The sequence below is a fragment of the Dipodomys ordii genome, unplaced genomic scaffold (assembly GCF_000151885.1).
Source record: "Dipodomys ordii isolate 6190 unplaced genomic scaffold, Dord_2.0 Scaffold84, whole genome shotgun sequence".
NCBI lineage: Eukaryota > Metazoa > Chordata > Mammalia > Rodentia > Heteromyidae > Dipodomys > Dipodomys ordii.
Genome location: NW_012267300.1, coordinates 5,536,172 through 5,591,448, shown reverse-complemented (window position 1 = coordinate 5,591,448; position 55,277 = coordinate 5,536,172). Strand labels below are relative to the sequence as shown.

Genomic DNA, 55,277 nt, shown 5'->3' with positions numbered 1-55,277 from the left:
GTAGCTAGGATTACAGGCCATGAGCGACCAGAGCCTGGCTAGGGCTCTATATTCTAAGAACAGCACCATTTTAAAAGATTTACTGACTGTACAAGTACAGTTTTAAGCACTTTTACATATATTAATGTATTTAATCCTCAGAATTCTATGAGGAGGATACTATTAGTTACATTCCACAGTTTAACAAATCAAGGCACAATTTACCAGAATAAAATACAAAGATTCAAAGCACAGTGGTCTGATTTCAGAGACCACTCTAACCACTAAATCTTTGTGTGTGTGTGTGTGTGTGTGTGTGTGTGTGTGTGTGCACGCGCCTGTCTGTCTGTCTGTTCTGGGACCTGAACTCAGGTCTGGGCACTGTCCCTGAGCTTTCTTGCTCAAGGCGAAAGCTTTACCATTTGAACCATACCTCCACTTTCAGCTTTCAGCTTTTTTTTTTTTTTTGGTGGTTTATTGGAGGTAGCAGGCTGGCTTCAAACTGCAGTCCTCAGAGTTCAGCCTCCTGAGTAACTAGGATTACAGGTGTAAGCCACTGGTGCCCAGCCTTAAATTCTACTTCTTTTATTTTTGTCAGTTGTGGGGCTTGAACTTGGCCTAGGTGCTGTCCCTCAGCTCTTTAGCTCAAGACTAGTACTCTACCAATTGAATCACAGCACCACTTCTGGTTTTCTGAGTGGTTTATTGGAGATAAGAGTCTCACAGACTTTCCTTCTAGGGCTGACTTTGAACCGCAGTCCTCAGATCTGAACCTCCTGAGTAGCTAGGAATACAGGCACAAGCCACCGGCACCCTTATTTTTTGTTTTATTTTTTGTTGGTTGTGAGGCTTGAATTCTGGGCCTCAGTGTTGTCCCTCAGCTCTTCGGCTAAGACTAGTGCTGTACCACTTAAGCCACAACTCCACTTCCGGTTTTCTGGTGGTTTATTAGGGATAAAAAGTCTCACAGACTTTTCTGCCCGGGCTGGCTTTGAACCATGATCCTCAGATATCAACTTCCTTAATAACTAGGATTACACAGGCAAGACCACCAGTGCCCAGCTCCTACTTCTTTTAAACAACAAAATTTGAACTTGGGGTTTGGAAGAAAAACAAATATTTTGAATTTCTACTTATCTGGCACCAGTTTATTACTAAATTCTAACACATAACTGTAAGGCAATCTACATTTTACCACTGGAAAAGCAGAGAGCGGCATGGAGTTATCTGCCCAAAGCTCAACATCTAGAAAGTGAAGCTGAGAGTCCAGCCCCCATCTTTCCATTCCATTAAACTGTTGTTTTGGCTGTACTGAATTGGACCTTATAGAATAGGGGAAAATAATGTTTTCCTGGTTTGACAAAACTGGAGAGCAAAGGATGGATGAAATGCAGGCCAATGAAAGGAGGTAGGGTTCAGATCTATTTGCTTCCTGCTGTCTGATGCTGTGCATGGAGCAGTGGCAGGATATATCTAATTCATCCCATTAAAGATGCTATGTCTGTAAGTTGATGACATACCCATTGATCAAGTGCTTGAGTGAGGGCAGGTATGAGAACTGGAGGGGTGGCTCAAGAGGTAGAGCTGGTATGGGGAACCTGGCACTTCTCACCAATCATGGAGACGATACTTCACCCAGAGGATAAGACTCAGTTAAGGCCTACGGATAACAGTCCTCAAATGTAGTAAGGATAATGAGTTTTCTCTATTTGGACATCCCCATTTCTGTTAAATAAATATTGAATATTTCTCCTCCTACAAAAACTGCTCAGACTGCTGGAAACTGACAAACCCTTCACTCATTCACCCAAACCATTTTCCAGCTTCCAATTTTATTTATAGTCAAATCTAGTTACATATTGGCTAGAGGGTCTCTTTAGTTTCTGGGATTTTACTCTAAACTTCCTGTCTTCATCCAGGTCCCCAACTGTTGAAATTCCACTATCTTTAATTCCCTAGCAGAATCTCTCTTTTTTTTTCTTTTTGGTCGGTCATGGGGCTTGAACTCTGGGCCTGGGCGCTGTCCCGCAGCTCTTTAGCTCAAGGCTAGTGCTCTACCACTTGAGCTACAGCGCCACTTCCGGTTTTCTGGTGGTTTATTGGAGATAGGAGTCTCACAGTCTTTCCTGCCCAGGCTGGCTTTGAACCGCGATCCTCAGATCTCAGCCTCCTTCGTAGCTAGGATTACAGGAGTGAGCCACCCGCGCCCGCTCCCTAGCAGAATATCTCTGATCATAAAGTTTACCACCCCAGACATACTCTGAACATTTTATCAGGAGGTATTAGATTTCCTCTGAAACTCTGGAATAGCTACACTGGACTCAACCAGTCAGCCCTTGCCAATGGCCTGCACTTAAATAGTCATTCATAAATTGCAGTGTCAAAGTCGGGGACTGGTATCTCACGCTTGTAATACTAACTACTCGAGGCTGAAATCTTCAGGTCACATCTCAAAGCCCAGGCAGAAAAGCCTGTGAAGCTCCCACCTCCAATAAGCCATCAGAAGTGAAGCTCTGGCTCAAGTGCAAAAGACGATCAGGGACAGCGCCCAGGCCATGAGTTCAAGCTCCAGGACTGGAGCACACGCGCGCGCACACACAAACAAAATTAAAAATGCAATGTTTGAGTGGCTTGTGTTTCAGGCTCACTGCTTATGTTGGAAGAGGCTGGAGACAGGGGCCATAGCTCCTTGTTAAACGAATTTCTTCTCTACTCTGCATCCCCAGTTTAGCTTTGGGTAGAGTCCCGCTGGCACTAATTGCAGCTTTCGGGTCACCATAGCGACGGGTGAGGAAGCGTCAACTGCTCCCTTAGAACTACATCTCCCATCATGCAATGCATCGGACCTTAGGCTGCCGCGCTAAGGCTAGGTCCTGAGACCCCGGCCGACTCCTGGGCTTCTGGAGGTATCGAGGCTGAGAAACAGAGATCAAGAAATGTTCTCGCTCGCCAGCCCACCGCGGGGGTGGCAGTCACCCAGTAGTTCTCTCGGACCTGGCCTACCCTCGGCACCAGCACAACGGGCCTAATATGGCCGCTGGTGCTGCGACTGGCCAGGCGCTCGGAGAGCCGAGCTGAGTTCCGGGGCCAGGGACTACTCCCGGCATTCCTCGCGGGTGTGGCGTGGGTTCCCCTCCCCCATCGCGGGTCCCGCGAGAGGGAGCCCCTCGAGCTTTCAGGTGAGACCCGAGCTCCTGCCAGCCAGTGCGGTGGCGAGGGAGGCAGGGGCGGGGCATCCTGGGCAACTCTACTCATCCTGGGTTGGCCTCCTGGGCGGTGAGGTAAAGGGAGCGTGGAAGGGCTATGTGCCACAGGGCCTGCTCTCTAGGGAGCCCTTTGGATGGGGAGATCACCAGTAGTGGAAAAAGATTGAACGGAATACCTGTCACTGCTACCGTATCCTAAAAGCTCACAAACAGGGCCTGTGTCGCGACAGAGAACGCTCTTGAGATAAGTGTGTGCCTCCTAAGTTCATCCAAGGCTGGAGAGACAGGGCTTTGCTAAGCAGCTGCCATTCAGGGAATGTTTGTTGCAAATGTGGGTTTGATGATTGATTGCAGATATTTATTGCAGGTAACATGGCCCAGGGCTTGATTGAAGTAGAGCGAAAGTTCGTGCCAGGGCCTGATACAGAGAAACGTCTGCAGGAGTTGGGGGGCACCCTGGTACATCGGTTTACCTTCCGAGACACGTACTATGACACCACTGAGCTGAGCCTCATGCGATCTGACCACTGGCTGCGACAACGAGAGGGTAGTGGATGGGAACTAAAATGCCCTGGAAAAGCAGGCATCCCAGGACCTCACACTGAGTACATAGAACTCACATCTGAACCTGAAATTGTGGCCCAGCTCCGTGAGCTGCTGGGCGCCGAAGAGCTGGGGGCTGGAAGTGTGGCTGCTGTGTTGGGTTCCCTGGGGCTGCAGGAAGTAGCTAGTTTTGTGACTAACCGAAGTGCCTGGAAGCTGATGTTCCCTGGAGCTGAAAAGGAGCCATTGCTCAGAGTAGACTTGGATACTGCTGACTTTGGCTATGCTGTGGGTGAAGTAGAAGCCCTGGTACATGAGGTGGCTGAAGTCCCAGCTGCTCTAGAGAAGATCCTCAGCCTCAGCAGCATGCTTGGTGAGGGTGACAGGCCCTTCTGGCATAACTTTGCTCCCTTTTCCTGGGCGGCACTCACTGGACCATATAGTGACAAAATTTTTTCTTCAGTGCCTGTGGTGGGGCTTGAATGAAAGGCTTTGCACTCTTACTTTGGCTCAATGCTACTGCTCTGATTCCTGCTTTTTTGCTGGTTAATTAGAGATAGTCTCATGGACTTTTCTGTCTGGGCTGGCTTTGAACCCCGATCCTGTCTCCTAAGGAGATCTGTCTCTTAAGGAGCCACTGACACCCAGTTTCTGGATTACCTTTATCACAGCAATTTCCTCAAGAACCTAGTTTGCTTATAATTCTATCAAATCCAGTTTCCCTGCTTAATTTGAAATTAATGCTTCCATACCTTCATTCTAGTTATTCTGTCTCATTTAGTTCTCATACTTCTAGCCAGGTCTCCTTCAGTTCCATGTATTGATTCCCCACTTTGACCCTTCCTTCCCCAAACTTTTATCCTTAGGTTCTCTCTCTTTCCTTCCTTCCTTCCTTTTCTTTCTTTCTTCCTTTCTCTCTCTCTCTTTTTCTTCTTTTCTTTTCTTTTTTTAAAGAATCTTGCCATGTAGCTATTCAGGCCTTGAATTCAAGTTCCTACTGCCCAGCCTTCTGAGTGCTGGCATTACAGGTGTGCACCACCATGCCTAGTTCTCCTTTTGCTCTCCTTTGGGTTAACAGGCCAGAAACTGCATTTATGTGAGACAGTTGGGTAAGCTTTCGCAGATTTGTTTTATTGTTCCCATACTTAGTTCCCTTGTAGACCACTTATCCACACAAGTATGGGGTTGTATACCTCACAGGGCCTGACAAGCTGTAGGATACTGTTTTGAGTTTTTCTAGTAACCATACAGAGTTTCAGAGGTGAGAATTCCCACTCCACAGCTCCAGCTGCTTCTTTACTTTTTATGTAAACTTTGGTTTCTTTGTGTACATCACTGCACGTGCTTCATTACCATGCTAATGAGCTTTGGCTTGCCTAGATAGGCTTTAATCTTGATTGTAGGATAGGTGATAAATGAGCCATCCTGTCTTCAGGGTGCCTGGGTATGTCTTCACAATTTCTCCTTTGCTGAGGCTAGGCTTCCCAGACACTCCTACTCAGTGGCTTTCTGTGAGGTCTCACCTCTATAGTCTCCTGAGGGAGTGGATAGGTTATAAAAGCTGGTTGAGGGGCTGGGAAGGTGGCTCAGTGGTAGAGTGCTTGCTTTGCATGCATGAAGCCCTGGGTTTGATTCCTCAGCACCACATAAGCAGAAAAAGCTGGAAGTGGCGCTCTGGCTCAAGTGGTAGAGTGCTAGCCTTGAGCTGAAGAGCTGAGAGACAGTGCCCAGGCCCAGAGTTCAGGCCCCACCACTGGCAAAAAAAAAAAAAAAAAGCTGGTTGAATGCTGGGTACCCGTGGCTTATGCCTGTAACCCTAGCTACTCAGGAGGCTGAGATCTGAAGATTGTGGTTTGAAGCCAGCCCAGGCAGGAAAGTCCATGAGACTCTTATCTCCAATTTAACAGCAAAAAGTCAGAAGTAGAGCTGTGGCTCAAGTGGTAGAGTGCCAGCCCTTAAGCAAAAAAGCTAAGGGACAGTACTGGCACACAAAAAAGCAGCAGGTTGGATGGTATTTAGAGTATCAGAGCTGCCTTCAAAACAACTTTGGGATCCTGGCTGAATGGGCGGACAGCCTAGTAAAAGCACATTCAGTGGCCCCTCCATTGGCTTCTTTCCTTACTGCTCTATTGCCTGCAGGTGTGCCAACACAGGAGAAAGCACCTGCCAAGCTCATCGTGTACCTACAGCGCTTCCGGCCAGAGGACTATCAGCGCTTGCTAGAATCAACACTTTCAGAGAAGCCACGAGGGGCTAAGCATTCGGATAGGAGCCTGGACTACAATGTCACTTCCTAGAAGGGGATGGGAATTCTGGGTCTTGGTGGCACACATCTGGGCTCACTGTGCCAGATCTCTTTCAACAGGGCCTCCTCTCGGTCAACTCTGCCTGTTCTTTCACCCTCTCCTCAGCTACCCTTCCTAAAGCCCTCCCTGGCTGCTGCTTCTCCCTCATCCGTCAGATGCAATCTGTGGGCCGCCCCTCTCCCCTGGCCGCTAAGCAGCCTCCATTGATTTCCGCTCGTGTTTATAGGATTTCCACTTAGCCGTGATCAGTAGTTAAGCACAGGAAAATCCCTTGCCACCCCCCCCTCCCTTGGTCGATGCCATTGATTCTGCCAGCGGCTCCGAAACTGCCTTACAGCTGAGTTGGAGATGAGGGAAGGCAGTAGGGATTTCCCTGCCTTGGGAGGTAGGGAATAACAGCAAGGTAGGGGAATTGGTTGGAAATTCCTGTTATGAATCCAGAAATTCTGTTTTGATATGCTAGTAGGCCTAGTCCTGATCCAGAGAGAAGTGCTTCCTATGGCACTTTAAGGGCAAATTTGTTCCCTGACCCAGAGAGGAAAACCATTGTTAAGGCAATTTCCCAAGGTTCCAGAAGGACTCATACTTCTGCTTGCATCAGGAGCCTCTTGCCCTTGCAGTTATTCATATACATTTTCCATCTCAAATATACTGAAATGTGGCTTTCTACTTCCCTGTGGTTTTATTTGGCTTTCATTATTCATGGGGGAATACAGACCTTCCCTCCCCCCACCCCCCCAACAGTTTTGCAGTGGTAAATGCAGGGACAGAGTGCCCCCTGCTGGTAGCCCACAGGTAGGTTCTTAGTTGCTGAGGTCCCAGGGTTCCAGGGATGAGAACAGATAGTTACTGCCATGTCTCCACAGGCAAGTTGTTCACTTCAAAGATCTCCTGCACTGAATGGCCAAGGTGGTTGTAGGTGAGGCGTAGCTTTAGCCGCAAAGGGGCCTAGGAATGGGAGAGCAGAGACCAGGGTCAGTTCCCCTCATTTCTTCCATCTTGGAGTCTTAGCCACAGAGCTCTGGAACTCACCTTGTTAGGATTGAGGATTTTGAAGAGCTGGGTGATGGGAAGGCCACCCTGAGCTGGAAGTGTGTTCCCACTTGGGGCCTGTAGCTGCAGCTGCAAACTCTTAACATGGGAGGTTTGGGCAGAGCACAGTAAGGCAGCTGATTGTCTGGGCTCAAACAACAACAACATACCCAGTAGTCGTTCCCCCCCCCTTTTTTTTGCCAGTCCTGGTGCTTGAACTTAGGGCCTGAGCACTGTCCCTGAGCTCTTTTTGTTCAAGGCTAGCACTCTACCACTTAAGCCATAGTGCCACTTCTAGCTTTTTCTGTTTAAGTGGTACTGGGGAATTCAACCTAGGGCTTCATGCATGCTAGGCAAGCATTCTACCATTAAGCCACATTCTCAGTTCCCCAATCCCCTTCTAACTGCCCAAATGTGCAACACTCCTTTCCCATCTCATTCTGTTCCCCACACATGGTTCTTCTACTTGGTGTTTTTCCTTGGTGCTCCTAGACCACCTTGGAACCCTGTTATTTTACAAACCTTGGGCACAGCTGCCTGACAGATGAAGTGGGTAACATCACCCCCTGAAGAGTTGGTGGTGGTGACAGTGATTAAGAGCAATGAAGGGGTTTCCGGGGGTCGAATGAATGACATATTGAGTTGTACTCCCTCACGCTCAAATACCTTGAGATTGGGAATGGGTGCTAGAGTGGGGAAAAACAGGCAGATCAGTGTGCAGGCTTGACATAACCCATTCATTCACTCAACAAAAGGAGTAAACATTTCTTGGCCCTGATGGCTAGTGACAAAGTAGACAAGAAGCTTAGGTTGGAGCTGACTGTCTAGGGGTAGAGAGGAGCAAATGACAAAAGGTGAAATTATCTGATTGTGATGGGTGCTAGGAGTGAAATAAGACAGAATAACTGGGAAGAACCTAGTGGTAAGGGAAAGCAGTTAACAGTTCAGCTGAAACCTTAAAATGAGCCAACTTCGAGGTGCTGATGGCTCCTGCCTATAACCCTAGCCATTCAGGAGGCTGAGATTTGAGGATCATAGTTTGAAGCCAGCCCAGACAGGGAAGTCCATGAGACTTTTTTTTGGCGGTTGTGGAGTTTCAGCTCTGAGCCTGGGCTTTGTCCCCTGAGCTCTTCAGCTCAAGGCAAGCACTCTACCACTTTAGCTACAGTGCCATTTCCCATGGTTAATTGGAGGTAACAGTCTCATGAACTTCCCAGACTGGCTTTGAATTGCAGTCCTCAGATCTCAGCCTCCTGAGTAGCTAGGATTACAGACGTGAGCCACCGGTGCCTGGCTGTGAGACTCTTATCTCCAATTAACCACCAGAAATTTGGAAGTGGTGCTGTGGTTCAAAGTTCAGGGACAGTACCCAGGCCCTCAGTTCAAGCCCCATGAGGGACCAAAAAAAAAAAAAATCCCCCCAACAAAACCCCAAAGGACAAAGAAAACACTGAAGATTGTCCAGGAGGGGAAAGGCCTGATTGAACTTTTGCCTATGGAAAAGGGAATGGGAAGAAGGCATACAGATGGAAAAGACCTCAGTCCTTAGCTTAGATAAACAGTATCTAAGACATTTTCCCCTTTGCTAAGGCTTACCTGGGGGTAAAGGTACACAGGGAAGGTCAAGGAGGTTTACTAAGGCACCCTCTGGGGAAGGATCCAGAAGAGGAGGATGCTGTGTGTTCCCAGGAGTGCCATCCAGGAGATCTAGGAGATCCAAAAGCTTGGAGGCCTGGGGAGGAAACAGGGTCACAGGTGGGCATGGAAGAACAAGCAAATCTCTCACATCAGGGCTTCCAGCCTTCTCACCTGGGGCTCTGGAGGGGCAGGGGCTGCCTCCTCTAGAAGCTGGGCTGCTGTTTGCCTTTCCTTTGCTTCCTCTTCAACCCGAGCGCCACCTCGCTCCACAAGAGGCATCTTTTCAAGGATCGCTGCCCTGAATTGGTAGAGTGTAAGTGTTCCTCTGTGTGATCCCTGGGTCTTCACAGAGGCATCCAGGATGAGGGGTTAAAAATACAGGGTATCCTGGGTATATACATAGGATAGCCTGCTCTTGTTTTTCAGATGAGCAAGGAGGCTGGGAGCCAGCTTAGCGTCAATGAACTGTGAGTAAGGGGCTCTTACAATGGCAGGAAATAACATAGGAGGTGAGCACCCTTGATACTAGAAGGGGCATTGGATTTTTTGTTTTTGGTCGGTCATGGGGCTTGAACTCTGGGCTTGGGCACTGTCCCACGGCTCTTCAGCTCAAGGCTAGCCCTCTACTGCTTGAGCCACAGCGCCACTTCTGGCTTTTTCTGTTTATGTGGTGCTGAGGAATTGAACCCAGGGCCTTATGCATGTGAAGTAAGCACTCTACCACTGAGCCACCTTCCCAGCTCACATTGGATTTTTTGTTTATTTTGTTTTTGTGACTGCTGGTTCATAGGCTCAAACTCAAGGCTAGGTGCTAACCTTAGCTTTTTTTTTTTTTTTTTTTTTTTGCTCTAGGCCAGTCTTGAGCACTTGAGCACACATCTTAACTTCTGGCTTTTTGATGGTTAAGTGGAGCTAAGAATCTCACAGATTTTTCTGCCCCAGACTGGCCTGGAACCAGAACCCTCAGATCTGAGCCTCCTAAGCATCTAAGATTACAGGTGTGAGCTAGCAGAGCCTCGCTGAATTTGGGAAAAGGCAGGGGTTTGGGATTTGATGGACGCACCTCATGTGGTCATACTTTTGGAAGAGTGTGTTATACTCCACAGCCCGTTGCTGCAGCTCCACATCTAGGCAGCTCCCGTAGATAGACACCACCTTGCGGATGCGGCTGGGGCACAGCGTGGCATGTGAGTGGCAGTGGCCTTACCCTGCCCTTCCACTCCAGAAGGTAGCAGAGAAGGCAAACATGAGGATACACCCAAGATAATATGGCTCAAAAGCAAGAACCTAAGGACTGGAAAGGGGTCAGCATGCAGGGAAGGTGTGTCTAGTGATACTCCGATGAGCACAGTGAAAAGTAAAGGGACTTCTTTCAGGGAGCTGGGGCCCCTTCTTACTTGTTGTCTCCCTGGAGCCTGGTGCTGAGCTTCATGAGGGCTGTGAGGGCATACCCTCGCGTGGCTGGCAGCGACATGTGTGACTGCAACACTGTTTCCAGTAGTGCCAAAATGTCCTCCTCTTCTACCTTTGGTGTGAAGAACAGGCGTTGATCTCGGGTCTAGCCCTGCCTTCCTGACAGGTCCTCCTCCCTGGGCCTCCCTGTAGAGGTTTCACCTGAGGCGGCTCAGTGTCCTCACAGTTTCCCTCCACCAGAAGGTCCCCATATTCCCCGATGCACCAGGCTGCCACCTGTACCAGTGGTTGCTGTGTGGGTATAGAAGCATTGTCAGATCAGTATCTGAGGGTCCCTTCCTCTTTCCCAGACCCTGCAACATTCCAGGCAGGAGGAGGGAGCCTTTTTTCCTGCCAAGGGCCATTTGGATATTTATAACATTACGCAAAATTCTCAGTATAGACAGATGGGCAGTGGGCTGCCAATGAGAAGCTAATGGGAATAAATGCCTGTTCACCATGTACTAAATGATTTCACAGGCTTCATATAGCTCGCTATATGTTCCCCACCCTTGCAAGTTTAGGCAGTACAAAGATGGGAGCTGGCAGAGTAGGGGGGAAAAGAAGTTACCTAGTGTCTGGACTCCTACTGCCACCTGGTGGTAAAGCATTACAACTACATAGCTTAACCCATGAGGGAGAGTTGAGAGTGTCCCTCTCAAAAACGAATGGGTTCTGCTGATTCTACTTAAGAGGGAAAAAAAAGGGGGGGGGGGTACCTGTTAATATCTATAGCATTCAGGATAACAGTAAAACCTCATACATGCAACAAAGCTTCTTATCTATCTCATTTGGTCCTCCAGATAGCTTTAAGGAGATACAGGAGGACAAGACTGAGTCTATAAAGCCTATTAATCAGCTGGGGTTTCACAGCCAGTAGGCACCAGGAATCCAGATGTTTTAATAAGAGGTCGACTCTGTCCTGGAGCATCTCCTGAACTAAGTCGACAGCTGTGAGGTAAAGGGCAACAGTTTAGAATCCAAGTAGGGAAGAGGCTCACAAAGGGCTGAGGGAGGCTGCACAGGCCTGGGGAGGTGGAAATGGCACCTGGGAGATATCTTCTGCCAGAGCACTGTATAGGCGGCGCACAGAATAGGCATGTAGCTCCTGGGCCCCCCCAATCAGCTGGGTCAGGTTGGCTACTGCATCATCCCGTACATGGGTGCCTGCCTAGGGGGTGGGAGAGGAGTATGGACATTAATATAGTGAATTCAGCTCACTCCCACTCAGTTCAGACTGGTCCCTGTCTCACCTTTGTCAGCACATGCAGGATGGTGTCTATGTGCCACCGCTTGGTTGGAGCAAATCTAGGGAACATTACTTATCAGTTCTGATATCAGAACACATGTTCCTTCCCAGGCGGCACCCTCTGCTTCCTGGGAGCCTGTCACCTCACCTCTCTGCAGCCAACAGGATACCTGAGGCACAATCAGCCCGTAGGTCAGGGGGACAGGATTCCAGAAAGGCCTGCAGTTCCTGCATCATGGCTCTCACATTGGAGCTATTCACCAGTGCCAAGCTCAGCTCCAGGGCCCGCCTGGCAGGAAAAAGGTGTCTATGCAGGTAGATGGAGTAACCTTGCTGTATGCCTCAAGCCCTCCTTTTGTCCAGGCAGTGATTCTTTTTAGCCTTTTTTATCCCCTATACCTCTGCTCACCGGCTGAGGGAGGCATCAGTTTCTTGCAGACATTCTACCACCACGGGCCGATGCCGTTGTACAGCGCTGTGATCTGACTGCACCAGACGCAGCAATGATGTCAGAGCAACGTACCTGGTCAAGGTAGAAAGGCATTATCACGCACAGAGCCACCTGCCCCAGTATCCTTGCCTGTACCCAGACCAGGAGTAAGAAGGCGTGGGATCAGGAGGGAGAAATGCAGAGGGTCAGTGGTACAACCTAGCCAGATATTGAGGATGAACATTACCTAATGTTCTTATCACTGTTGAGCAGGAAGCGGCCAAGAATGTTGACAGCTAGAACCTACAAGGGCCAGAAGGTGGGGACAGTCAGAGAAGAAGCAATCTGCTCATCCAGGAGGAGACTACACAGCACAAGAGCACAAACTAGGGATGAGGGAAAAGCCAGTGCCCAGGCCTATGTCTGGCTGGGAGTAGGGGGTGGAGATGAGGGTCCTGAGAAAGCACAAGGTGGGATACCCGTAGGCCAGCTGCAGAGCGGATGTCCATGATTGTGAGCACTGTCTCAAACAGGACTGCATTGCCCGCATTTCGGCTAGTGTCTGTGTTGGTGGCCACCTGTACAATGGGAGAGCAGATGCATTTATGCAAGGCTCTGTTCTCACCTACCATTTCTTCTATCCATCATCTAACAGAGTTCCCTGACACCCATTACATGCCAGGGCCAGACATGGAAGAGGGCAATAGCATGACAACACACTGTGTCTCTCCTTCCTGGAGTTCACTGGCTTGGGGTGGAGGGGGAGAGGGGTATTCATACAGCTGCTTTGTGGTTGAGTGGTCATGTGAAGGCAGCCTGAGTGAGTAGACCCAGAGCGATATGCTGAGGTTGTGTCCCTGCACCCAGCTCCCACCTGGGCCAACAAATCATTCATGGTCTCACTGCTTTCCTCGTGGTTCCGGCCCAGGATCCGAAGTAGACGAAGTATCTGGACCTGAGGGTGGGTTAAAGATGAAAAGGTAGAGGGGGGTTCACAGGACCAAGAGTTGTGGGATGAGGAGAAAAACCTAATGTTGAAGATGGCATTGTGAAGGGTTGGTCTGGCTAGTCCCTAGAGCCTCCTGCCCCTGCCTCTCACTTCTATAGGTCCCAGTGTCAGGAATATAAGGCCAGGCAGGTTTAGGATAGGCTTTTTATATTGTTCTCTTCCCTTCTTTTCATTAAAAAAATTAATATACTTTTTTTTTGGGTCTGGTCGTGGGGCCTGAACTCTGGGCCTGGGCGCTGTCCCTCAGTTCTTTGTTTTTTTTTGTTGTTGTTGGTCGTGGGGCTTGAACTCTGGGCCTGGGCGCTGTCCCTCAGCTCTTCAGCTCAAGGCAAGCGCTCTACCACTTGAGCTACAGCGCCACTTCCAGTTTTCTGGTGGTTTATTGGAGATAGGAGACTCACGGTCTCTCCTGCTAGGGCTGGCTTTGAACTGCGATCCTCAGATCTCAGCCTCCTGAGTAGCTAGGATTACAGGCGTGAGCTACCAGCGCCCAGCTGTCCCTCAGTTCTTCAGCTCAAGGCTAGCGCTCTACCACTTGAGCCACAGCACCACTTCCGGATTTTTTCTTTTTGCTTATGGGGTGCTGAGGAATAGAACCCAGGGCCTCATGCATGCAAGGTAAATGCTCTACCACTGAGCCACCTTCCCAGCAAAATTAATATACTTTTGTCAGTTGTGGGGCTTGAACTTGGGGCTTGGGCTCTTTCCCTAAGCTCTTTCACTCAAGGCTAGCGCTCTACCTCTTGGAGCCACAGCTCCATATCCAGTTTTCTGGTGTTAATTGGAGATAAGAGTCTCACAGACTTTTCTGCCTGGCTGGCTGGAACTTCTCAAGCTTGGCTAATGCTCTAACACTTGAACCACAGCTCCACTTCTGACTTTTTTGTGGAGGAGGGGCTTATTTATGCTAAGAGTCACAGACTTTGCTGCCTGGTCTGGCTTCAAACCATGATCTCAGCCTCTTGGGTAGCTAGGAGTACAGGTGTGAGCCACCAGCACCCGGTGACCATGGCAATCTTGAAGTCACTCTCCTGCTCAAGACATTGAGTCAGAGTATTTTGTGGGAGGTGACCAATGGCTATGGAGTTACTGCTAAGCCTTCTGTTTCAGGGATACAACAAGAAAAGCTCAGCCCACCTGCAGGAAGGGGTCGCTGACACCAGATATGCTGTGCTCTGTTGAGTATCCTGTTGTCACCAGAGTCCGGAGAATCTGTACCAGCTGGGGTACCACCTAGAGGGAGGCCCATATCCTTGCCTGGGCATTCCTCCTCTTCCTCTCAACATTAAGTCCCCCCATTCCTCTCCCACTACCCATATCTTTACCAGGCCCAGGGCCTGCCCCTTCACCAGCCCACCTTTCGAAAGTGCCTGAGGGCTTCAGGGCTTCGTTCGCAGAGCTCCATGATCAGCGTGATGGTACCCAACAGGACGCCTGGGGTCAGGGAGGGGAGGTGAATGGTAGGTTGGGGCCTGGGAGTGTCAACTGCATGTATGTTTGTGTGTATGCTAACCTTGTCCTATGAGCTGGTGCTCCTGACCTGTGTTTTGCTTCTGGTCTATGGCCAGACCTAAAGCAGAGTATGGGGAGCCCTATGGCCTTACCGTGGTGGCGCTCATGAAGCAGTTTGGCACAAGGTGGCAGGAAGATGTTGGAAAGTTCTGGGACCTTCCGGATCATGTGCACTGCAGTCAGAATAGCCTGCAGAGGTCAGAGGCCTCAGACAGAGCAGGGAGGTCCAACAGGTTGGACTCCTCAACTTCACTGTATGGCAGACCAGGGAAGTTTCCAGAGAGGCAAGAGTTGTGCATCTCACCTTCTTGCGCACATAAGGGCTGGGCTGTAGGAACAGCTTCTCCACCTCCGTGGCCAGATCCCGGCACATTTCAACAGAGCCCATGGTGCACAGAGTACACAGGGCCAGGCCTTGTACTGGCTGAATCCCTTGGCTTAGGTCACTGCAGGGTTGGGAGGATGGTTAGTTGTGCCTCTTGAGAAATCTCGTTCTTCCCAGCATCTGCACCAGGCAGGCCCTTAGAATTTTACAATGCCCCACTCTCCCATCTCCCTGATTTCAAGTGACCCAGAACCCTCTCACTTCTTGATGCTGTTGGTAATGAGCAGGTGAGCATCGTGCCTCTCATCCAATAGAAGCATGGCCCCCAGGTAGCCCACCCTCTTGTCTGTGAATCTGGGGGAGGCGATCAGTTTCAGGCACTCCATCTACAGGGAAGGGGAGTAGACCCAGAAGGGCAGGGGTGAAACCAGAGCCACTAACATCCCTGTTCCATTCTCCTCCCTCACATCTGGTTGCGGGGCACCACATCCCATCACTCTCTCCTCAACCAGAGAAGCTTAGGAGATTCAGGCACCAGTGGGTGGTTTCAAGGATCTAGGAGTGGAGGATGGGAGAAGCGAGGAGGTGCCCTCCACGGAGCTAACCAGAAAATAAAGGGTTTGGGGGCAGCTGACCAATAAAGGTTGTAATGGGCTGTAAAAAGGTTTTCAGGGCCAGGCGCTGGTGGCTCATGCCTGTAATCCTAGCTACTCAGGAGGCTGAGATCTGAGGATCGAGGTTCAAAGCCAGCCCAGGCACGAAAGTCTATGCGACTCTTATCTCCAATTAACCACCAGAAAACCAGAAGTGGCGCTGTGGCTCAAGAGGTCCAGTGCTTGCCTTGAGCTGAAGAGCTGAGGGACAGTACCCAGGCCCAGAGTTCAAGCCCCACAACCGAAAAAAAAAGGGGGGGTGGAGGGGTGTTTCATAGTACAGTGTGAGGGTTCAGGAGTTGTAGAACGAAAACACGGGGCACAAGGGGGTCCATGACCATGTCCCACTAGTGTTCCTCAAGCTCCAGAACAAGGTATCTGGGGGCTGGTACCTGTCCAAAGTGGGCGGGGTAGCCTAACATGTGGACGTAGAGCAGTTTGGCCAGCTGGCGGTGCCTCTGCAGAGGGTCTCCATCGCGGAAGGACGCCCGAATGTGGGCGCACTCCTTCTGGATCACTTCCCGCTCCTGGGCCTGTGTCTTGGCCCCGCGAATCTCCTCGATGAGGTCCTGAAGCGTCAGCGAAGGGCCCACCATCCTGCGGGCAGCGCCCGGGAGTGGGAAGGGCTTTATCCCTTTCTCGCAGATGGCCGAACCCTGCCCTGTGCAAAGATCTCAAGGACGCGGAACCCACCCGCTAGCTTGAAAGTGAACCCACGTTCGCTGGCCCCACCTAGGTCTCACATCTCATCCCCATCTCACGCCCAAAAAGAGTCCCCACTACGCATGCGTCCCCGACTAGGCGCCCACGCCTGTTCCCGCGGAGCATGCGCCAGAGCCCCGCCTATTTCTTCTTCCCCCTTTCCTTCCCGAACCTGGTATCCCATCCTCAACTCTGCCAATCCTTTCCTCCCAGGACCCCGCGCGATGACTCCCGCGCGACCCCGCCCCGCAATCGCAGGTCGGGACGGCACCAGTTTCCCCGCCCCGGGACGCCTCACCTGGCTTCGTTCTCTACTCCGCTCCACTACCCCCCAGCGCTTCCTGGTTTGGGGCTGGTCGGGGGGGTTGGGCTTGGTCGTGTCCTTCCTTATCCCCGCCCATACCACGGGGCCCCGCCCTGCCTGGGTCGCCCTACGGAGCCGTCTGGAGTCCTCTGACCTTCAGCCCCAGGCTTTGGCGCATTGGGGAAAATGCTGTCTTAAATAGCCTTTAGGCTGGTGGGACAGCAGGCCTACAGCCCCCCTTCTCCCCTCCCCCCCCCGAGGCTTCCTGTTACCCCCACACCATCTGGAGAGCCCAGAGAGCTTGGGTTTGAAACCATCGCACTCCAAAGGAGATGACAATCTCCCACCCCTTTTTTTTTTGAACTTTTTTATTAATATATTTTTTTTGTTAAATTTCTTTGTATTTTTTTTTCCTGCAAGACTTGGTGTTGGCGGCACTGTTGTATAACTTCAATCCCAAATTCCATGAAATAGAAATCAGAAGTAAAGGTTGAGAGGGGAGGAAGGAGGGAGGCAGGCCAAGGAGTTAACAGAGTTTTGACTAGAAAAAAAAGAAGTGGGTGTGTATGGTGGGCATTCCTGGGCTGGGCCATTCCGTGAGGGAGGGGGTTGGCAGGCAGCTGGCCTCTGCCTCATGCAGGGGAGGGAGAAATGTTCCCCTGGGGACTCTACAGTCCCTTGTCCTAGGGCTTCCTGTCCCCAGGGGAAAAGCTAGTACCAGAGATCAGCCACATCCTGGTACACACACCTTCAAATAAGACCTCTCTTCTGATCTTTGACTCCCACCTCTGCCCTGTCTGGGAAGTGTAGTGTTGGAGACATCAGCTTCCTTTGATCCTTTCTAGGTTGTTTTCCCATTTCGCCAGATTTTAACGTGATGGGGGAAACCCATTTGGAGACTAGTAGACTTGCCACAGCTGCTGCTGCTGCCCATCCAGCTTCTCTTATCATTCCTGGGTCCATCTTTCAGAAATGCCTTCCCCACCACAGCCACCAGAGCTGGGAATGGTGCCCTGGCTCAATGCCTCTAACCCTCTGCAGTAGATGTGTCTTCTTCTGGCCCCTTAGGAATTTAATCAAAGGCCACAAGTGAGTCCAGACCACAGAAGCATAGAGGTCAGTGGTAGAATCTGAGAGGGGTGGGCTTGGCTGTATTGAATACTTTTGTTCCTTTACACATTGCTCTTGGCATGCCATGGCATCCTCAGTGGCCATCCTTGGGGTTCGGAAGAGGGATTGGCTACTGAGGAAAGAAAGGGAAAGTCTAGGGAGTTTATTCCATTGTACACTTCCCTTTACTCCCCAGAAAAGGTTCAATTTAGGCAAGAACCTAACTGGGTCCTGGGAGGTGAGATAAAATCCTCCAAGGTAAGGGTAAAGATGGCTCCTCCAGCTTTTCATTTGGGCCAGGAAACTACAGGGGCTCAGCTAGTACCTAGTCCTGCATTCAGTTAATCCTTCTCTATTTTCTTCCTCCACTCAGGAGACTCCTCAGGATACCAACCCCCCACCCTCATCAAAGTTTAGGTTTAAAGAAAAGTTGGGGAGGGCATGGGGGCAATGGTCTGACTTAGATTTGTATGCCTCAGAGAAGAAAGCAACTCTGAGAGAGAAAAGCCCTTCATATGTAAACAATCTAGAGAAAGAAGGGGATGGGGTGGAGAAGGGAGCAAGGAAGACAGATCCAGAATAAATGAGATACTCCAAAAGAAGAAAGGGAAAAAGTAAGACAAAAATAAAGGAGCTCAGAAAAGAAAAGATGGAGAGAAGGAAAGATAGGAGAAAACACAACCAGGAGGAGGAAAAGAGAAAAAGGCAGGTCAAAGGGGGTAGAGAGGCAGGTGACCAAGCCAGAAAGAGGCCAAGAAGTCGCCTCAGGTGAGGAGCTGGGAGAACAGGAATGCCAGGCTGAGGTCCAGGAGGGCCACGGCTCCCACCACCAGGGGATTGGCAGCTCCCTAGAGAGAGACAGGGAAAAGCAGTCTCAGTCCCTGAAGACCAAGTCTGGGCTAAGTTCCACCTACTGGCCCTGGCTTTGTTGGCAAAGCTGAAGGGCCCTGTATACCTCTGTGTATAGCCAGAGAGCAGGGCAGTCTCTGATCTTTGTTTCAGATTGCAAAACATCTCTCTTCTCCCAGGCAGGGCCCCACCTTTGCTCTGGTACTCTCAAGATAGGGACAGCCCTTCCCCCACCATTCTCCTCCCACCAGCACATCATGTGGGCAAGGCAGAAGGTGCCTGGCCTTAGTAGCAGACATTGGCAGCAGCAGCCCATACTGCAGTAAGGCAGAGGGATGAAGGGTGAGGATGTGGTTGCTAGGAGACAGGAGAAGGCTCCAGACCAATCAGAGCAGAGAGTTCTGAGGAAACTCCACCTTTCTCAGTTTTCTGCTCTCTCCACTCCTCCATTTCTCTTCTTCCCAGAGAGGGAGGGAGAGTGAGGGTAGGGAGGGAACAATTTTTTTCCTTTTTTTATTTCTGGGCACCAAAGACAGAAAGTGCGGAGGTGGGGGTGGGGGTGGAGTAGGAAACTGGGAGCTGAAAATGATATGGAAAGGGAACAGGAAAAAAAAATGTTCTGATTCTACCATTAATTATTAGTTTGTAACCAGGGGCAAGACACTCTTAAGTGCTCTGGACCTCAGTTTCCCCACTATCATATGAGGGTGTTGGACTTGAAGGTCTCTAGGGTTCTTTCCAGCTTGAAAGTTTCCTGTTTTTTGAAGTGGGATATTGTCCAAAGCTGACCAGGCAGAGCAAGCTGAGTCAAAATTAAAGCCCCCCCAGGAGATCAGACAGAGGTCTAAAAAGAGTGGGAGGCAAAGCTTTAAAAAGAGGGCACGAAGAGGGGAAGAAGGGGTATCTCACCGGCTGGGCAGGCCTCTCAGTTGCAGCAGGCTCCTCCAACTCTTCGGTCAGGCACCCAGCATCAGGACCCCTTGAGGATGGGTCCCTCAGGACCGGTGTGGTGACAGGCTCAGACTCCAAGCCCCCTGGGCCCCTCAACTTGGGCAAGGGCTCTTCATCTTCCCCTTCCTCCTCTCGAAGGCTTACTGAACTGTCGCTGCAGCCTCCCAGGAGTGGGGATCCATCTCTGGGCCCTAGCCTCTGCATTCCAGCCTCGTCCTCAGCCTCATAGCCAGCTAGTTCTTCTACCTGTTCGCCTGGCCCCCCCCACTCCTCAGGCCAAGATTTGGGGCTGGAGAAGGGACCCCAGTCTCCTCCAGGAGGCAGTGGACTGCGGCAGGCAGGGGGTCGCCAAGGTTGGCGGGAGGAGGCAGGGCTGCTGGGTAGCTCAGGAGAGCCCTCTGAGGGGGTCAGTCCATTCTCGTAAACCCCAGGGCTGTCCTCATCCAAGGGCTCTGTGTCGGAACCTTCTGAATCCTGCCTGGGTCTGCGGCCTAGGCAGGAACAGCTAAGAATCAGTGGGGCCTCAATAACTGGAGACTTAGAAAGCTTGAAGCTTTACCCTGATAAGTATCTTTCAGGACTTTGGTACTCCAAACCTCCCATCACCCTAACTCCTAAGTTCCCAGGACCACTCCCCAGACAACTAGGCTTGACCCTACCCTCTACCCTTTGACCTTTCCCAGTCCCTAAAACCTTAGGGAGCTTCCCACCCCTTCTTCATGCATGAACCTCTCTAGATCCCCAGAGGCTTTTCTTTTCCCTAGGATGCCCATACCTTACCTGGGGCCTCTAGCATGGGCTGTAAGTCCTGGGCTATCAGTTTGGCCATCCGTGCTGCCTCCACAGCCTTCTCAGCGACACTGCTGGCTGCCACTGCTTTTAGGAGAGCATCTGCTGCCCTGTCAGGCCCCAAGGATAAGAAATTAGAAAGTCTTCCCCCATTTTAAATAAGCACTTGCTCAGATGCTCCATCCCTCTCCCCATACTCCTACCATATTCTCCTGCTGTGAGTTCACCTCTGGAGTCCTCAACCTTCCTTGCTCTGCCTGCTGCTCCCCTCCCAGGCAGGCCAGGCCACCATCCCCTTTAGTTTCCCCTTTCAGACCTGAGCTGTTTGCTGTTATCACACCTTCCAGCTTCTCTCACACCTTTCTGTCCTTGAATACCGTAGTAACACTTCCTTCTTCCAGCCTCAGGGCCAGGTGCTGCTTGAACTGTTATTCCATTGCTGTCCTGCTCTTTGCCCCAGTGAAACTGGAGCCTTCCTCCATTTAGCATGTACTCTGTAGTACCTCTTGGAATTTTCAGTAATGCCTACTGCCTGCTTTGCAGTCCGCACTCTTCTGTTGTCAAGGCCTCCAGAGCCCCCTGGAGTCACACGCCTTCCGGTGGGGTTCAGGGTGCTATCCTGTTACCTTGATCCTGTCCAAGCAGTTTCACCTCTCCCCAACCTACTTGTTCTCAGCTACCCCCTCTTTTCCCCTTTCTACTGTCAGCCCTCTAATTTAATCCTACCTCTTCTAGTATAGAAGAGTATTATCTGGCCTCTCCTTTGTCACTGCCACTGTCCCCTGGCCCTGTGGCTCTGGAGTTGGGAGTAGGGCTGAGTTGTCCCTTTTACAATGATCATAGTCCCTCTCTTTACCAATATGCTTTCTCAACATGGTGATTATACCTTCTGGGTAAGCATTTAGTCTCCTTTCCACACGTCTCTCCCATCATGCTCTACTCTTTAGGTACAGATCACCTGAAGCATTGTCAGTCCTTTACCCATTATAGTTTCTCAGTTTTTTCTCTAATTTCAGATGTGTTAATTTACCCTTCCCTTTTGCCCTCTGCAATTTATCATAGATGGCTTAGAATCATTATGTTAATTCTGTAATTCTGATTGAGATGTGGTGCAGAGATAGTGGTGATCAGATGTGCTTGTCACAGGTCTATTCTATTTGGCTTAGAAAGGCAGTCTGGAACTAAGGTCTGGTGATGTCCAGTGTAGTGTTAGGTTCACCTCTTGTTTATGTACTTTGGAAGACAAGGTCAGTTTCCTTCCCTCCAACCTCTGAAAATCAAGGCGCTTTAGAGCCTACTTTGGAGAGATTTCAGATGTTGTTCTGTCAGGGCTTTCCAACTGTATATGACTAATCTTGTCCTGAAACTGAGTTGATCTCAGGGTTCCAGGCAGATGTGAGGATCAAGATTTGATACTGCTTGTTTGCACTGAGTTCTGATGAAGGCTGTACAACTTGCAAGAAACTGTGTTTTTGTAAGTGGGAGGTGTACACAGTCATGTCCAGGCAGTAGACTTAATCTGCACTCAGGCATCAAGTCAGATTGAAGCTACCTGGCAGATGCACCTGATGCTGAGGCTCTGCTGTTTCCATGGCAGCCAGTAGCCAATGAGAGTTGCCATGCCTGTTTCTGGGGAGACCAACCAGCCTCCTCCCACTGCCTGATCCTCTAGTTACTGAGATCAGTTTTTTTTCCTGCACATGCCTCCACCCTATCTTGCCCAAAATGTTCTCTGGGGCTCTGACCTCCCATTTTCCTGGTTTAAGGTCTGCATTCTAACACCATTATACATAGATACATCTAAAGATGCACAGTCTACTCTACTCTAGATCTACTCTAGATTTGACGTGTGTATGTCATATACACATGTATGTATGTATATACACCCACCCATCCACACACACTCAGGCACACCCACACCACACACCCACATAAACACACCAAAGCACATAAAAACCTATCACTCATTATACCAATTCATTGGAGCATATTTGGAATCTCCTAATCTCTGGCCCTCCGAAACAGTTGCAAATTTCAACAAAATCCCTAAATTATGCCCTCATTCCATTTATTTATTTAGACTTTTTTTTAGACAGGGTCTCACTATGTATCCCAGGCTGGCTTTGAACTTTCAATACATCTGCCTTATTGGAATTAGGAAAGCATGCATCATTACACCTGGCTTACATCGTGTTTAAAGATCATCCAATATATAAAAATTCAAATGCGTAAGTTGTATAAACCAAGGGCCCATGAATCCTATTACAATTTCTTTTTGTTGTTATCTTTAGAGCTGTGCTATAGATTTCAGTAGTCCTAAGACATGGGTGCTAGTAAACACTTGGAATTTGGATAATCTAAATGGAAATGACATGCTGCAAGTATAAAATATACACTAGATTTCAAAGACTTATTTCAAAAGAATGCAAATTCTCAGTAATGTAATACTGATTGTGAGTTGAAATGGTATTTTGAAAATAGTAGTTTAAATACAAATATATTGTTAAATTCATCTCATCTGCTCTTTTTTTCTCTCTCTCTCTCTTTGTGGGCTGGTACTGGGGTTTTGAACTCAGGGTGTCATGCTTGCCTCATGCCCTTTACCTCTCCTCTCCTAGCCACACCCCCAGCCCTCTTTTCATTTAAAAAAATGTAGCTAGTGGAAAACAAAATTACACATTTGGCTTACATTATATTCTTATTGGTTCTGCAAGGTTCCTGATTCATGGAAAGTCAGTCTGATTTACAGAAAGAAAATCTCACTAGCCTCCTCCCCTTAAACCTTTACCACTTGGGTAAAAGAAAATATAGGAGGTAAACCTGGGGGAGACTAGTTTTTCAGGTTTGTAGTTCACTTATCCAATCTAGACCTCCTCAAGGACCAAGCATGAAATGGGCTGGGCCTGGAACCCATTCAGGAAGGGATTGTTGGGCTCAGGACAGATGCTCCCAACCTGAGGCTTTAAGCCTGGAGGGGCTGTGAGAGGAGGAAGACTGGGGACTTGTCTGTGTTCCAAGAGGTTTCTGGGCCTGCACAATGCAGAGCTCCTTGCTACACCCACATAGATACACATCTCCACACAAAAGACATTGAGACACACAGTCTTACACCACTTCCCTGCAATACCCGGCCACCCACAGTTACACCCACACCCACCTGTAGCCTCAGATATAAACAGCCCATATTCCAAGACTACCACTGCCTGGCCTTAGGCCTACTGTTCCCCACCAAGTCCTAGGCCTGGAGTCTTAGTCCTCCCTTGGACACCCCTCCCCTATCTCTGTACCCTGTACACCAGATGCCCACCTGGCAGCAGCAATTTCCTGGCGCTGGCGGGCAGCACTCACGGCTCGACGGGCACCCTCCACAGCCCTGTCCACTTTCTCCTTGACTTTGCCCCGCCTAAGGGCCAGAGGCAGGAGGCTGCGGACGCGTCCTCCGTGCACCAGGCGATTGCGCTTGTACTTGCCCTCCTCGCGCGAGCCGTCGGGGCGGGTGGTGCGCCCGTAGCCATGCCGCCTGTTGCCCAGCCACTCGCCCTCGTAGCGCAGCCCGTTGGAGCGCTGGCTCACTCCGTAGCCACTTCGCCGATCGGCACGCCATTCACCGGCGTATACCTCAGTGGCTGAGCCCTCGATGAGGGTGGGTGGCACAGGAACTGGGGGCCCACTGGCCTCGGAGCCTGGGGGTCCTGTGCTGCCCACTTCGCTGCTCACCTCGCTACGCAAGGATCCCCTCTTGCTGCCTAGGGAACTGCGGCGCCCGCCAGCCCTGAGCCCACTGAGCAGCAGAGAGCGGCGGAAGAATCCACCTGCGGCCGGGGTGCGCTTCCGGGAGGACGCCCCGTCCGGATCCCCGGGCCCAGCCAGCACGAAGCCTCCCCGGGAGCCCGAGGCTGGGCTGCCTCCCTCGTCTCCAGGGAGGGGCAGGGGTGGAGGTGGCGTCGGGGGGTCGCTGTGGCCTGAGTCCAGCGAGGTGCGGCGAGGTGAGCGCAGCAGCGCCGCCTGATGGTAGGGCACACTCTGGCGCACCCCATAACCATGGCGCTTCCCGGCCTGCCACTGGCCCTGGTAGGTGCCTGTCGGTGGATAGGAGTAGGAGGAAGAGTCAGAATCCCTCAAACCCAGCGATCCACCCCCTCCCCCCCCCGGAAGCCCAAGTGTCAGGTGGGAGTGGAGCCTGGGAAGGGCCTTGGGAGCTGGGGCCAGGCCAGTCTGGGTTGGAAGGTGTGGGAGAGCCAAGGAAAGACAGGGAGCAGGAGAAAGGGGGAGGGACAGACAGGCCTGGGTGTGAGAAAGGCCGGAGGCCAGTGTAAGGGGCAGGCCGACGGAGGAGGATGTGTATAAAATGGACATAAGACAGGCAAACAGGACCACGAGGTACAGGCTGATGGAGGAAATAGAGGAGAGAGGACAGGCCAGTAGACAGGGGAGGTGCGAGGCACAGCTAGATTGGGGAAGGAAGTGCAGGCTGGAGACAGTCGCAGAGGGAGGCCTGAGGGTGGTGCTGGTGGGAGAGATGGGGGCTGAGAAGGGGCGTCTTCATGGAACAGAAAGAGGGGCGCAGAGGCGGCACCGGGCTGGGGAAGGCGCACGCGGGCCGGGCTGGCGGGAGGTTCATGCGGATGAGCAAACCGTAGGGGGCCGCGCCCCGCACCTCCGTCGGAGTAGGTCTCGGTGCCGTAGCCATCCTGGAAGCCGTCCTTCCAGAGCCCGGCGTAGCGCAGGCCGGACACGCTCTCCCACACGCCGCTGCGCCCCTTCAGCCCGCCCAGCCACTCGCCGCGGTACGTCCAGCGGCTCTTGCGCTCCACGCCCAGCCCTTCGCGCTTGCCCTGCTGCCAGTGGCCTTGGTAGCTGTGTCCGCCGGGCCCCGTGAAGACGCCCAGCGACTCGAAGCCGTGCGCCCAGCAGCCGCTGTACTCGCCCTGGGCGCCGGGCCCCGTGCACACGCCGTAGCCATGTGCCCGCCCCGCCTCCCAGCCCCCCACGTAGCAGCCCCCGTCGTCAAAGTCGAACTTGCCCCCGGGGGACATGCATGTAGTTCGCGCGGCCTCAGCCCCCCGGCGGCTCAGCGCATCCTGGGGCTGGAGAGCCGGCTGGGGGCTTGGGGGCCGGGCGCGGCCTGGAGGCGGGGGCAGTTAGACTGGGGCTGGGCGGAGGGGCCCCAGCGCGGGCAGACAGGGCCGGACCCTCATCCTGAGTGGCTGCGGAGAAAAAGGGGAGCAAGTGGAGAGCAAGGCCCCTCCTCTCTGCCCGCCGCTCCCTGGCCGGTAGCTGTGGAGCAGCAGCACCGCCCCCTGGCCCACCCCACCCCCCATTCGGCAGCACCTTCCAGCATCTCCCTTTGGGGAGATGGGGAAACCTCCGCGCCCCCCACCCCAATCTTCCCCAACTTGTAGAGGGCGCCTCCCAGGACTTGGGGCCCCAACCCTAGGCAGGAGTCCTACTTTTCCAGCCTAGTGTGGATGGCGGGGGGCTGGGAGTGGGGTGGGGGAGGGGGCTGGGCAGAGTCGGAGGCCACCTGCGTTCTTGCCATTAGTACCCCCACCCCGGCCCCGTTCCTCCGGTTTTCTTAGCAAACGGGGGTGGAGGGGTGAAGGGAGAAGGTACGGGGAGGCCAGAGCCAGGTGGGTAGATGGCTCTTGGGGAGAGGATGGGGATGGAGGAAGCTCTGTAGGGAGAAAGCCGAGGGTGGGGATGGGCAGCTGGGCAAAAGGGAGGGGGCAGGTTACTCACCATGTGGGCTGGGGCTCAGGCTGCCTCCCCGGCACAGCATCCATGGCTGGATACCTCCACTCCCACCTCACCCGGACCAGCCAAGCCCCCTCCCCTTCCGGAGAGGCTGCTCCAGCCAGAGAAGGACGGCGGAGGAGCGGAGAGAGCCCCCTGTCTTGTCTTCCCAGCTGGAGGAGCAGGCTAGTGGGGTGGGGGGTGAGTGGCGGCAGGGGTGGGGGGAGATGAGAATAGTGTAGGGGGAAAATCTGCCTTGGCTGAAGATAGGGAAGAGGAGCTGGGAGCTGGCTGGGAAGGGGGGAAGGGGCTATCAAGAGGGGAGTGTTTTTATTATTTTTTTCTTCCTTGGTTGGGAGAGGAAAAAAAAATCAAAATTCCGATTCCATCCCAGCACAAATCAATGTTTGCTCCATCCCAGCATCACGGGGGAGGCTGGGCCAGGCAGATTTAAAGGGGCAGAGAGGAGCGAGGAGAAGTGGGGAGGAGAGTCTGTGGCGATGATGGGGGTGGAGGGGGGAAGTCCAGGTAGAGGAGGAAGGGCTCTTGCTAACCCCGGGGTGAGGGATGAGGCAGGTGGGGAGGAGAAAGAGAGGTACCGAGACCCCCAGTGTGGAAAGAAACACTAGCATGCGGGCGGGGAGTGGGGTGAGGCAGACGGGAGGGGAGAGGAGCTAGGGGGAGGAGACTGATCTGAAGATGGGGAGGCAGGGGGAGGCCAGAGCCAGGCGGGGGAGGAGAGATGTCGGTGAGGCCGGGAGAGGGCGCGAGGAATACAAAGAAAGAAGTGCAGGGGTGACAGCTAAGAAGGGGAGAGAGACAGCCGGCCTGGGAGACCGGAAGGGAGACCCATTCTAGTGCTGATGAAGGATGGCTAGGAGAAGAGAAGCAAGGGAAGAGGACAAGAAACAGATATGGAGGGAGACCTAGGGGCTGAAATAAGGGTTGTGAAGGGAGGGAGAAATCTCTGCAGGGGAAAGGGAAGGTGCCAGTATAGAAATCCAGTCAGGAGGAGCCCAGATTGAGGCAGGAGGGCCGGAAGTGGTGTTTGTGGAGGACCCTGGGAGAGGGATGAACCTGCCAGCTGCTTGGACAGAAGCCAGGAGGCATCTTAGGGCATTGATGCTTGCTTGTATCCAGTCAACCCACTGCCCTCCCTAAGAAAGCTCTGGAGGGGGACCTCACCCTCTCGTACCTTCCAAGGAAGGTTGAATTGAGGCCCTGACGGGAGCTCACCTTCCTAGCTGTTTCTCCCTCAGTTGTCTGAAGGTGGCCGAAGGGTGTATTGCTTTTGATTAGGGAAGGGGGGGAATGTATCAAACTTGGTGAAGCCTCGTGTATTTGGAATCTTCACTTTTGTAAACATGGAAACAAAGATACGTCTCTCTCTCTCTCTCTCTCTCTCTCTCTCTCACACACACACACACAACATATTTGGGCAAGCCGTTAGTGTGACAAAGCCCCTTTCAGGCCCACCATCCCTGTGTCCCTATCCAATCTCCAGAGAGGGAGCACATTCAGCCTTACTGGTTACAAACAGAACCTCAGCCTCCTCAGATTGCATCCACTTCTGTCTCTTAACACCTAAGTGTTTGGAAAGGACACTGTTCCATTATGCACAACAGGGTAAGTAGTCAAACACAATTTGCCTTGAAGAAAATTGTGCCAGTGCTAGGGCTTGAACTCAGGGCCTCATGTTCTCTCACATGGCTCACTGCCACCTCGCTACCGTTTGAGCCACACCTCTACTTCCCTCTTTTTGCTGGTTAATTGGAGATAAGAGTCTCAGAATCTAAGTCCTTATACCTCAGTCTCCTGAGAGTAGCTAGGATAGTAATCATGAGCCATTCGTGTCTAGCTCAATTGCTTTTATTTTCATATAAGGCCTGTACCTTCCATTACTCGCTCAACACCATCCCTGATTTTATAGAGAAGAGAATTAAGGCCCAGGCCCAGGAGAGGAAGTCATGCACCAGAGGCCACACAGCAGAGCTGGCAGATAGGATTAGAACATTCCAACTTGTGTGTGTGTGTGTGTGTGTGTGTGTGTGTGTGTGTGTGTGTGCATGCTGAGGATTGAATTTAGGGCCTGGGCAAAGCACAGACTATATTACTGACATTCAACTTCAGATTATTTGAGTCCTGTAATTTGTCCAAGGATTCCATGTGCTTTGAAGTCTCCCATAGACTATGGCTCCATTTTGAATATTTTGGTAAAATGAAGAATATGAAGATTGTAATATACAGGATTTCCCCTGTTTCCTAAAAAGTATGGTGTTTGTCTAAATATTTACATGAGGAGAAACCTGTAGATTTTAAGCCTTTGGAGCATGGATTTTGTTTTTCTTTTTTTAAGACAAGGACTTGCTATATAGTCTAGATTAGTTAGGAATTTGTGATTCTCCTGCTTTAGCCTGTAGAATGGGGAGATTACAAGCATATACCACTGAGCCTAGCAGAGAACACATATTTCAAGTGATTGGCACAAAACAATGCAACTATGGGTTCCCTTGAGACATGACAATTGGTGGAGCATTCATTCATTCACTTATCAGATGTCTACATAGTTTATTGTATATCAGGTACATGTCCAAGATTTTATTTTATTATTATTTTTGTTTTTGTTGGTCATGGGGCCTGAACTCTGGGCCTGGGCGCTGTCCCTCGGCTCTTCAGCTCAAGGCTAGCGCTCTACCACTTGAGCTACAGCACCACTTCCAGCTTTTTCTGCTTATGTGGTGCTGAGGAATCGAACCCAGGGCCTCATGCATGCGAAGTGAGCACTCTACCATTGAGCCACCTTCCCAGCCCCAATGTCCAAGATTTTATAGTGGAGTTTCCTACCTAATAGAGAAGATGACCATCAAACAATTCTATTGTGGTTAGTACCACAACAAGTTCATAGGTTGGAACAGAGAATGAGGATGGAACTTAGCTTTCTGTGCTGGCTCCCTGGAAAGAGGCAATCCAGACGAATCCACAAGAGAACTCTGGGGCAAGTCTCATTGCAGAAGTATCAGCTCCTTCCTTGTCCACAGAGTGACTTGTCCCTAAGATTCTCCTTCTCTCCCAGAAAAGAGGGAAAACATGAAAAGAAAAATCAACATATGGGTCTGGGAGACCTTGTCCTATATGGTTATCTGTTTGTTTTTTGAGGCAACATTTTGCTATGTAGCCCAAGCTGACTTCAACTTGCTCTGTACTTTCTGAGTGCTTGGATTACAGGCATTCAACACCATGTCCAGCCTGGAAGTTGGGATGTAGTTCCTTGTTTATAGGGTGATTCTATATTGTACGCTGAGCTACAAGTTAAGGTTCAGGGTCCGATGAAGTTATAAAATACTCTTGAAGAAGAGTAACCTGGAAACTGGTGCCAGTGGCTCATAACTATAAGCTTAACTACTTAGGAGGCTGGGATATCAGGATGACAATTTAAAGACAGCCTGGGCAGGAAAGTCTGTGAGACTCTTATCTTCAGTTAACTAGGAAATAGCCCGATGTGGAGCTATGGCTCAAATGTTGAAAGACAAGCCTTGAGTGGAAAGAGCTAAAGGAGAAAACCCTGGCCCTGAGGCCAAGCCCCAGTAGCAGAAAAGTAAAAATAAAAAAGAATACCCTGGAATGTATGGGCCACAGTCCCAGGCCCTCAGATCTTTCTGTGGACTGGATGTCCTTTTCTCCTCTGTTCTAACAAGTCCCCCAGTCCTATCTGTCACAGTAGGGACACTTTTTACCCCCAGAGTGATCAGTTTGCTTTGCCACAATTTATCAATGGTCAATTGTCACAGAGAAGGGAACTAATGTAGATGAAGCAGCCCTGTGCTTGGAGCCAGATGCAGTGTTTGGCACTCTTATTTGTATGACCTCATCCAATCCTTTCACTAACGCTGTAGCTGAGCAATCTAGGCTAGAGGCCAAAAGCTGGACTTCCAAAGATGAACAATCCTGAGCATATTATCTAGTTTTTCTGAGCTTGTGTATCTCCAAAGTACGAGTAACATAACTGACTCTGAGGATTGAAATGGTTGTGTATGAACAGTACTATGATAATACATGGAGGGAAACCACCTGGCATTGTGTTTAGTCCATGTAAATGTCAAGAAAATAGTGGCCTGAAAAATAGCTTGGCATGATTCCAATTTTTGTTGTTGTTGTTGGCCATGGGGCTTGAACTCTGGGCCTGGGCGCTGTCCCTGAGCTCTTCAGCTCAAAGCGAGCACTCTACCACTTGAGCCATAGCACCATTTCCAGTTTTCTGGTGGTTGATTGGAAATAAGAGTCTCACAGACTTTCCTGCCTGGGCTGGCTCTGAACTGTGATTCTCAGATCTCAGCCTCCTGAGTAGCTAGGATTGTAGGTGTGAGCCACCAGCGCCAGCTTAATATGCTTTAACAAATATATTTTGTGGTGTTATGGTGGTGGAAGAGGTTGAACTCTTGATAAAACTGAGACATCCATTGTAGAATTAGGAAAATGCATCTGAGTACTGGTAACATGCCTGCAATCCTAGCTACTTAGGAGGCTGAGATCTGAAAGGATTAGGGTTTGAAAAGATATGCATTAAAATATTAACTTTGCCGGGCACTGGTGGCTCACACCTGTAATCCTAGCTACTCAGGAGGCTAAGATCTGAGGATCATGGTTCAAAGCCAGCCCAGGCAGGAAAGTCTGTGAGATTCTTACCTCCAATAAACCACAGAAAACCAGAAGTGGTGCTGTGGCTCAAGCAGTAGAGTGCTCACCTTGGACAGCGTCCAAGCCCAGAGTTCAAGCCCCATGACCCATCAAAAACATAAAATAAAATATTAAGCCGGGCGCTGGTGGCTCACGCCTGTAATCCTAGCTACTCAGGAGGCTGAGATCTGAGGATCGAGGTTCAAAGCCAGCCCGTGCAGTAAAGACGGTGAGACTCCTATCTCCAATAAACCACCAGAAAACCAGAAGTGGCTCAAGTGGTAGAGTGCCCGCCTTGTGAGCTGAAGAGCTGAAGGACAGTGCCCAGGCCCAGAGTTCAAGCCCCACGGCCAACCAAAAAAAAAATAAAAAAACTAACTTAAAGAAAATAGGAACTTTTCAACTTCCAGTATTTAATACATAGTAAGCACATAAGAAAGATTTCTTTGGCAATTTTTCCTAGAAAACCTGTGTGCTTGCAGTCCCATCTCCTCTACAGTACCTCATTTGCCTCATCCCTTTTAGGCCAAGTTGCTTAACTGTACTTTGCACTGTGGTGCAGAAGACAGCCCAAACTGACCTAGGACAGGATGAGAAGCATTTTGGAGTATGGAAATGGAGTCAATGAGTTCCAAAGTCTGGACCCTCCAACTTCCCCCAAACAGACTACCCTTCAATTTCTCTGGACCCTTCTGACACCTATAGACAGCCTCATGACCTATAAGCCTTATAAATAAATTATTTCTTCAGATGTCACTGTTCTAACAGGTACACAGGGGACCAACAGAAAATCACAAAAAGCATATAGCTCAGCCCCAGTGACTTGTGACACCATCTTTCCTCCAGCCCCACCCACAGTATCATAGAGGTGCTGCATAGGTAGAGAGTCACAATGTAGTCTGGTGGCCAGACTTTTTACAAAATTCAGTGGCCTCAGATCCAAGAGTGAGAGACAAGGTGTACATCACAGCTCATTTTCCTGATTTGGAAGCAAAATTTGGACTGATTTTGCCCTACACAATAGGGCCTGAGACCAATGAGGCCCTGCCCCCCCAACAGGGTGTCTAAACTTTTGCAATAGAATGCAGGTGGAAGGAGCAGAAAGCCACCACCAGCCAGTGATCCCAGGGACAACTCTGACTGACATTCAGGATGTGACCCAGCACAAAGTCTCTTCAGAGACTTTTCACAAGGACTCCAGTACTGTGGGCCCCAGGATGAAGGAAACAACCCACGGGCTTTCAGGAGGGAAGACTATCTGAGTAGACCCTTCTGGCATTTTGACTTTGGCAGATATCCAATCTCCTTTTGTCTCACATAGGGAATGATAGAATCTACCCAAGAACATCTCCTGGGGAGCCTATTTTTGCCACAGAAGAGTGTAATATGTGCAGACTCCCTGTGTCTTACTGACACCAGCCAATGTGCCCACATACCCTATTATGGAGAACGCACAAATTCACCCACTGGGGCTCCTTGTTTTGTTACAGAGGATCAGACTGTGTGCAGACCCTCCAAGCTTAATGACACTGGCAAATTCCCACCCATGCCTAGTGTTTCTACAGCAGAGGACAAAGGCCATAGAAAATCTTCTCTTGCCTTTGCCACTGAAGATGACCACCTTCATACACCCTCTTGGCTTGACAACACTGATGCATGCACAACCACCACCCCAGGTTTCCCAAATGCTGGAGGGTGGAGCCCTCAGGATAGTGTCTATTAGGGCTCCTGTTTTGGCCACCCAGGGAGGTAGCATCTGCACAGACTTTCCAGGGTTTTTTTTTTGACAAATACCCAACCCCCATATAGTGGATGGAGCACCCCAAAAATCAAGCAGTGGGGCTCCTCTTTTAGCCACCTACGAGGAGCATCTGTGCAAACTCTCCTGGCTTAATGTAAAGTATCCCTTCCCATCCAGTCTCCATACAGAGGATGGAGCACCTAGCAAAACATCTACTGGGGCTCCTGTTGTGGCTGCAAAGGATGATCATCCACCAAGATCCCTACTGGATTTCTGACCATAAATGGAAGAACTTAGTGTACCCCCATGACTGTGGTGGAGGGCAGACCCCACACACTTTCTTCCTCTGAGGAGCAGCATCAACTGCATACCCCTTCCCCAGTGAGCAATGATGACGGCAGCACAACCACTGTGGACATCCAGCCATCTCCTGGGGTTTAAATGCAGTTTGCAACCACTGAACCCTCCTATCTTTGACAATATAGCTTCCTCTTAAACAGACAAATGATCTTGACCTGCATCACCTATACAAGTAATTGAAGGCAGAGACATTGGTAACCTGGCTGCTAGGAATTACTCAGCATCCAGAGAGACTAAAGCAAGCAAAAGCAAGGTGTCTTCAGAGGTCACCAAGACAGTGCCATCTGACTTGTGTCCCAGACCTCTTGCTACCAGGCCTAAGGTTACAGCAAAGACAATCAACAGCTCCAGACCCATTCACACACAAAGAAAGGGCACCAGGGAAGACAGTACAAGACACCTATCACTTTGACTAGAGATGCTGAAACACTGAAGGAACAGTTTATCCCTATAAATACTCTATTGACAAAACTACCCAGCAACTCTTCAAGAGCTGAGAGCAAAGTTGTTGGAAACACCACCACAAAAGCTAGATCATCAGCAGATGATGTTAAATTACTCCTCAAAGTCCATAAGAAGGGATTCTTTGACTGGAGCCCCAGCAGAGCTGAGGACGAAGCTACTGAACACCTGGCTGCTAGGGATGCAGCCACGGAGCTGAGATGGTACAAGGTTGCTTTTCTCGCCAACACTATACACCAAACCTCAAACCTCCAAAAAGCAAAGGGAGGAACCACTAGAACTCAGGGTGCCAAAGCTACTTTGGAAGTAGACGATTTAAAGCAAGATGGGACCACCTTGCTCAGCATGATCATGTGAGAAACTGAGGGCCTCCAGCTGCAGCCACAGCTGTGGACATCCAGGCTGGAAGAACTCTTTCAACAGCCTAGGACACTACAGAGGACAAGGCCACTGAGAGCTCCAGGATCACGGATCAAACTGATAACCCCACAAAAGTAGCAGGTAAACCCACTCGACTCCTGCCTGCTAGGGCTAAGGAATTATCCCTGCCCACTGTCATCAGTGAAAATAAATATAGTACCATAAGTCTCTAGGGCCAAGCCAGTGGACTTTGGCTACCAGGGATAATCTGGAAACCAAAGAACCTACATCACTCAAGGATGATTCAACAACAAAACATGTATTCCAAACCCTGTGGTTCAGCTGAGTTAAATTTTGCCTCCCATATTTCATCCAGAAGAATTTAAATGGATGAAGGCAGCTGAGTGTGATCTTAAAAAATTAAAGGCACAAATATTAGTCTCATTCATGCCCCAAAGGAGAAATCACAAGAACTAACCAAACCTAGAGAAAAACCACAAGAACGAACTAAGCCTAGAGAGAAACCACAAGAATGAACTAAACCTTGATGCAGTCAGAGTCGGTGCCCAGCACCTCCCCCCATCTATGTTTCTCCACCTCAAGTGAGTAACAGAATCCATAGGAATGGGTGTATTCTAAGAATATAATCATTGAGTGCCCCTGAAATCACAGAATCACCAAACCATAAGGACAAAAAAAAAATGCTTCAAACTACTTAAACTGCCCCAACTGAAGGATGACTTACAAGGGAAGAGAGTGGAGGCACTAAGGAAGATATTTGTGCTAGAAAAAGAAATTTTACTTCAACACCAGCTGCCACAAAACAGGAAGCAGCTATGAAGAAATGTTATTACGAGCTATAATACATTCTTTCTGGAACATTCAGTCACAAGTAATGAGCCACATAGAAAAAATTCTGATCAGCCACTCAAAGAAGTTTTTCAAGAACATGAATAGGAAAAAAAGAGGATTCTAAGATATAGCTATAAGGAGACATAGACTTTAAAGAACACTTAAAATTTTATAAAAAGCTTATAGATGAAGATAACAAACCAGTTACAAAAACTTTCTTTCACTTTTCAACCAGATACTGACTTACATGTCACAGCATGAAAAAACCAACGATGATACAGCTGCTAAGGAATGAAATGTACCTAGACATTAACTTCAACAGAGAAACAATTTACAAAGTAAAGCGGATGAACTAAACACTATCCAACTGAGAGATGACAAACAAAAGATAGAAGAAGATGAAACCACCATTGTCAACAGAGATCCTTTATGAAGGCTTTCCTATTAACTTAGACAAAGAAAAACAACAGGAGACACAAAAGCCAATTTTTTCTATCTAGAAATTGGATAGATAAACCTAGGTATAAATTGAAGGATAAACAAAACAAAAATTACAACAACAAAACAACAAAAGCATGTTAATGTGGTATAAAATAGGCTGAAAAACTGATAGGAACATAATCAATACCCAATAGAAGATGCTTCAAGCACCACAAAGAACCATCCAGAAGACACTAAGAATGGATCCAATGAATTTCTTACAACTACTCATGAACTAAGAATGGGAAGAGACACACAGAAATTCCTCTAGAAGGAAGTCTTTTGATTTGAAGATAATGGGGAATTTCTACTGTGGATCATCATTTTGAAGTTTTTCATAACAATATTTTAGCTATAGAACACGAATTCTGTTTTCATAGGTAAGAACACTATTATCCAGGTGCTGGTGGCTCATGTTATTGTAGCTACTCAGGCGGCTGAGATCTGAGGATCATGGTTCACAGCCAGCCGGGGCAAGAAAGTCTGTTAGACTCTTATCTCCAATAAAGCCACCAGAAAACCCTAAGTGGTGCTGTGGCTCAAAGAGCACTTGCCTTGAGCTGAAGAGCTGAGGGACAGCACCCAGGCCCAGACTTCAGGCCCCACAGCTGACAAAAAAAAAAGAACACTAGTGAAATGTCTGAAAATCTTACTAGACTGTGATTAACATCTTAGCAAATGGAAAGTTGTAGAACATTTTATTTGAGAAATTCTTCACAATTTCTTTGACACAGAAAGTTGACTATTCTTTCCTATACCAGGAGTATTCATGAAACACTAGTTCATACTGCCGGGCTACAGCCCCATAAATGACTGACTGCTCAAGTCTTTTTCTGCCATTCAAGACAAACTGAAGGTTGTTGACCAGTCCTTTGTAGAAATATGATCTATAGCAATGCTCTTACATGAAAGGTATAAACAATTTTACATATTTCAGAAATTGTAAGTGATGAAAGTCTTCAAATACAAATTTCCATTTTATTTATATATAAAAATATATTATCTAAAATTAGGCTAGAAACAGAATTCTCCACAGTGACTTCAGTTTTAGTGAATTTATTTCTACAATTTTGAATAATTTCAAACAACAACTTCAAAAACAATTTTCTAGAAATCTTCATTTGTATGTAAAATTAGTTTATATGGAATTGGATATAAGATACCATTCCCCTTCAGAAAATATTAGACTAACCTCAAATTCTCTTTCGAGGCTTTTTTTTTTTTTTTTTGCCAGAGCTGTGGCTTGAACTCTGGGCCTGGGCACTGTCCCTGAGCTCCTTTGCTCAAAGCTAGCACTCTACCACTTGAGCAACAGCACAACTTCCAGCTTTATCTGTGATTAATTGAGATAAGAGTCTCATAGACTTTCCTGCCCTGGCTGGAGTAGCTAGGATTACAGGCCTGAGCCACTGGTGTCCAGCTCAAGGCAATTTTATATTTATTTATTTTTGTTTTTTGAAAAATTTTTTTTGGTCCGGTCGTGGGGCCTGAACCCTGGGCCTAGGCGCTGTCCCTCAGCTCTTCAGCTCAAGGCTAGCGCTCTACAACTTGAGCCACAGTGCCACTTCTGGCTTTTTTCTTTTTGCTTATGTGGTGCTGAGGAATGGAACCCAGGGCCTCAGGCATGCAAGGCAAGCGCTCTACCACTGAGCCACCTTCCCAGCCCTCAAGGCAATTTTAATTACAAGCCTTTACCTTCTCCTGTAGGATGTGCTGTTGTTAAAAAATGTATTAATAAAATAATTAAATTCCCACATGTGATCATAATTTTATGGTTTTTTTTTTGTTGTTGTTTTTTGGTCGGTCTTAGGGCTTGAACTCTGAGCCTGGGCGCTGTCCCTGTGCTCTTCAGCTCAAGGCGACCACTCTACCGCTGAGCTACAGCACCCCTTCTGACATTCTAGTGGTTTATTGGAGATAAGAGTCTCACACAGACTTTCCTGCCTGAGATCCTCAGGCCTCAGTCTCCTGAGTAGCTAGGATTATAGGTGTGAGCCACCGGTACCTGGCTGTGATTATAATTTTAAAAAGAAAGAAATTTGCCTGAGAACAAGAATGAATGATCTATGTGCGAGAACACATAGGGGGGATGAGATGCAGACATGAGGAGAGATGGCCTAGGGGAAGAACAAGCTCGAGGCTCTTGAGGGAATGGAACAACTTTAACAAACCAAAGAACACTAAGGAATATTTAGGAATCAGACTTCACAGTAAATTTGTAACAAGATAGACAAAGGCACAGAAGAAGATTCTAGAGTTTATGTCACAGGATAAAGTAATGAAACTCTGCTAGTTTTATTTTTAATTAATTTTTTTTTTTGCCAGTCCTGGGGCTTGAACTCAGGGTCTGAGCACTGTCCCTGAGTTTCTTTGACTAGAGACTAGCACTCTACCACTTGAGCCACAGCTCTACTTTTTCTGCTTATGTGGTACTGAGGAATTGAACCCAGGGCTTCATGCATGCTAGGCAAGCACTCTACCACTAAGCTACATTCTCGGCCTAATTAGTTTTTTTAAATACATATTTTTATTGTAAAAATACTGTACAGAGGGGTTACAGTTACATAAGTAATGAGTACATTTCCCATTGAGCATTGTTATCCCCCACTTTGTTTTTCTCCTACATCCTTTCCCTTCCCCCTCCAACGCCTCCCCGCCAAGTTGTAAAGTTCGTTTTCAACATAGTGTCTTGTACATCTCATTGTTATAATGGGTCAACCTGTATCCTTGTAAAAACAGGTTAAGGGATGTAAAGTTTGACCTGGATCACTATTTCAGACAATTATGGCATAGAAAGGATTGCAGAAGGGAGAGGAAAAGTTCTTGAATCTTTAATAGCCACTTAATATTCAGCTGTTTGGATGCAACATTATCTGTTGAACTATATTAGCACAGCACTTTTACGCTATTTACGCTATTTTTGCCATTAAAAACAAACATATTTGTATATACATCTTTGTATCTCTGATTTTTTAAAAAGCATAGTTTATCATGGAAAAAATGTGAACAAACACCAAAGTAGACAAGATACAACAAAGATCCATGTACCTTTCACCTAACTTAGAAGTGACCAGTTTTGGTTAGTCTTTTTCTCTCTCCTATTAATTTCAAATTCCAGGTATTAGTCTATTGATTTCTTTTTTTGTTTTGTTTTTGTCGGTTGTGGGGCCTGAACTCTGGGCATGGCCGCTGTCCCTCAGCTCTTCAGCTCAAGGCTAGCACTCTACTACTTGAGCCACAGCGCCACTTCCGCCTTTTTCTGCTTATGTGGTGCTGAGGAATCAAACCTAGGGCCTCATGCATGCAAGGCAAGCACTCTACCACTGAGCCACCATCCCAGCCCTAGTCTCTCGATTTCTTGAAGTTGAATATTTTGTGTGTGTGGCCCTGGGAACTGAACCCACGCCTTGAGTATGGTAGGTATGTGCTCTACCATTGAGCTACACCCCCAGATTGAAAGTGAAGTCTTAACTATAGACTTAACTGTAGAAATATTAGGTTCCAAATGAGAAACTTCTCTCTCTCTCTCTCTCTCTCTCTCTCTCTCTCCTTCCCTTTCCTTCCTTTCATGTGCCAATGCTGTGGCTTGAACTCAGGGCCTCACTCTCTCACGTGGCATTTTTTCAATAGTTGATTGGAGATAAGCATCTCTTGGATTTGTCTACCCAGGCTGGCTTTGAATCATGATCTTCAGATCTCAGCCTCCTTAATAGCTAGGATTACAGGTGTGAGCCACCAATGCCTGGCCAAACTAACATGTTCTTTAAAAAATATTTTTGGTTTAATTTTGTCAGGATCACATCTAGAAAGATTGTATAAATTTTCACTTTCACTCACTGTGCATGAGAATGCTGGTTATGATTGTACTCTGATCTACATTGACCTTTCATTGTAACACGCATACATACAAAGGCACATACTCATGTGCACACATGTTTTGCCAACTTGACAGGGGAAGGGACCTTCTTTATGTACTTTTGTTGGTTTATACTGAGAAAGTATCAGAGAAGCAAACCCTCCTGAAAAGGACTTAGAAAATGGCTGACATGGGCTGGGCATTGGTGCCTCACGCCTGTAATCCTAGCTACTCAGGAGGCCGAGATCTGAGGGTCGCGGTTCAAAGCCAGCCCTGGCAGGAAAGACCGTGAGACTCTTATCTCCAACAAACTACTCAGAAAACCAGAAGTGGCGCTGTGACTCAAGTGGTAGAGCACTAGCCTTGAGCTGAAAAGCTAAGGGACAGCGCCCAGGCCCAGAGTTCAAGCCCCATACCCGACAAAACAAACAAACAAAAACAAAACAAAACAAAACACCAAGAAAATGGCTAACATCTGTGGGAGTGGGGAAGTATGTCTTTCCAGCTATGCTGGGACCAGCTCCTAGAGCATGGAGAAACTTGGGTACTCTCCTGCCTCATCTAGTGGACATCCACCAGGGGTCAGGATGGGGCTAGAGATCAGGCTGGTGGGAGAGGGTAGGCTGGACCACAGCTAGACATTGTATTTCCTTTGTCTGGCGATTGCTGGCAGGACGCATTGCTCCTGTCTGCTTATCAGATCATGATTCCAGAATATTCTGCAAGGCTGTTTTTCCTTGTCTGTCTCCGCCTCTCACTGCTTGCAGAAAAGGGAGACTGGCTGGCAGAAACTACACTTGGATGTATGAGAAGTGGATTTTGCTTTCTTTCTGAACACGTTTCTGTGGGACTGAGTTTAATATGAAGCAGAACATTTTAACTGGAATTATGGGCTAAAGAACCAAAGAACAGCTCAAAAAGACTGTGAACCCCTTGAAACTGGGCAAAGAGGATATGCATATTCTTTATACCCACTTTAGGGAGAGAAGAATAGCTATGAGATCCATATGCCCCAAAGTCTAGTATCTTCTGATATCTATCCTCCTTTCTAAATCCTCTGCTTCCTATGATGATTGTGAAGAAAGTAGGCATTGGAAAAAGGGTATTCTTGGGGGCCAGCTAAGGGAGTGGACCTTTGTCATCATGCAATGGGAAAGAGCCTGGATTTTCCCTGGGATGTGATAGAGTAGAGAAGGAGAGTGGGCAATCCTCAATTTCCTGGACACCCAATGGGGCCATACTGGATTTGTGCACATCCTCATGCTGTACAAGATATGCAAAGGTGTGTAACTTAAATGATTGGTGGATAAGAGGAGGATCAGGGAAGGAAGGTTGATAACAGGCCAATGATCTGGAAGCCTGTACCTTTGATCCCTGGGTGGTAGACTATTTAATATATCAATTAGGGGGCTGAGAATGTGGCTTAGTGGTAGAGTGCTTGCCTAGCATGCATGAAGCCCTGGGTTGATTCCTCAGTACCCACATAAACAGAAAAAGCCAGAAGTTGTACAGTGGCTCAAGTGGTAGAGTGCTAGCCTTGAGCAAAAGAAGCTCTGGGACAGTGCCTAGGCTCTGAGTTCAAGCCCTAGGACTAGCAAAAACAAACAAACAACAACACACAAAAAACAAACAAACAACAACAACAACAAAAGAGATATCAATAAGGTAACAACAAGCTAGGTCTCCCTCCCTCCCTCCCTCTTTCTCTCCCTCCTTCCCTCCCTTCCTCCCTCTTTCCCTCCCTTCCTCCCTCCCTTCCTTCCTTCCTTCCTCCCTCCCTCCCTTCCTCCCATCTCTCCTCCTCTTCCACCTCTTCCTTCTTCTTCTTCCCTTCCCTCTCTCTCCCTCCCCCCTCTCTTTTCTTTGCTAGTAGTAGAGCTTGAACTCACAGCCTGGTACTATCCTTTGTTCCTTTGTTTATTCAAGGCTGTTGCACTACCATTTGAGCCACAGCTCCACTTCTGGTTTTTTTTTTTGGGTCCGGTCGTGGGGCCTGAACTCTGGGCTTGAGCACTGTCCCTCAGCTCTTCAGCTCAAGGCTAGCGCTCTACCACTTGAGCCACAGTGCCACTTCCAGCTTTTTTCTTTTTTGCTTATGTGGTGCTGAGGAATGGAACCCAGGGCCTCAGGCATGTAAGGCAAGCGTTCTACCACTGAGCCACCTTCCCAGCCCCATACTTCTGTTTTGTTTTTTTTTTAATTAATTGGAGATAGGAGTCGCACAGATTTTTCTTGCCCAGGCTGAACTTTGAACTGCAGTCCTCAGATCTTAGCCTTCTGAATAGCTAAGATTACAGGCATGAGACATCAGTTTCTAGCTTCCAGCAAGCTTCTTATTACTGGGGCACAGCTATTAAGTCTTTTTTTTCTTCCCAGTATAACTTGTTCTAGTTCTTTATCCCTGTGCAAGCATGAATGAGAGGTGGGATTAGGATCCATGATGCTCTTAGAGCAATGAAGGCTTACTGTGCAGCAGAAAGGGAACCTGGAGAGCTGAGGGTTGAGGCCAGAGTCCAGCAATCAGACCCCTGAGCATGCCCCAAATCCCAAAGCAGTGCTTCAATATATGTATAATAATGGCTTATACCTATGCATAAAGGTAGCCTGAAGATACAGCCTGACCATTATCCATGAAGAGAAGGCAGCTAGCAGCAGCCTGGTGATTAAATGACAATTATGCATGTGTGAGTACAGGATATTTAGCCTCAGACTTTTGGACTCTGAGTTTTAGTGCTTCCTCTTGACTCAGAATTCACTCTCTTATTTCTCAAGGTGGAATTTCACCTCTTGCAGCTGCAACGGCTGCTTCTCACAGAACTTCCTTATTAAGTAGGAAACAAGCAGGTGTTAGGCTGATTAACATCTCATTGACTCTCTTGGATGAAAATAGAAAAATCGAAAAAAATATTTAAAAAGTGACATCTTCGAAGAAAGATGGGAACAACTATTAAAATGACATGCCAAAAATAAATGAAGGAGACAGGCCTGTAATCCTAGATACTCAGGAGGTGAGATCTGTAGAGGTTCCAAGCCAGCCCAGGCAGGAAAGTCCATGAAACACTTATCTCCAATTAATTACTAAAAACAAAAAGCAAGGGGCTGGGAAGGTGGCTCAGTGGTAGAGTACTTGCCTTGCATTCATGAGTCCCTGGGTTCGATTCCTCAGCACCATATAAGCAGAAAAAGCCAGAAGTAGTGCTATGGCTCAAGTGGTAGAGCACTAGCCTTGAGCTGAAGAGCTGAGGGACAGCACCCAGGTCCAGAGTTCAGGCCGCACGACCGAGAAAAACAAAACAAAACAAAAAGCAAGTCAGAAGTGGAGCTGGGGCTCAAGTGGTAGAGAGCTAGTCTTGAACAAAAAAATCTCAAGGACAGCATCAAGGCTCTAGGTTCAAGCTCCAGGACCAGCACATACACAAAATAGCTGGGAGTGAACTATGGCTCAACTGGTAGACTGCCGTCAGCCTTTAGTGATTAAGCTAAGAGACATTGTCTAGGTCCCAAGTGCAGGCCCCAAGGCCCCAATACTGTACACACACATACACACACACACACACACACACACACACACACACACACACACACGCGCGCGCACACACACACACGGTTTCTGTGTCTGTGAAATCCATTTCCAGGTAAAGAAGCCTCTTCCTTTTTCTTGTGGAGCCGGCAGGTGCCCAACTCCTTTTCTGTGAATTCTTTCAGACACAGTGATGGTAGGCTCAGATCTTGTTCCTTGTTTTTCAGGTCCTCCTGGGCAGAGCTGCCCTTGACCTAAATTTGTCCTTGTACAAGCATTCATACCATGAGGTCAGTTTTCCTGAGTATGCTCCTGTTCTGTTGGGTGAGGGATAGAAGATGGCACACAGCTGGCAGCTCCAGAGAAGGAGTGTGAAAGGGTATGTGGGGAGGGCTCCAAAGCCAGGTCTGAATGCTGTGGTTGCTTGAAGATGCCATGATCACTTGCCCCCAGAAGGAGCTGCCATAAGGCTCTGGATTTTTCCCATTTTGCAGATGAGGTGGGAGATAATAATAACTGATACTTTCCTGAAGGCTTTCTGTGCCCTCAGACCTGTACTGTGCTAAATTTGTAGTTTCTCATTTAATCCTCCATAACTCAATGACATAGGTACTATTATTATTTCAATTTTCCAGATGAGCACATTAGATGAGGTTGGTGATTATGTCCGAGATCAGTGGTTCTCAAATTTTAGCATAAAATAAAGTCATTTGGAGAGCTTGTTAAAACAGTGCTATGACTTCTTCCTACTTGTGCTTCCTGATGTTGCTGGGGGTGATAAGTACTTTGCCCAATGGCTATTGGTTGAGATGGAATCACATCAATTCCTTCTTGCCTAAGCTGGCCTTGAGCAGCAATCCTCCATCCCTGCCTCCCAAGTAGCTGGGATTGTTTGAGTCACTGCAGTCTTACCTTTTCTTTTCCTTTTCCTTTATGTGCTTGAACTCAAGGTCTCACACTCTCCCCTCATCTTAATTTATTTATTTAGTGCCTGTACTGGAGCTTGAATTCAGGGCCTCCCATTCTCCCATACCTGGCATTTTACGAGCCATGCATCTAGTCTGACATCTTGCTGGTTAATTGGAGATGGAGTCTTGCACACTTTTTTTTTGTCGGTTGTGTGGCTTGAACTCTAGGCCTGGGCACTGCCCCTCAGATCTTCAGCCTAAGGCTAGTGCTCTGTGAGCCACAGCACTGTTTCCAGTTTCCTGGTGGTTTATTGGAGATAAGAGTCTCATAGACTTTTTTGCCTGGGCTGGCTTTGAACTGTGATCCTCATATCTCAGCCTCCTGAGTAGCTAAGATTACAGGCATGAGGGCTGGGACGGTGGCTCAGTGGTAGAGCGCTTGCCTTGCATGCCTGAGGCCCTAGGTTCGATTCCTCAGCACCACATAAGCAAAAAGAATAAAGCCGGAAGTGGCGCTGTGGCTCAAGTGGTAGAGCGCTAGCCTTGAGGTGAAGAGCTGAGGGACAGCGCCCAGGCCCAGAGTTCAGGCCCCATGACCAGACCAAAAAAATAAAATAAAATAAAATAAAAATAAAATAAGATTACAGGCATGAGCCACCAGTGCCTGGCTCTTGCAAACTTTGCAGCCCAGACTGGCTTCAACCCTCCATCCTTCCAGGTCTCAGCCTTCTAAGTAGGTAGAATTACAGCTGATGCTTGGCTTTTTTTTTTTTTTTTTGAGCTGGGGTCCCTCTATGTAGCACAGGCTAGCCTTGAACTCTCGATCTTCTTGTCTCTATTCTCAAGTGCTGGGCCTTACATCCAGCATGCACCAGTATGCAGTACCATACCCAGCAACATTTGCATTTCTTGGAAGTGGAGGAGAAACTCATGTGGTAGAACACCAGCCTTGAGTGATAAAGCCAAGCAAAAACACAAAGCCCCGAGTTTAAGCCCTAGTTACAAAAGCAACCAACCAACCAATCAAATGAAAAACCCTGCATTTTCAACAAGTTCCCAGGTGACCAGGTTAGGTTGTTGCTACTGGACCAAGAACCTCACTCTGAGGACCACTGAGCCATGTCCACAGAGCAGCAGCTTTAGTTTCTAAAGCCTATGCCCCCCTTTTTTTTTCATGCCCAGACTGGGGCTTGAACTCCAGGCCCAGGCACTGTCCCTGAGCTTTCTAGTTCAAGGATAGCACTCTATCCACTTGAGCCACAGCTCCATTTCTGACTTTATTTGGAGATTAATTGGACTTTCCTGCATGTGCTAGCTTGTAACCTTGATCTTCAGATCTCAGCCTCCTGAGTAGCCAGGGTTGCAGGCATCCGTCACCAGGTCAAGCTCAGCTTTTACTAATTAATCGGAAATGAAGTATGGAAGTAGATTTTTCTGCCAGGGCTGACTCCAAACTGCAAGCTTTCTGATCGAAGCTTCCTGAATAGCTAGGATTCTAGGCGTCTTTGATGCCTGGCCTGATTACTGGTATTTTGACAGACATTTTTTCTCCCTTGGCAAACACCTGCTCCAGAACAGTTATTCTGGAAGTGTTGAAAGTGACCATGAGCATCGATCATCGATATATCATCATCCTTTCCTTGGAGATGGGCTTCCCTTCACCTCCAGCTACCACTTATCACCCTTGCTGATAAGCACAGAGAAAAAAGAGTGAAGTAACTGACATTACATTAATGTAACAGCAAAGTCTTTGGGCTGGACTGAGGGGTAATGTGACCATGTTTTCTATCATGGGCATTGTGAATATTGGAACCCTTGTACCTTAGACAGCGTCTCCGTGAAGCTCCCACTGCCAAAGGCCATCATTTCATCTTTAATAAATTAAGCATTAGACTAAGCACATTAGAAGGCCAAATGACTCATTTCTATTTCTGGCCTTCAGACACCAAGTGACAGTGGTGACCTCAGACTGTGGACAGGAAGGATAGTTTAAGAACTGGCAGCAATGGAATGGGTCCCCAACACCCAGTCAGGAGACTCCTGAACAATTTTGGAAGGATTTGTGGCAGTATACACCTTGAGTGATGGCACACAGATCTTATCCTTGTTTTTGATTCAGTTTGGCTTCTGGGCCTGTGTCACCATGAGCTACCCTTTGCTCTACCCACTTTTGCTATATTCTCACCAGTTTCTAGTATCTATTCAAATGGCATGAACTCTGGTTCTCCCTAGTATGCTGCAGGACTGGATCTCACCGCAGCTCAGGAAGACATATCTGTACATTGAAATAGGCTCATGCCTGTGATCTTAATACTCAAGCTTGAACTCAGGGTCTTGAGCTCTTCCTTAGCATTTTCTGCTCAAGGCTGATATCATTTAAGCCATTCTTTCATTTCTGACATTTTTGCTGGTTAGCTGGAGGCAAGAGGTTCTAAGACTTGTCTGCCCAAAGTGGCTTTGAATCAAGTTCCTCAGATCTCAGCCTCTTGAATAGTTAGGATTTTAGGGGTGAGCCCCTGGTGCTTGGTGAGACTCCATTTTCTTTTATTTTAAAATGAGTGCAATCGTATCTCACCGAGTATTGAGAGAATGAAATCATACAACCTGGGTAAGTTCTTGAGAGTGTGCACTACCAGGAGTGTTCTAGTGAGAAGTTCTTGGGCCTGGCTTCTCCTCCCCCCATTTTGCTAGCTGCAAGCAGTTAGTCTAGGGAGCTACTTGGCACTCCTAGCCAGACCATCTGGCCAGCAGCCTTAGTTTCTAGACTCCCTCACCTCTTGGAAGCTCTGGTTGGCTATTTCCAGTTACTAGCACTCTACGTGGGGTCTCATCACAGGAAGTAGGTTGTGAGACGGTAGATAGGGCTGGGGAAGAGGGTGAGGGTACCTACCACCTTCCCCCACCTTTAGGATGGGAACGGATTCAAATCCTCCCTCCTGTCCCAGCTACCCAAGTCCCCACGGAGTTTTCACTCTCCACTACCTGCCAGGAAGGAGGCAGGACTGTGGGTACCTCAAGCTCAAGTCTTGCGCTGGTTTATGCATGGCCTTAGATTGTCAGAAAAAATGGCTGCTTTGTAAGCAGAAAATGGAGGAATTAAAACGCAACATATTGACTTCCAACCCTGACTCTCTGAGCCTTCTCTTGGATACAGATGGAAACTATCAGTCCTGACTTGGGGCTTGAACTCAGGGCCTGGGCACTGTCCAGTTAGCTCCCCCCTCCCCCTCCCACCCATTGCTCTGCTTCTGTTCAAGGCTGGAGCTCTATCATTTGAGCCACAGCTCTACTACAAGCTTTGGTAGTTAATTGGAGATAAGTGTCTCATGGACTTTTCTGTCCAGGCAGGCTTTGAACTTCAATCCTCAGATCTCACTCAGCCTCCTGATTAGCTAGGAGCAGCAGTGCCTGGCAGAGTCTGATGATTCTTGATCATAGAGAAGTCTTGTCCAGCAGGGCAATGATTTCACAGAGTTTCAGAGTTATGGAAATATACCATTGGAGAGAATCTCACACAGTCAGGGGATAAACCAGAAGGGACTGAGAAGAGTGATTTGTACCAATCACAGATGGCTCTTAGACACAATAAATAGGATTTGAGTGGTAAGTACTTACAAGATGCTCCCATGGTGCTCTTCCTTGAGTTTTATGCATTTTAGTCTCTTGATGAATGACAGCATAAAAGGTGTAGCTGGCAGCCAGAGAAAGTGCCTGGAGGAAGCATTTGTGGAAGGAGCAGCCTGTGTACAGCCCGGGCTGCAGGACAGGTGGGAAGCAGCACAAGCAGAAGGCATATAGCAAGGAGCTGTATCTGTGCCCAACATGGCACAGTCAGTGTCTTGGTGCCTATATCAACAGCCTCCAGGATTGTCTGGCTTTAGGATTTCCCCCATGAAATGACTCTACTAATTCATGTCTGTGTTGTGTGTACTTTTCTTTCCTGCATGGATAAGGGCCAATGCATCACCTAAGACCCGGTGCTCAAGCTGCCTGCCCCTTCCAGACTCCCACAAGAGGAAGCGATGTCTGCTTGTAGTCACTCTCAAGCCCTCCACTATTGCCCTCTGCTGGATGGTTGTGTTCTCACACACCACACACCCTCCTTGCCTTGCAGCAGCTTTGGATGTGGCTCACCATGGTCCTCTTCCTGAGTCTCTCTCCATTCAGGACACTTCTAGTTTTCTTTTCAACTGCTCTGACTCCTTTCTGGCTTCTTTTTCTCCTCCACTTAACCCTCCAGAAGCATTTCTGTGTTAGTCTGGGTCTGGGCAGGAAAATGATTCCACACAAGGCATTTCAAACAGAAGGGGTACTCAGGGAATAGTTTACTGCAGCTTGAAAGACTGGAAGAGCAAAGGGAGATATCTGTGGTAGTCAGATGTGGCAAGCCCAGGAAGCAGCTACCGCTTTTGGGCTGAGGACAGAAGAGAAGAGGTGGGCCGGGCGCCGGTGGCTCACGCCTGTAATTCTAGCTACTCAGGAGGCTGAGATCTGAGGATCGCGGTTCAAAGCCAGCCTGGGCAGGAGAGACCGCCTGTCTCCAATAAACCACCAGAAAACCGGAAGTGGTGCTGTGGCTCAAGTGGTAGAGCGCTAGCCTTGAGCTGAAGAGCTGAGGGACAGCGCCCAGGCCCAGAGTTCAAGCCCCACGGCCGATCAAAAAAAAAAAAAAAAAGAAGAGAAGAGGTGGTGCCTCCAGGTTCAGAGGAATAGCCTGCATGGGTCAGAGAAGCCTGAATGGTCAGGTTTTCAAGGTGGGATGTGCTGTGATAATCCATGGGCTTCTGGGATTAAGTTCAGTTGTAGCTGGGGGTCCTAAGATTCAGGCAAGCATAAGCCTGCTTGACTCTGTTTCTCTCTCTCTCTCTTTCTTTTTTCTTTCTCTCCCTCTCTCTCTTTCTTTCTTTCTCTCTCTCTCTTTCTTTCTTGTTGGCTGTGGGGCTTGAACTCTGGGCTTGGGCACTATCCCTCAGCTCTTCAGCTCAAGGTGAGCGCTCTACCACCACTTCTGGTTTTCTAGTGGTTTATTGGAGATAAGTCTCACGGACTTTCCTGCCCGGGCTGGCTTTGAACTGTGATTCTCAGATCTCAGCCTCCTGAGTAGCTAGGATTACAGCCATGAGCCACCGACACCCAGCTTTGACTCTGTTTATGTGTCTCACGGACTAAAAATGTTCTCTCTCTCTCTCTCTCTGCGCCAGTCTATGTGTGTGAGTAGTGGAGATTGAACTCAGAATTTCATGCTCTTGCTTGGCTTTTACCACTCAAGGCTGGTGCTCTACCACTTGAGGCACACCTCCACTTATAGCTTTTTTTTTTTTTAAATGGCTGGGCTTATTTGCCCAGGCTAGCTTTGACTCACAATCCTCCTATCTCAGCCTCCTGAGTAGCTAGGGTTATGGACATGTACCACTAGCACCTAGCTGGTACTGGGTTTGACATCAGGACCACATGCTTACTAGGAAAGTGTAATACAGAATAAGATCCTACTTCCTGGACACTGAGCTGTGGGATCCACCTACTTTTAGGCTTTCTGTAGTCACTGGGATCAGAGGCTACTGTAATCAGCTATGGGTTGGAAATGGGGTCTCAAGAGTTTTTCTACTAGGGCTGGCCTTGAACCTCAATCTTCCCATTCTCAACCTCCCCACTAGCTAGAATTAGAGGCATGAGCCACCAAGACATTGATTTTTAAAATTTTCCTCCACTCCCCATGCTGGGGCTAGAACCTGGTGCCTTCTGTATGTTAGGCAGACACCTTACCACTGAGTTACACCTCCCAGTTCTCTTTTTAAAAAAATATTGTTTAAATGATTGAAAAATGAAAAGAATTATCTCCTGTCACGAGAAAATTATTTTAAATGTCAAATTCTAGTGTCCACAAACAAATATATTTTCATTTATATATGTTTTGTGGCTGCTCTTGACTACATTGTCAGAATTGAGCCATTGTAACAGAGACCACATGGCTTTCAGAGGCTGACATATAATATCCTGGTTTACAGAAATGTTTGCTGACCCTTAGGAAGAACACTAACAGGAGCTAGACACAGAGAGCAGGCTCTTTCTCTCATTTGGTGTCCTGCCATCAGGTCCCAGTGCCTCTTGTTAGCAGAATTTAACAGAAAGCCATCTGTCAGGCGAGCTGTTTGCCCTCATTCAGCCCCAGGCCACAGAGTAGGGTGGCTGTGCTGCCAAGATGACAGGTATATGACAGCACAATTTCCAAGCATCTTGCCTTGGCCTTTTCTCTTCTGCCTGATCCTTTCCTAGCAATCATTCTCTCATCTGTGGCTTCAGTGATCACATCTCTGTAGACAGAACACAGAATCCCAGAATCCATAGCTCCATGCCTGGCTTCTCAGCCTTGCAATTCTAACTGCAGGCTTGGCAACTCTATTTAGCAGCCTTCCCATGATCCCAAAATGACTGTGTCTAGTGCCGGCTGCTGGTGGCTCATGCCTGTAATCCCAGCTACTCATGACACTAAAATCTGAGGATCACAACTGAAAGCCAGCCCAGGCAGAAAAGTCTATGAGACTGTTCTCTCCAGTTAACCATCAAAAGGAAGGAAGTGAAGTTGTGGCTTACATGTTAGAGCATCAGCCTTGGGAATGGAAAAAACTAAAGGACAGTTCTTAAGTGCTGAGTTCAAGCCCCAGGACTGACACAAAAACAAAAACAAAATGACTGTGTTCTATAGGTACTATTCATGTTTCCTTTTATGTTTCTTCTTTTTCTTTTGTAGGGGTCCAACTTGTCAAGACTATAACTACTTTGGTAATTGCTCTTTTGTCTACCAGATGACTCGGATACACATCCCAAACCCTACAGGACCAAGTTGTTGAGATCATCAGCTGAGCACGGTAAGCAGCCACTGACATCACATCTGAACATCTGGACTGTTTAATAATGGATGTTGGATATGCTAAGAGATTTCCTTCCTTCCTTCCTTCCTTCCTTCCTTCCTTCTTTCCTTCCTTCCTTCCTTCCTTCCCTCCCTCCCTCCCTCCCTCCTTCCTTCCTTCCTTCCTTCCTTCCTTCCTTCCTTTCTCCCTTCCTTCCTTCCTTCTTTTTTCAGTCACAGAGCTTGAGCTCAGGGTCTGGGCACTATCCTGAGCTCTTTTGCTCAAGGCAAACACTATACCACTTTAAGCTACTTTATACCACTTTAAGCCACAGCTCCAACTTCTAGTTTTTGAGTGGTTAATTGGAGATAAGAGCCTCATGTTTCTTCCTGGGCTGGCTTTAAACTGAGATCATTCCTTTTTGTGCTGGTACTGAAGCTTGAACTTAGGCCTCATGCTCTTGGCTAACATTTTTTGCTCAAGATTGGGTGCTCTACCACTTCAACCACAGCTCTACTTCTGGATTTTTGCTAGTTAATTGGAGATGAGCATCTCATGGACTTTTCTGTGCAGGCTGGCTTTGAACCTGATTTTCAGATCTCAGTCTCGTGAGTACGTAAGATTACAGGTGTAAGTCACTGGTTCCCAGCCAATAGTAAGCACTATGGTGAAAAAAAAGAGATCTAGAAGATGATGCTTTACTAAGTGGTTAGGGGAAGTCTTGTGACATCCAGAGCCCTGGTGTGTTTGTGGGAAGAGCTTTCAGAGACACAGATGCCATGTTGGCAGCTAGAGCAGCAGGTGGTGGCAGGAAGAAATCCACACGTGGGCTGGAGCACACAGGTGAAGTGACATACAGGGACTGGTGGGAGAGATGAGGGGTCAGATCTTATGGGAAACAATCTAGATTGGCTTCTAAGTACAGTGGCAGGCCTGGGATGGTGGTGGAGAGTTACTTTTAAATAGACACTTTGTCTATAGAGCAGAGGGAGCCAATCTCAAGAGGGCCAGTGACGTGGAATGAAGAGGACCAGTAAGGAGGTTGCTGTGAGGAATGGAGAGACAGAGAGAGTTGTTGTAATCATAGGGTTGGATTAGATGGTTAGGTGATGAGGAAACTGAAGGGCTGCTCCCAATTTTTGGCTTCCTGAGATGGGAAGATGTGGAAGGAAAGGTTCTGGAGTTGGTGACAATCAGGAGTTCCAGTTTGTAGTTAAGAGATCAGATACCTAGGCTCAAGACCCAGCTCTGTCATTCACTAGCTTAGCCAGTTACTTCATCTCTCTGTGCCTCGGTTTTCTCATTTATAAAATAGGAAGAATCATAGTACCTACCAAAATGATTGTCTGAAGACTAAAAGAATATGTACAAAGTACTCAGAATAGGTTCTGATGAAGTGTAAAAATGATACTAGCATTATAGATATATAAAAACAAACAAGGTAGAGTTAAATCTTTACTAGGTAAGTGTCTTGCCTTCCCAAGATAATCACTAATCATTATGAAAGAAACAAGGATGGGAGGGGGAAAAGAAGGAAGAAAGGAAGGGAAAGAAGGAAAAAAGAGAGGAAGGAAGAAGGGAGGAAGGAAGGGAGGAAGAGAAAGGGAGGAAGAAAGAAGGGAAAGGAGAGAGAAAGGAAGGGAGAAAGGAATGAAATAAGAAGAAAGGAAAAAGGGAAGGAAAAAAGGAAAGGAAAAGGGAGGAAACATATGACATAAACTGTCAGAAAATAGAAGAGGAGGGAGGACTTCCCAATTCATTACTAATTTATTTCATTATTTATTTTTTTGAGACAAAATCTTGCTATGTAACCCAGTTTGGATTTGAATTATCTACCCTCCTTCCTCAGTCTCCTGAATTCTAGAAGTACAGGTGTGTATCACCACACTCAGCTCTCCAACTCACTTTATGAAGCTAGAATTAGCTTGGGAGTCAGGAGTGGGAGGCTGGGCAGGGCATAGAGGGTGGAAAAGAGTTCTAGGGATCATGTGGGAATATTATAAAAAGTAAAAAAAAAAACTAGCTGGGAGCTGGTAGCTCATGCCTGTAATCCTAGCTACTCAGGAGACCGATCTGAGGATCATGGTTCAAAGCCAGCCCGGGCAGGAAAGTCCGTGAAACTCTTATCTCCAATAAAAAAAATCACCAGAAAACTGGAAGTGGTGCTGTAACTCAAGCAGTAGAGCGCTCAGCTTGAGCTGAAGAGCTGAGGGACAGCGCCCAGGCCCAGAGTTCAAGCCCCATGACTGACCAAAAAAAAAAGGAAAGAAACTACAACCTAATATTTTTCATAAGTATAGACACAAAGCCTTAACAGAATATTAGCAAATAGAATCCAGCAATATATAACAATAAACAGCATGAATAACCAAAGATGCAATGGTTATTCAATATTCAAAAAACCCTCAAGCCTGATGTGGTGATGCATGCCTATAATTCCAGCTACTTGGAAAGTGAAGTTAGAGGACAGGGGCCTGCTGGCCAGGAAGGAAGAGTGAGATCTATCTAAACAACAAACTAAAAGCAAAAGGACTGGGAGCATGGCTCAAGAAATAACAGTACTTGGCAAATATGAGGTCCTGGTTTCAATCTCTAGTACCACCAAACAACAATAACAACAACAAAACTATAACAACAGAAACCAATCCATGGACTTTATCATATAAACAATTTGAGGAAGATGTTCATTTTTTTTCTAAACACTTAAGAGTTTTATATGTTCAGCATGTGCTGTGATTTGAGTTAGTTCTTGTGCAGTGTGTGAAGTTTCTGAGAGGCTGACTTAATCAGTACACTTGCTGTTGGGAACCTGAAGGGCCTTGTAGGGAGTGGGTGGCTGGGAGGAGCACAGAGGGTGGAGGAGAGTCCTGGGAATCATCCTTATACTGGATTGTGAAATGAACAATTTACTGATTGTTAGAAAGATAACCCATGACTGGGCAACAGTTTGTTAGCTAGGACTGAGAGTGAGTGTATCTCAGGAAGGAAGGGGGTGGGACAAAGGCTCCTCAGGTCCTCCGTAGGAAGCCTTAGAGGCCGTGCTGTGAGTTTTTCCATTAACCAGCCTGCCATTTCCAAGAGCCCATGCTGTATTTGCCTGGTGAGGCCTGGAGGAAGCGGGTGGTTTAGCCAGAAACTGACAGCCTCTTGGTTAGGGTTGAGTTACTTAGAGGAGCAAGGTGGTGCATTTTTGCTGGTGGAGGGATGACCAGAAGTGGTAGCTGTGTAAGAATCTGCCTGGGTGGTCAGGGAGGGACTATACAGGTGTCTGTCTATGGTCTTGGCATGCATGTGATGGCCCAGCCAGCGCTAGTTGTCCCAGTAAAATTGGTAACCTGCTACCTTATAGCTAGTTGCACAGTGGGATCTCAGATTAGGGGGCTGAGGATGGGAAGATGAGGGGAGAGTAGGCTCCGGAAGTCCCAGGCAGGTCCAGACTTCTGATCTTTCCTGGGGTAGCATGAAAGATCCCACCACCACTCAATTCTGTAGTTATCCCCTACAGACTATGGGCTATGAGAGCCAGGTGGGGGCCCCCAGGTGAGTCTGGGATTGGGCCTTCTCCAGGCTCTGATAGGTAGTGAGTGGCCAGAGGACTGGGGCCAGCCATGTCTTGTGGAGGAGCAGAAACTGGGAAAGGGAGTGGCCAGTGATCAGCGCCTGGTCTGCTGTTAGGGGCTTTACAGTTAACTGACAAGTGTCACCATCAGCTCCATCCCACAGAAGAGGAAAGGGTGTGCAGAGTTGCAGTGATTTCATTCTGTGTTCACATTACCATGTCTGGTTCTGCAGGCCTTATCTTAGTGCTCCTGCATAACCTTTCTGATGATGCTTTGGTAACAACTAACCTAGATACTTTCTGATTTATCCCTATTCAATATCAGTCATTCTTCCCTGTCTCCCTTATTCATGAATCACAGCACCTGGTAGCTACCAATCACCCCAATTTATGTTTTCCCCTATTTGTCACCAGGAGCTAGTGGCTCATGCCTATAATCCTAGCTACTCAGCTAGCTGAGATATGAGGATTGCGGTTTGAAGTCAGCTCAAGCAGAGAAGTCCATGAGATTCTTATTTCCAATTAGCTATCAAAAAGCTGGAAGTGGTGCAGAGGCTTAAGTGGGAGAGCACCAGCTTTAAGCACAAAAGCTAAGCAAGAGTGTGAGAAGCTGAGTTCAAGCCCCAGTAGAAGTACACATACAAAAAAATCAGTTGTCTTTTTTTTTTTTCCCTGTCGGTCGTGGGACTTGAACTCTGGGCCTGGGCGCTGTCCCTGCGTTCTTCAGCTCAAGCGAGTGCTCTACAGCTTGAGCCACAGTGCCACTTTCAGTTTTCTAGTGGTTTTTATTGGAGATAGAGTCTCACAGATTCCTGCCTGGGCTGGCTTTGAACTGCGATCCTCAGATCTCAGACTCCTGAGTAGCTAGGATTACAGGTGTGAGCCACTAGCACCCGGCTTTTTTTTTTTAAATAAGTTTTTTATTGTGAAAATACGGTACAGAGGGGTTACAATTACATGAGCAAGGTAATGAGTACAATTCTTATCAAGCATTTTTGCCTCCTCCTTTGCTTTCCCCCTACCATCCCTTCTCTCCCTCTCACATTTTCCCCCTCCCCCCTAAATTGTAAAGTTCATTTTTTCAACATAGTGTTTTGTACATCTCATTGTTGCAATGGGTCCACCTGTATTCCCCTCCCTCTTTTTTGGGGGGGGTCGGTCGTGGGGCTTGAACTCTGGGCCTGGGTGCTGTCCCTCAGCTCTTTAGCTCAAGGCTAGTGCTCTACCACTTGAGCCACAGCACCACTTCCGGCTTTTTCTTCTTTTTTTTGCTTATGTGGTGCCTCATGCATGCAAGGCAAGTGCTCTACCACTGAGCCACCTTCCCAGCCCCCCCACCACCTGTATCCCTATTTAAACAATTTGTGTTTTCCCTTCTGCTAAAATCGGTTGTCTTAAGGACTGGGAGTATAGCTCAGTGGTAGATCAGGACAAGAACTCAGTATCTGACACCTTCACTTATTGGTTGCTGCTATACCACCTGAGCTACACCTCCAACTTCCCAAATTAACTGATTATTACAGTATTTTCCACGGCAAAGGAACAATCTAAATGCCCATCAATAGAGAAATAGTCCAATAATCTAGGTCAGCATTCTCAGATATTTTGGAATCAAGTCTCTTATATATATTCTTAAAATTATAGAGGATTACAAAGAGCTTTTGTTTATGTGAGATATATTTGTCAATATTTTCTTTAGTGGCAATTAAAACTGAGAAATAGGGGGCTGGGAAGGTGGCTCAGTGGTAGAGCGCTTGCCTTGCATGCTCAAGACCCTGGGTTCGATTCCTCAGCACCACATAAGCAAACAGAAAAAAAGCCAGAAGTGGCGCTGTGGCTCAAGTGGTAGAGCGCTAGCCTTGAGCTGAAGAGCTGAGGGACAGCG

At 48.1% G+C, this 55,277-nt stretch overlaps 3 protein-coding genes across 7 annotated transcripts; 1 reads left to right on the top strand and 2 right to left on the bottom strand.

The window, feature by feature from the left end:
- Positions 1 to 2,850: 2,850 nt before the first annotated feature.
- Thtpa (thiamine triphosphatase) lies at positions 2,851 to 6,703 on the top strand. Of its 3 annotated transcripts, none has more exons than XM_013025422.1 (3): positions 2,851 to 3,158; positions 3,553 to 3,834; positions 5,868 to 6,703. In XM_013025422.1, the coding sequence occupies exons 2-3, from the start codon at positions 3,558 to 3,560 to the stop codon at positions 6,023 to 6,025; spliced, it is 435 nt and encodes a 144-aa protein (XP_012880876.1). In that variant the 5' UTR covers positions 2,851 to 3,158; positions 3,553 to 3,557; the 3' UTR covers positions 6,026 to 6,703. The 3 variants fall into 3 exon arrangements, with proteins under 3 accessions (XP_012880876.1, XP_012880874.1, XP_012880875.1); XM_013025420.1 differs by having other exon boundaries at positions 3,553 to 4,101; XM_013025421.1 differs by lacking the exon at positions 2,851 to 3,158 and adding an exon at positions 3,251 to 3,433 and having other exon boundaries at positions 3,553 to 4,101.
- On the bottom strand, positions 6,694 to 16,407 carry Ap1g2 (adaptor-related protein complex 1, gamma 2 subunit). 3 transcript variants are annotated; one of them, XM_013025414.1, is made up of 22 exons: positions 16,335 to 16,407; positions 15,727 to 15,931; positions 14,943 to 15,067; positions 14,661 to 14,802; positions 14,449 to 14,545; positions 14,202 to 14,278; positions 13,982 to 14,077; positions 12,710 to 12,790; positions 12,315 to 12,413; positions 12,083 to 12,138; positions 11,815 to 11,928; positions 11,554 to 11,694; positions 11,410 to 11,464; positions 11,205 to 11,327; positions 10,319 to 10,408; positions 10,102 to 10,229; positions 9,768 to 9,872; positions 8,876 to 9,002; positions 8,663 to 8,798; positions 7,589 to 7,752; positions 7,067 to 7,165; positions 6,694 to 6,982 (listed from the first exon to the last, which is right to left on the bottom strand). In XM_013025414.1, exons 2-22 carry the CDS (start codon positions 15,928 to 15,930, stop codon positions 6,881 to 6,883), a joined length of 2,361 nt encoding a protein of 786 aa, XP_012880868.1. In that variant the 5' UTR covers position 15,931; positions 16,335 to 16,407; the 3' UTR covers positions 6,694 to 6,880. The 3 variants fall into 3 exon arrangements, with proteins under 3 accessions (XP_012880868.1, XP_012880871.1, XP_012880872.1); XM_013025417.1 differs by lacking the exons at positions 13,982 to 14,077; positions 14,202 to 14,278; positions 14,661 to 14,802; ... (1 more) ...; positions 15,727 to 15,931; positions 16,335 to 16,407 and having other exon boundaries at positions 14,449 to 14,646; XM_013025418.1 differs by lacking the exons at positions 12,083 to 12,138; positions 12,315 to 12,413; positions 12,710 to 12,790; ... (5 more) ...; positions 15,727 to 15,931; positions 16,335 to 16,407 and having other exon boundaries at positions 11,805 to 11,916.
- A 349-nt stretch (positions 16,408 to 16,756) lies between these two features.
- Positions 16,757 to 26,673, bottom strand: Jph4 (junctophilin 4). The gene is made up of 6 exons (XM_013025419.1): positions 25,779 to 26,673; positions 24,697 to 25,246; positions 23,347 to 24,118; positions 20,031 to 20,149; positions 19,209 to 19,741; positions 16,757 to 18,298 (listed from the first exon to the last, which is right to left on the bottom strand). The coding sequence occupies exons 2-6, from the start codon at positions 25,073 to 25,075 to the stop codon at positions 18,215 to 18,217; spliced, it is 1,887 nt and encodes a 628-aa protein (XP_012880873.1). The 5' UTR covers positions 25,076 to 25,246; positions 25,779 to 26,673; the 3' UTR covers positions 16,757 to 18,214.
- Between the last annotated feature and the right edge of the window lie 28,604 nt (positions 26,674 to 55,277).

Coding starts and splice junctions, on each gene's coding strand:
- Thtpa (XM_013025420.1), top strand. CDS start 3,558: ATGGCCCAGGGCTTGATTGAAGTAGAGCGAAAGTTCGTGCCAGGGCCT. Junction 4,102..5,867: donor CAGCCTCAGCAGCATGCTTG/GTGAGGGTGACA, acceptor TATTGCCTGCAG/GTGTGCCAACACAGGAGAAA.
- Ap1g2 (XM_013025414.1), bottom strand. CDS start 15,930: ATGGTGGGCCCTTCGCTGACGCTTCAGGACCTCATCGAGGAGATTCGC. Junction 11,328..11,409: donor TCCTGCATGTGCTGACAAAG/GTGAGACAGGGA, acceptor CCCACCCCCTAG/GCAGGCACCCATGTACGGGA. Junction 8,799..8,875: donor CTGCCCCTCCAGAGCCCCAG/GTGAGAAGGCTG, acceptor TTTCCTCCCCAG/GCCTCCAAGCTTTTGGATCT.
- Jph4 (XM_013025419.1), bottom strand. CDS start 25,075: ATGTCCCCCGGGGGCAAGTTCGACTTTGACGACGGGGGCTGCTACGTG. Junction 24,119..24,696: donor CGAGACCTACTCCGACGGAG/GTGCGGGGCGCG, acceptor ATCCACCGACAG/GCACCTACCAGGGCCAGTGG. Junction 19,742..20,030: donor GCCCATGCTAGAGGCCCCAG/GTAAGGTATGGG, acceptor GTTCCTGCCTAG/GCCGCAGACCCAGGCAGGAT.